This window comes from Papaver somniferum, chromosome 3 (assembly GCF_003573695.1).
Source record: "Papaver somniferum cultivar HN1 chromosome 3, ASM357369v1, whole genome shotgun sequence".
Lineage (NCBI taxonomy): Eukaryota > Viridiplantae > Streptophyta > Magnoliopsida > Ranunculales > Papaveraceae > Papaver > Papaver somniferum.
Window position 1 is genome coordinate 223,988,134 of NC_039360.1, and position 72,089 is coordinate 224,060,222.

Genomic DNA, 72,089 nt, shown 5'->3' on the forward strand with positions numbered 1-72,089 from the left:
TGCACTTGTTGGTTCAACAATAGTTAACCAAAATGTTAGCCATATGAGCATTTCATATCAACCATGTTCTTTTTCACCATAACTAGTTCAAATGACTTCAAATGAACTAGTTAGAGAGTTGTTCAATTGCAAATAAATCTTAGGTACTACACAAGACACAATTGAAGCAAAGATGATTTGATTCACTTGAATCAGTTCATGAACTTTTATTGCCACGGTTTGCAAACTGCATTCCTTAGTATTTTTAAGTTTAAGTTCAGAAATCATCTTCAGATATATAACCTTCTCAAGTTCGCAGACTAGGTTCGCGGACTTAAGTTACCGGGCATAGTTTAAAAACTCCAGTCAGAAATTCTTGGGTATGAGAACTTCTGAGTTCCCGGACTTAGCTTCACGCAAGTAGTTTGTCAACTCCAGTAGAAATTCTCGAGTTTGAGAACTTCGGCAGTTCGCGGACTGAGCTCGCGTACTTGGCTTACGCCATTCTTCCGGTTCTCTTGATCAAAAAAGTTCGCAAACTTTAGTTCGAGGAATAGGACTTATACATAAATGTGTTTCCACAACAATGCTTATGTCCACCATTGGTTATGTAATCTAAACTTTCATTTCAATCATTGAAATATTCTTAGGGACATTATATAGTTGTTACACCATTTCTCGTCAAAGCAATTTTCAAGATGATTGAAACATATCATGACTTTCGTCACATGGTAAAGATAAACTTGATCGAAGAGAAAAGCTTACCAACAAATATTTCGATATATATATAGGCAAGGTATACTCGGCTCGAAATACCAAATGTGTATAATCGAAGTCTATATATATAGCATACGACTTCTTGTCTCAAAGAGTAGGATATAGAGTAGATAGACTTTTGAGTGATAGATAAGTTCAAGTCTTCACATAACTTTTTGTCGAGAAGTTCCACCGGTTCCTTGAGTAGTTCTTCTACTTGTATGATGAATCTCCATGAAGTCCTTGAGCTCTACTACACTTTCTATCCTTGTCCGAGACTTAGCTAAAATAGACTAGAAATCAAGACTTATAATTTTGATCACTAACATTGACAAACATGCTTGAGATAGCAACGCATGCGAGTTCGACCGAGCAATGATCTAACAATCTCCCCCTTTGTCAATTTTAGTGACAAAACTATCAATACATATGGAATACAAAAAAGATAAAGAAACTTTAGTAGCTCCTATTCCACATGTCTAATCTTCAACATTCCTCGAAATCTTCGTCACTTCCAAGTACTCCAATGATCCCAAAGGTTGTAAGTTTAACATCACCGCTGTTGAAGATCCGTAGCTATAACAATGAGAAAACATAGTTCTCGATCATTGTTATACAGTGTCATAGTATTATTACACAACGTCAAAGTTCAATTGTATCACAACTTCAACAATAATACTATGGTGATATGTATCACTCCCCCTTAGTCAATACTCCATCTCACATGGAAAGCACTCCCCCTTACATAATGATCCGAAAACCATATGTATTTGTAGTATGAACTACATATTAGTTCTCCCTCTTTTTGTCAATAAAATTGGCAAAGGTATAAGAACGGGATAATAATGAAATTTCCGAGAGAGACATTTCATGACACAAGGAAAAAATACATACCAACTAATTTACATGCAATCATAAAGCCGAAGCTAAATGCATTCATCAAGGAGTTTAAAGATACAAGATAACCCCTCTAAAATTCCACAGCCGCACACCCCTCAATATATGACCATTAAGCACAAGTTCAAAAGAATCCTCCCCCATTTGATGTCATTCCCGAAAGAACAACAAGAGCGGCCTTAATTTCAAACGAAAAGAATGATTTTATTAGACACCAAAAACCATGAGAACGATTTTCTATATCCAAAAAACTCAATCAAATTAATCACAAGTAAACCCATGATTAATTTAATCGGAATACACAATCAAATTAAACACAAAAAGTGATCAATTCAATTGATTGTGCTCAGCATAAGAGAACTTATGGAGACACGAAAATACTCAACCACATTAATTACAAGAGAACCCATAATTAATCTAATTGGAATACACAACCAAACTAATTACAAAAGTAATCAATTTAATTGTCATTTTGCTCGACATAAGAAACCTTACGGAGCACTAACTAAGTAACCAAACAAGATGATTAATTTAGTTCAATATGCTCGACATAACATACCTCATGGAACACCAACTAAGCTAAAAATCAGCATGGTTGTATAGTGCTCAACATAAGATACATTACGTAGCCTCACATTAATACATAAAATATGTTTCAGGGATGATCAATACTGCGGAATACACAAGGATTTATTCTATCTTCAATCACTATTTGCATAACGACAATTAATAGACATAATCCTTGAAAACAAAAGATTTCAACCTATCTTCCATCAAAGATTGACAATATAGGCTTAACTTTTGTATTTATCAAAAGTCCATTCATTCTTTTACCAATACGTGATTACCGAACACGAACAACTTTACTTTTGACAAAGTATGGGACAAACATAGTTCACGGACGTAAACACCAATATCCCATAACAAATTGCAATATAACAAATCATAAAGATTAAATACTGCAAAACATCATCCTACAAATATTTTTAGAGTTTAAACCAATAAACTTAAAAAAGAACAAGAAGATGAAAAATATTAGTTATGTGTAGTCACAATCATTGCTGTCCAAAGCACTAGTTGTTCTTCCAACTAATTAAAAAAGAAGACATACTAGGCAACAATGTATTTGAGAAATTCCCTATCATTCCCAAACTCCTTGTCGTCAACAGCCATTGGAATATAAGGTTCGTGGAGGAAGGAGTCAATACCAATGAAACGTCTTGGCTGATAATGTCGAACCAGGGCCTTCTGAATTTCCAAAGATCTTAAAACTCAAGCCTTTATTTCACTAATCTCCTTTCTTACTTCCTTCAAATCATCAAGAACATCGGAAAACTTCTGAGAGTTAGAAGGGACAGCCCTTGGCTTTCTTGTATTCCTCTTCTTTCTTTTCAAGGAAGAAGTTACTGGAGATTTTTCTTTTTCCTTGATTGATGGCTTAACAATCATATTGACATATTTTCCATCCAAAGACATGATGCTTAGAGAACAATTATCAACAACTGGTTTTTGTGAGTGAAATTCACAATCTCATCAAGCAGTCTTAAGATATAAAGAATATCAGAGAGGAAAAAGGAATGTAGGGTTCGCAACTTTTAAACAGGTTCATGGACGTCCAACTCTAAACCCTATAAAGAGTAGAATGTCGATAATAACCCTTTACTTTATTTGATAGACAGGAAAAACAAACCAAAAAAAACTTTTTCTAAAGCCTGAGCGGTACACAATCTTATCTCTTTTGATCAGGCACATGAGACAAGATTCACCAAACAACACAATAAATTTGTGTTGTGGTGAACAACAATTTGTCCACCATTTTCCTCTCGAGAAGAATCCTCAGACTTATGTCTATCAAAGAGATTTGACCATACCTTCTTCTTTAATTGTCTTATTTTGTCTTTGGAAACCAACTTCTTAGACGAAGATAAAATCCTACATACCTCAGCAGTCTTTTGAGCAAGTTTAAGCTTCCTTGACAATCGATTTGCTCTTCGTTGAAGTTTTTTGGCGTGCCTTACTTGATGTTTGTACTTGTAACATCTTGATAGTTCATGACCCTTCTGAGAACAAAACGAGCACGTCAAACTTGGATAGTATTCAGGCATCTGTGGTGTGAACGCATCTAGACACATAGTAGATCCTGAAACATTACAACCAGAGTTTCCAAAGGATGGGTCAATTGATTCTTCTAGCTTGATTGGATTCTCCTCTTCATCGAAACCATCAAGGTTGATATATGTATTGCTACAATTATCAAAATTAATGTTTTCACATAGAAGACCGACATTTGATTTTCTGTCTTCATCAGTATCATAGATCTCAGACATCTCATCAAGTGTTACAGCAAGACCTTTGTTCCCAGTGTATTTTATACGATTTGGGCACTCGTTTGCAAAATGACCAAAGACTTTACACTTAAATCACTGTGGCATATCCTCGTCAGGATCCCTGTTTTTAGGAGGAACGCGATTGTGAGGTTTATCTGATGACTTAGGTTTGTCTCTTGAAAATTGTTTACTTCTCTTCAATAAAAGATCCTTAAACTGTCTTGTGATCAAGGAGACTGATTTGTCAAGATCTTCATCCGAAAAATCATCCTCAGACTGATCATCCTCAGATACATAAACACTTTTACCTTTATCAAGTAATTTAGTGTTCTTCTATGCTTTAAAGGAAACATCCTTTCCGATTTTGGATGTTTTCTCATGATCAAAGATCTTTAGTTTTCCAACCAATGTATTTTTGGAAAGATTATCAAGGTTATTTCCCTCAACGATGGCATGCTTCTTAGACTCGTTTATAGATGGCAGCGATCTGAGAATTTTCATCATAATGTCCTTTTCAGGAATAGTCTTACCCAATGCAAAATATGCATTAACAATTTCAGACACTCTGTGATTAAACTCATCAAATGTATCTTCATCTGCCATACGAAGGTTCTCCCAATCGAAACTAAGATTTTGAAGTCTAGCTTCCTTTTCACTGGAGTTACCTTCAAATACGGTTTCTAAGATATCTCAGGCATCTTTAAACTTAGTGCAATTTGACACATGGTGCTGAAGATTTGGGGTAATGGCATGTATGATTAAGGGTGCACAGGAACCGAGCCGGACCGGCGGACCGTCCCGGAACTAGTGGAACCGTACCTGGTTTTGTACCGAACCGAGGAAGGGGGTACAGGTACCGGTCCAAAAAATAGGAACCGGCCTCTGGGGGGTACAGGTACATGGTCCAATACAATTCCCGTGCCATCCCGGACCGAATGTACCGATTAGTAATAGCCGTTAGATTTAGGGGTAATAAATCAATAATAGCCATTAGATTAAAGGGTAGTATATAATAGAAAGATAAGGCTCGGGTTTCTCATTTTAGTTTCTTTTGTTTTCTGTCTCCTCTCTCTCTCTCAGAAGGAGAAGAAGTTGAAGAACTCCATTAGATTTCTTCTGAATCTTCTCTTCTCCATTAGAAGAACTCCACAAACTTGATTTACTTACCAGTTACACCGCTCGATCCAGAAGAAGAAGGAGAAATTGTTAACCAAGGGTAAGTATTGAATATCCTATTTTGATTTTTGGAACCTAGGGTTTTGATTCTTTTGAAGTAGTGTTGGTTTGTATTGTTTACCAAATTAATTACTGGTGAATGGTGATACATTTTTCATTATTTTTATTCTATCTAATAATTCTTCCTTCCTTGATATTGGATCAGATTTGTAATTAAGATATCAAAAAGATTTCTTCCTTCTCTACAAGAGTTGATTGATTTGGCTTGGATTTTATTTCCACCAAACTGGTAAGAATTCTATCTTCTTAATCTTTTGATTTTTCATTATTTTTTAGTTCATATGAAACCCAGACTTCGAATTTGGTTTTAAAATTGTATTTACTGATCATCGTTTTAATTTGTGAATTAAATGAATTTTTCTATTCTTCAAAAAATTGGGTTTGAGGATTTGAGCCTATAGACATATGGTGCATGTTTTGTGTTTGATGAAGTTATAAACTGAAATTTGAATGATAAACAATTAACGCGTCCATGGGTAGTTTGGCACTTTGGCTTTGCTTTTGTGATAGATATTTACTATGGTTGCTTACTGAAACTTCTGCTTTGCTTTGTATCATTCACTTTCTGAAACTTATGCTTTGTTTTTTACCATGTTAGTTCTTAATTTGTTGTTGTGTTCTGTGTATGATTCATGTTTGAATTGTGTATATATTGTTTGTCAGTGACCAATCATGGATGCATCAAGTCCATCTAGGGTTCGGAACATAATATGGCATCATTTCACTAGGATAAACGTTGCAGAAACTACTTGCAATTACTGTGGAAGGACATTTAAGGCTCACAGCTGCAAAAATGGAATAACAGCATTGCGGAAGCACTTTAAGAGATGCACCCACATTCCTAATCCTAACAGAGCTCACATAATTAATGCTTAGAACTTAGGCTTAGTGGTTTATGTGTAATGTGTACTGCAGTGTAATATGTACTGCAACTTTACTATTTAATATTTACTTTGGAGTTTGAACTTTGATGTCTTTAATCTTTATGGACAATTTGTAGTAGAAGAACTTTATATGTATGAATATATGAATTCACTTTTATTTTCAGTTTTTATTTCCTTTGTGGTTTTCTTTTATTTTCAGTCCTTATATGTATGAATTTTTCAGTTCTTATTTCCTTTGTGGTTTTCTTTAATTTTCAGTTCTTATAACTTCAGTTCATAACTCATAAATGTATTAATTATTATGTACTTATGTTTATGTTTATTTGTGATTTCTTAGTGATCAAGCATGGATGCATCAAATCAATCTCATGGAACAGCTACTCCTACACGTGCTTCAGATGCTACACCCACACCTGCTACAGATACAGTTGTTGGATCCTCTATCGAACCAACAGATGGAGCAACAGAGCCAGCAACAATAGATGTAGAAGCTACTTCTACTCAAATTGGTGGCAAGATAACTTCTGACATTTGGAATCATTTCACTAGGAAGAATAATGTAATTACTGCAAGAAGATAATAAAGGCTCATACTGGAAGGAATGGTACAAGTGGAATGTGGAAGCACTTTAACAGATGCAAGCAGAATCCGAGCAAGCCAAAGCCAAAAGGACAACAAACTCTGACATTAAAACCTGCAACACTGGGTGAGGATGAAGGTCAGTTAATGTCTACTATTTTCAGTCAAAAAAAAATGTAAAAGGGAAGTTGTTGAGTTTATTATAATTGATGAGATGTCCTTTAGAGAAGTTGAGAGTGAAGGGTTTAGGAGATTGATGCATGTCTTAGAGCCTAGATTTGTTGTACCAAGTAGAATGACTGTTTACAGATGTTTATTAGAAATGTATGTAGATGAGAAAGAGAAGTTGAAAAATTACTTCAAGTCAAGCAAGCAGAGGGTCAGTTTGACAACAGAAACATGGACTTCACCAAATAATTTCAACTACATCTGTGTAGCATCTCGGTTATTTTTCTTAAGTACTAGGGTGCGAACCCAATCCATATGGATTGGAAGGCTAGATTTAATGCATTGTGGAGCGTTGAACCTAGTTGTTGTCGTGTTTCGGTTGCGAAACACTTGATATTTTCTTGAGAAACCATGTTTCTCTTCGTGTGAGCCAGCCTTGGTGTGTACATATGCCAATAGGGATACATATTTCATGGATTTTAGAGAACACGACACTTGCAAGGGGTACGTGTCATGTTTTAATCGAATCAGGGGTATTTTAGTCTTTTTAGCTCTCTTGATAAACTTAAAAATACGATTTTCTTTCAAAATCAGATTATGTTCTCCCATGTTCGATTCATCTCTTTCACTAGCAGAAAAATCAGACACAAAAACTAAAAATTGAAGCATATCTTTCATAGTTTGATCCGTTGCTTGAATTCATTGCTTTGGATCTCTTGTTTCACATCAAAGGTAGGGGGAATTCCTTCTCAAAACTGTTTTGAATCTTCAATTTATATATATGTTGATTCTCTGATTTACAACTCAAAGGAATTCATATCTTCACATTCTTACAATGGGATTTGTGTTAGAATTCTAAATTTCAAGTTAACATGTTTATCCTCTTTGATTTGAATGATTGGGTTCATGAGAAAGGTTAGGGTTTTCAAATAATTTCATGTTTAAGTCATGATTCTTGCAAAATATAGCCTGGGTTACTTGGATCTATTGGAATTGCTCTCTATTTCTTGATAGAACTCAAATTAGGGTATTTCAGGATTCAGAAAACAGATTACTGTCATGTTTTTGAGATGGTTTAAACACCAGGTTCATGTTACTCTTATTTTTGATCATATTTGACATCTACGAATCAAACTTTCAACGAGTTAGCGCGGTTAGTTTGGTCAGTAACTACTCATTACTAACCACCCAATCATATACATATCACGGAATCTGGTAGTTTTCTAAAAATTCCCAAATAAAAAGATTTTTTTTTTAACTCCTTTTTAGAAATCTCACAACAAAACCAACACTTAAATACTCACAATCCAAAGAAAAATAGAGTAAATTTGCTGGTATCACTAACACAAAACAAAGAGAAACCCAAAGAAAATCGAAACATTTTCTCTGATACCAACTGTGACGACCCAGAAATTTTTTCGCTTTCGATTGGCCGTGGTGTCCAGTCAACCGACAAGTTTTCAATCTTCCGAGTTTCCAAAACGAAAATATACTAAAGAAAACAGTTTAAAGATAAAAGAGGGATCGACTAGTACAAAACTGATTAATTCAAAAGTACCAAAAATCAAGACTTTACATTTATATAACAGTCAAAATATGAACTTCCAATCTCTTACAAACAGTCAAAGTAGTAATTTACAACTTCTAATATAAACAATACCAAAAAGGATTTAATTTCTTTAAGAAGTTCACTCAAAGGTGGTAGCTTAAAGATTACAACAAAATAGCTTTAGCCGATTTTCAAACAAAAACACAACTATCAACATAAACCTCATTTACAAAAGTAACAAAAGATTTCCTTTTCAAACCTTCACAAAGTAAACACAAAGTACTAGTTTTCACAAACCATCCCAGATTACACGTAGATATATACATGAACAAAAAAAGCGAGTGTACTCACTTTGACCCCCAATGCTTTACGCACCAAGCTTTAACAAGCTTACTGCCTCAAGCCGCTCTCAAACTCTGTGGAAAACAAAACAAATAGGGTGAGCCACTGCCCAGTAGGGAGACGATGATACGAAGTCGAACGTACAATTCAATGCCCAATAAGGATAGCCAAAAACATCAAATATATGTAAATAAAACATTAAGTTGTTGAGCACATCCATATCCAAGTTTCAAAGACTTTATAAAGTCAGTAAACCATTCTGAAATCATCCAAAGCGATTGAGTTCGCAATCTTCTACTGTGAGGGTCCTACCAAGTGTCGGAGTTTATCTGAAAACTAACCATCGTCCCAGACGATCTTCCGCAGGTAACCATTAGTATGGATTGCCCATAATGGGACCGACAAACTCATCAGTAGCATTTGTAACCAAAAGAGTGCTCAAACGATCGATAGATAGTTCATAAATATCGTTAAATATGAATATCGCTTAAACTTTCAAAGTTTCAATTCATGAACCATGAAATGCCCTTACCTTAGCTTGCACTTTATGAAACAAAGCTAAAATCAATGAGGAGTATTCATACATAAGGCTAAATACACAAAACAAAACCATACATATGAGTTAACTCCGTGATTTACTCTAAAACACTCCAGAAATTCAGTTTTGCTTAACTCCAAACAAAAATTCACACAAAATTCATTATGCAATGGAATTCAGTGGTTTTGATATTGTTAGAAAATAGAGAAAACCGTCTTTAACATAGGGTTCATAGGAAATAAGAGAAAGTTATACACCTGTGTTTAAAACGTCTTGACAAAGCAGGACAGAAACTGTTTTCCTGCAGTTTTTAGTTTGCTCAGTCTCCACTCAAAAATTCATGCAAAATTCATTGAGCGACGGAATTCAGTGAGTTAAGTCTTGTTTGAAACTATATGAGATCGTCTTTAAATAAAAATAATAAGAGGTAATAAAAGTTAGATGTACCTGTGTTAACAGACCTTAGGAAAACTGGACAGCAGAATTGGTTCCTGAAATTCACAGTTTGGATAGCCTATACTCGAAAATTCACATAGGCTTCGTTACTCAATCAAATTGAGTGTTTTTCGGCTAGTTTTAAAGTACAGACAATAGGATATCACATAAAAATTATAAGAAAATCAAACAAGGTCAGTAACTTGTTCAAAACTCCTTTGACACAAACTGACAGAAAACTGTTACAGGAATTTTTCAGTTTTAATATTGTTCAGTTGAAAATTCACACAGGCTACATTATATTTCCGAATTCGACGGTTCTTAGCTCGTTATAAAGTATAAAAAAAACTCTTTCATAATAAAAATATGATCAAAAATAAGAGTAACATGAACCTGGTGTTTAAACCATCTCAAAAACATGACAGTAATCTGTTTTCTGAATCCTGAAATGCCCTAATTTGAGTTCTATCAAGAAATAGAGAGCAATTCCAATAGATCCAAGTAACCCAGGCTATATTTTGCAAGAATCATGACTTAAACATGAAATTATTTGAAAACCCTAACCTTTCTCATGAACCCAATCATTCAAATCAAAGAGGATAAACATGTTAACTTGAAATTTAGAATTCTAACACAAATCCCATTGTAAGAATGTGAAGATATGAATTCCTTTGAGTTGTAAATCAGAGAATCAACATATATATAAATTGAAGATTCAAAACAGTTTTGAGAAGGAATTCCCCCTACCTTTGATGTGAAACAAGAGCTCCAAAGCAATGAATTCAAGCAACGGATCAAACTATGAAAGATATGCTTCAATTTCTAGTTTTTGTGTCTGATTTTTCTGCTAGTGAAAGAGATGAATCGAACATGGGAGAACATAATCTGATTTTGAAAGAAAATCGTATTTTTAAGTTTATCAAGAGAGCTAAAAAGACTAAAATACCCCTGATTCGATTAAAACATGACACGTACCCCTTGCAAGTGTCGTGTTCTCTAAAATCCATGAAATATGTATCCCTATTGGCATATGTACACACCAAGGATGGCTCACACGAAGAGAAACATGGTTTCTCAAGAAATTATCAATTGTTTCGCAACCGAAACACGACAACAACTAGGTTCAACGCTCCACAATGCATTAAATCTAGCCTTCCAATCCATATGGATTGGGTTCGCACCCTAGTACTTAAGAAAAAGAACCGAGATGCTACAATCTGTGTAACAGTTCACTTTATTAATCAGCACTGGAAGTTAGAAAAGAGAATTATTATGTTTTGTGAGGTTAGTGGTCACAAAGGAATTGATATTGGAGAAGTGCTTGTGTGATTGGGGGCTTAAAGATGTTTTTTCTGTCACTTTGGATAACGCTAGTACCAACAAGGTAGCAATGGATTATTTGACCATTAGTATTGTTTCAATGACAAGGGCATAAGAGAGAGCTAAGTACTTGCATGTAAGTATATGTATACGATTTCTTTTTACTTACTACTTAGGATTATGTTTATTAGTTATTACTTTGTGAAAAAATCTAATACTTGTTTGAATTCACCTTTTCAGGTAAGGTGTGCAGCTCATGTACTCGCACTTGTGGTAAAAGATGTTGTGAGGGTCTACAACAAATCAATTGCAAGAATCAGGTCAGTTGTCAAGTATATAAAGGGTTCTCCAGCTAGGTTGGCTAAGCTTAGGCAGTGTGCAAATTTAGTTGGAATAGATTTTAAGATAACATTGATATTAAATGTTAAGACTAGATGGAACAACACATTCTTGATGCTAGAGGCTGCAGAAGTGTATGAAAGAGCTTTTACTTAGAAAGGTATGATAGGGAATATCAGAAGTTTTTTTATTTCCCAAAAGACAATTAGAAAGACTTACCTAATGCTAATGATTTTGATATTGATGTTAATGTTGGTGAAGAAGAAGAAGTTTTTAGTGAAGAAGAAGAAGAAGTTGATGTGAAGGGAAAGAAGAAGACACAAAAGAAGAAGAAGAAGAATAAGGTAATAGTGAAGAAACCTGCTCCATGTCAAGAGGACTGGGTCTTTGCCAGAGGCCTTGTCAAATTTTTGAAGGTATTCTTTGATGCCATTGTTGCATTTTCAGCCTCAATTAAGGTAACAACAAAGACTTTCTCATGGCAATTAGTTATCATTTATGAACAACTAGTTGAGTTTAGAGATAATGTAGATGAAGATTCTTTTATTGCTACTATGGCTGGAAAAATGTTTAAGAAGAATATAAAGATGAACAACTAGTTAGGGTGATTATGCAAAGATTAACTCTACAACCTTTTTTGCCATGTTGTTGGATCCTAGAGAGAAAGAAAAAGGATTGTTATTTGCTCTTGAGTATTTGTATGGGAAGAAGTCTTCTAAGGTTGAATCTGTTATGAAGAGTGTGTTATTGGATTTTAAGATTCTATTTGAAGAATATAAAGATGTGTATTTAGTTCACAGGAGGAGTTAAGTACTTCTATTCAGGGACAAGGAAAATCAGTGGTAAGTAAACCAGGGGCAGGGCCAAGTCGTATGAAAGAGTTGATGTCAAGGAGTAAGAGGTTCAAGAGAATCCCAAGTGATGATGTGGGCAAAACAGATTTGGATAAATATTTCATTGACAAGTATGAAGAAGGTGAAGGAGAAGATGGTGATGATGAGTTTGACATGTTGGGTCGGTGGAAGACCAACAGTAACAAGTATAAGATACTTGCACATATGGCTAAGGATATACTAGACATTCATGTGTCGTCTTTTGCCTCTGAATATGCTTTTATCACAGGAAAGCGAGTTTTAAGTCCTTGTAGAAGCTCTTTATCTACAAGGACAGTTGAAGCATTGCTTTGCACACAAAGCTGGCTAAGGAAGCCAATACAACTTGATCTTCTATCTGATTACATACCAGATGACAATATTGAACTTGAAGAAGGTAACATACTAACATATACTGATATAGATATTACATTATTACTTGTGTTTGGAAGTAATAGACATAGAGTAATAGTTACTAACTGCTATTACTTGTTTTTGCAGCGTTACTTGGTCCTATCAACAATAATGCCACCACAAGTGCTGCTGCCATGGAATAGAAGATCAAGACTCAAGACTTTGTATTTGTCATTGCCTCCACTGTCCAGTCATTGCTACTGCTACTTGATAATGCCACCACCAGTGCATTTTTTGTGTTGGTTAAGACAGTTTTGTGTTGGTCAGTGTGCGTGTGTGATACTGCTACTTGTTCTTTTTTCACATTTTCAAGACTTTGGTTGTTTGTGTGCTACTGCTACTGCTACTTGTTCTATTTTCAGATTTTTAAGACTTTGGTCAGTGTGTATGTTTGTTACTTTGTTCTTTGATTGAGATATTGATTAATATATTGAAAAACAGGTAAAACAGGTACTTAATTTGTCTGAAATAATGACAGGAAAATCTGTCTGAAATTCTGACAGAAAGTACCGATTGGTACCGGTACCGTACGTGTACCGAAACCGAGGTACAAGGTACATGTACCGGTCCAAAATTTTGGAACCTAGGCTAGGGAGGTACATGTACTATGCCTCGACAAGAACCGAGCCGAACCGTACCGTGTGCACCCTTATATATGATTGCATTATCTCGGCACTACTGTATTCAATAATATTCTTGGGAACGTTTACATCTCCAACTGCCACAACGGGAGCATCATAGCCATTAAAAACATATACCCATGATTGAAAATCACGTGCTTGAAGAAAAGCTCGCATAACAATTTTCCACCATAAGTTATTAGAGCCGTCGAAGACTGGTGGTACGTTAATAGAGATAAAACCTCTGTCCATAGAGTCAGATCACTACAAACACATACTTATAAGGTCTTGAACGTGTTTGCCTGCTATGATACCAATTGAAAAAGCATGGGTCTAACAACACCACCCAATATTTCGCTTATCAATCTGTATGGACTAACTCCGAAATACTTTCTAGAAAATCAACTAGACAGTCAGACTCAATCTAGGTAAAAGTATCTCAAGGAGTTAATATCTCTCTCTTGTTTTGATTTACTCAATCTAATGGAAATCAACGAGTCTTTAATCAAACACAAGGAATAACTTGGATGGTACCAAAGACCAGTATCCAAGGATCAATCAATGGCAATCAACAACCAAAGGTTGGATTACTCTAATTGATGATCTAACGCACAACCTGTATTATTTCTATTATAAAGATAAAACAATATAATGCGGAAATTGAAATAACACAGACACCAGAAATTTTGTTAACGAGGAAACCACAAATGCATAAAAACTCCGGGACCTAGTCCAAATTGAACACACACTGTATTAAGCCGCTACAGACACTAGCCTACTCCAAGCTAACTTCGGATTGGATTGTAGTTGAACCCCAATCAATCTTCCACTGATCCAAGGTACAGTTATGCTCCTACACCTCTGATCCCAGCAGGATACTGCGCACTTGATTCCCTTAGCTGATCTCACCCACAACTAAGAGTTGTTACGACCCAAAATCGCAGGCTTTGGCAATAAACAAATCTGTCTCACACAGAAAAGTTTATCAAAGGATCAATCTGTCTGCCACAAATAAACCCTAAAGGTTTTATTCCGTCTTTTGATAATAATCAAGGTGAACAGGAACCAATTGATAATCCGGTCTTATATTCCCAAATAACAGCCTAGAGTTATCAATCACCTCACAACAATCTTAATCGTCTAGTAGCAAAACAAGATGTTGCGGAATCACAAACAGTGAGACTAAGATGTTGGTGATTAGTTTTTATATCTTGCCTATCGGAGATATCAATCTCAATCCAATCAATCTGATTGTACTCGTACGATAAAAGATGCAAGATCATATCACACAACTACGATAAAAGTAGTATCGGTCTGGATTCACAATCCCAATGAAGTCTTTAAGTCGTTAACCTGGTTTTAGAAGAAGAAAACCAAAGGTTAAAGGAGAATCGACTCTAGCACGCAAACTAGTATCACATGTAAGGTGTGGGGATTAGTTTTGCACAATACTAGATGTCTCCTTTATGTAGTCTTTCAAATTAGGGTTTGCAATCAATGTTAGATTAGTAACAAAGCATTCAATATTCACCGTCAGATGAAAACCTGATTTAGATTCAAGCTAATATTTCTCAACCGTTAGATCGAAAACTTTGCTTGTTTCACACACTTAAAAATGCACGCTTCTAGGTTTGTTAACCATACCCAAATATATGCACTTGTTGGTTCAACAATAGTTAACCAAAAGGTTAGCCATATGAGCATTTCATATCAACCATGTTCTTCTTCACCATAACTAGTTCAAATGACTTCAAATGAACTAGTTAGAGAGTTGTTCAATTGCGAGGAAATCTTTTGTACTGCACAAGACACAATTGAAGCAAATATGGTTTGATTCACTTGAATCGGTTCATGAAATTTTATAGCCATGGTTTGCAAACTGCATCCCTTAGTCTTTTTAAGTTTAAGTTCAGAAATCATCTTCAGATATATAACCTTCTCAAATTTGCAGACTAGGTTCGCGGACTTAATTTACCGGGCAGAGTTTACAAACTCCAGCAGAAATTCTCGGGTATGAGAACTTCGCCGGTTCGCGGACTTAGCTTCACGCAAGTAGTTTGTCAACTCCAGCAGAAATTCTCGGGTTTGAGAACTTCAGCAGTTCACGGACTGAGTTCGTGGATTTGGCTTACTCCATTCTTCCGGTTCTCTTGATCAACAAAGTTCGCAAACTTTAGTTCAAGGAATAGGGCTTATACATAAATGTGTTTCCACAACAATGCTTATATCCACCATTGGTTATGTAATATAAACTCTCATTTCAATCATTGAAACATTCTTAGAGGACGTTATATAGTTGTTACACCATTTCTCGTCAAAGCAATTTTCAAGATGATTGAAACATATCATGACTTTCTTCACATGGTAAATATAAACTTGATCGAAGCGAAAAGCTTACCAACACATATTTCGAGATATAGATAGGCGAGTGTTGATGGTGGTTTTTAGCTTAGGGTTAAAATCGTAAAACCTTACATCTGACATGACATCACTAGGATCACTAGAGCATTTATTGAATCATTAAACACGCCTACGTAAGAATTATCAGGGTACCTTTTTTTTACATATATATGTGTCATGTTCCACGGTAGAACCCTTAGTATTGACCGACATCACCTTCGTACACCAAACACTAAATTCTTACACCACCGTGCCAATTGCAAACCATGCCATCCACGTCTCCGCGCCAAGGCATGCCAATTGTGCCAGCCACATCTCCGCTCCAAGGGATGCCAACCATGCCAGCCGCACCACCGTGCCAAGGCATGCCAACCATGCCAGCCGCACCACCGTGCCAATGACAAACCATGCCAGCCACGTCTCCGCGCCAGGGCATGCCAACCATGCCAGCCACGTCTCCGCGCCAAGGCATGCCAACCATGCCAGCTGCATGTGCCAATGGCATGCCGTGCCAGCCACATCTCCGCGCCAAGGCATGCCAACCATGCCAGCCGCCCCACCATGCCATTGGAAAACCATGCCAGCCATGTCTCCGCGCCAAAGAATGCCAACCATGCCAGCTACGCCACCGTGCCAATGGCAAGCCGTGCCATCCACATATCCGCGCCAAGGCATGTCAACCATGCCAGCCATACCACCGTGCCAATGGCAAACCATGCCATCCACATCATGCCAACAATGCCAGCCGCGCCACTGTGCCAATGACAAACCATGCCTTCCACGTCTCCGCGCCAAGGCATGCCAACCATGCCAGCCGCACCACATGTGCCAATGGCATGCCGTGCCAGCCACACCTCCGCGCCAAGGCATGCCAACCATGCCAGCCGCGCCACCGTGCCAATGGCAAACCATGCCAGCCACGGTTCCATGCCAAAGCCATGCCGACCCCGCTACATGTCGCTGGCTGCCAAAACGAAGGGTTGCAACAATCAACGGCCACCCTTCCATCTGAGATGCAGATCTTAGCCGTCCAAGGTCGCCATCCAATGCTTGGTAATCTTTGGCACAACGCCAAAACCCTAGTTTTGGCCACGCCTAAACCGCGCCAAGGCATGCCGACCATGCCACATGTGCCAATGGCATGCTGTGCCAGCCACCTTGTCGCACCAAAGGTAAACCATGCCAGCCACGTCTCCGCGCCAAGGCATGCCAACCATCCCAGCCGCACCACCGTGCCAATGGCAAACCATGCCATCCACGTCTCCGCGCCAAAGAATGCCAACCATGCTAGACGCGCCACCGTGCCAATGGAAAACCATGCTAGCCACCTCTTCGCGCCAAGGCATGCCAACCATGCCAGCCACACCACATGTGCCAATGGCATGCCGTGCCAACCACACCTCTACGCCAAGGCATGCCAACCATGCCAGCCGCGCCACCGTGCCAATGGCAAACCATTCCATCCACGACTCCATGTGAAAGCCATGCCGACCCCGCTACATGCCACTAGCTGCAAAAACGAAGGGTTGCGACAAGCCTCCTCAGAGGAAAACAACTTCAACACTTTACGAGGCCGCGGAGGATCCCAAGCCTGCTCAGAGGAAAACAACTTCAGAAATTAAATGATAAACACATCTTTGTGTCTAATTTGTCTCGATTCTATATATTAATAGTTCTCATTCTTGTATTTATTTTGGTATTTTATCTCTTTGTAGGTGTTTTTGGAGAAATAAGCTTTTGCGGCGAAATTGGCTCAAAACGTGGCATTTGAACCTCCGTAGCAGACGTACCAGTGACATCCCAGAAATACCCCGGAGGAACCCCGAGAAAAGTGTTGAAAACATCCCAGAAAAATTACTAAACGCACCCAAGGGGCAAGTGTTATTCGGACTCTCACTATGGATAAGGGGTAACCCATTCCGGCCATGGGCTAAAGGGACACCGGAACTAGATAAGGGGGAGGTCACCTTCACCTTTTGAATTTTGAAATTGGCAGGAGTGTTCATCACATCTTTTGAATTTTGGGAGAATATTTGATCGAGTTCTAGGGCGATTCAATCGCTGAAACTTGGTGGGTATCTTCCCTGGACCCAAACAGGCCTATTATGATCATTGTTTTATACCCAAATTGGCTGGAAATCGAGTTTTAATCAAAACAAGAAAAATAGGGCTTCACGGGTTCTGTTGATTGTAGGAAGAGATTACGTGAGGTATTAGAAGTGTACCAATGGCTAGGATGATTCCTTGGACGTCATAGAAGAGTTCTAAATACATCAGGACACAAAAGAAACCGTGAGAATACAGGAAAAATCTATTATCCGTAACTTGGCAGAAAAGAATAATCCGAGATATACTCGGATTCGATTAGGTTTTTGTGTATATAAGGAGTTGCTACGAGTCCCAGAAGGAGGATCGGGAGTTTGGGGAGAAGTTGGACGAGTTTCAGAGAGCTTTAGAGCACCACAGAGCTCTAGAGATCAAGTTGCAGGGAGTCCGCTGCTGCTGCTGCTGGTGCTGAAGAACAACGTTGCAAATAAGAACAGCGTCTCAAATTCGCAACGGTGTTACATTCAAACCCTCTGTAACAGTCAGTCCATTGTAACAGCTTCTTTGTAACGCCAATATAACGTTTTAAACAGTTTGTGTTACTACTTTTCAATCTTTTAATCATCTTTTGAGCTTTAAATACATATTTTGAGACCACGATTAATACGAGGAGCTAAACCCCAACACTGGGATGACGAAGGAAGCCTTTTTTCATCACTGTGGTAATTCTATTAATTCTTTATATGACTTTTTGCATTGATTTGAATTGAATTATGATTTTTAGTTGATTAGTTGTGATTTTGTTTGATGTCGCATGCTTAGTCTAAGTACTTTTGATGCGTCATGCTTGTGATTTACATCTAATGCTTTATAAAATCTATCTTGGCAAAGAATAAGAGTCTATAAGTGTTATCTTTTGAGCTATAAATGTCTAGAATTATTATTTGAATCACATGAATGGAATTTGGTGGAATCCTGAGTCTCAGTACCTCTCGATACTGTGACAACTTTATTGTATATATTTTATTAATTCTGAAATCTAATCTTACAAGTCCGAGTTTGAACGATACTCTACTTACCACTTTTACAACACATCACTAAAGAAAAATGCGACTAGGGACTTCTCTTCGCAATCCATCGACGACCATCAAAGACTCATCAGATAACTCCACAGACTCGGCTGAAACATTTTCTTGAAGAAACAGAGGGAGCCATGATAAACAACATAACTCTCTCATTCCTACGTCTTCGTTATCTAGAATATTTCGTCCATGCGATATCCTGAGCATCCCAGCGTCACATCCAGAAGAGTACGATAAGCTTGTATCAAATCACGTGGACGTGGATTCAAGGCGATGTAATGAAAATAGGATACACAAGGGACTACCAGCATGAGACGCTTTCACTCCCCTTAACCAGGTTATTTCTGATTTCAGCATCATCACTGTTGAAGTTTCACGAGCCGCAGGAATTTCTCAACACGAAGCCGTACGTGTACATCGAAGACTTCAAGAGCACGCCACAAAGATACATTCACATATTCATCCATGCTATCGGATCAAACCGAAGTATAACTGGGGACTTCTTACACATCTCATTCTATACGATAGTCCAAGATTTAGAAGATGGTTCGAAGGATGTCGCTTAGAACAAAGTCCTGGAAGACTTGATAGCAGCACATCGGCAACGGAACGTCTCCCTATTTCATCCGGGGGCGCCAGAAATTTTCGACCATACAAGCATTCACAGCACATCATCATCACGATTAGAAGGTTCAGGCACTGAACAACCTAAATCCGAGGATGAACCGACACCGCAACCACAATCTCTAAGATTAACCCTGACATGATCGTTGCCGAGCATATATTCCATCCATCCGTCCAAAAAATGCAACGGAATTTGGTAAATTTTGGAATCCACTGGAGAGATACTGCAGACGAAAGCGCAGATACAAACGAGCAATAGAAAACAGAAGAAGGTCAATACCTCTTTTCATACGGACGGAGTTTCTAGAGTTTTGCACAGAATAAAGTTCCCTTCTTGATCCATGAACGGGAACAGATGACTCGGCGCGACTATGCTACCCCGGGCCCGCAACATCCCTCCTGAATTCCTCCTGAGTTTCACTGTCGGGCCGTTTTCACCTCCTAAACGAGTTCAAAACCTAAATATTCCTGCTAAGGAGATAATAATATCTTTTTCCGGTCATATGGAGGGGCAGACCGTCAAAATCCGAGTTCGTACGAGAATTCTATAACGATTTTAGTAAGGAGCGCTGATTAGGGTTTCGGCATCCCAAACCTTGATTTCGACAAAGTTGCCAGGTGCCATCACTACCATTTGATAACCGAAGTTCCAGCGTCATCACCATTGTTTGGTAGCCGAATTTCTGAAACCATTTTACACCATTCTGCGGACTGAAGACAGTTTCCACCATTCCGCTGACCGAATCCAGTTTCCTTCATTCCAAGACGACCAACGCCTGCGGCTCCCATTCCAAGCCGACCAACGCCTGCGGCTCCCATTCCAAGCCGAAAATCTACATCTCACCACTTCACGGTCTAGCCAGCTACACCACAAGTAGAATCTATGCAAGGCCGCCAACACAAGAATCACGAACTCTCCTTACCTCTCGAAAAATGTTAGTCGTGTCTTCTTGACCATCTTTTCACAACTTGTCATTTCGATTTTGTCCTCTCTTGTCACCATCATATGCTTACCTCGCAACAATGCTCATGTTCCGAGCTAAGCAGGGGACTTAATATTGATGGTGGTTTTTAGCTTAGGGTTCAAATCGTAAAAACCTTACATCTGACATGACATCACTAATACCACTAGCGCATTTATTGAATCACTCAACACGCCTAAATAAGAATTACCAGGGTACCTTTTTTTTACATATATATGTGTCATGTTCCACGGTAGAACCCTTACTATTGACCGAAATCACCTTCGTACACCAAACCCTAAATTCTTACACCACCATGCCAATGGAAAATCATGCCAGCCACGTCTCCGCGCCAAGGCATGCCAACCATGCCAGCCGCACCACCGTGCCAATGGAAAACCATGTCAGCCACGTCTCCGCGCCAAGGAATGCAAACCATGCCAGCCCCATGTGCCAATGACATGCTGTGCCAGCCACATCTCTGTGCCAAGGCATGCCAACCATGCCAGCCGCACCACCGTGCCAATGGCAGACCATGCCAGCCACGTCTCCGCGCCAAGGCATGCCAACCATGCCAGCCGCACCACCGTGCCAATGGCAAACCATGCCAGCCACGTCTCCGCGCCAAAGAATGCCAACCATGCCAGCCGCGCCACCGTGCCAATGGCAAACCATGCCAGCCACGTCTCCGCACCAAAGCATGCCAACCATGCCAGCCGCACCACATGTGCCAATGGCATGCCGTGCCAGCCACAGCTCCGCGCCAAGGCATGCCAACCATGCCAGCCGGGCCAACGTGCCAATGGCAAACCATGTCAGCCACGATTCCATGCCAAAGCTATGTCGGCCCCGCTACATGCCGCTAGATGCCAAAACGAAGGGTTGCAACAATCAACGAGCACCCTTCCATCTGATATGCAGATCTTAGCAGTCCAAGGTCGCCATCCAACACATGGTAACCTTTGGCCCAACGCCAAAATCCTAGTTTCGGCCACGCCTAAACCGCGCCAGGGCATGCCGACCATGCCACATGTGCCAATGGCATGACGTGCCAGCAACCTTGCCGCGCCTAAACCCTACCATGTCGGCCTTCCCTTTACGGTTGCCAAAACGAAGACGTGCAAAATCAACGACCACCCTTCCATCTTAGATGCAAATCTTAGCCGTCCAAGGTCGCCAGCCAACGCATGGTAACCTTTGGCCCAATTCCAAAACCCTAGTTTTGGACATGCCTAAACCGCGCCAAGGCATGCCGACCATGCCACATGTGCCAATGGCATGCCGTGCCAGCCACCTTGCTGCGCCGAAACCATACCATGCCGGACTTCCCCTAACGGCTGCCAAAACAAAGGCGTGCGACAATCAACGACTACCCTTCCATCTTAGATGAAAATCTTAGCCGTCCAAGGTCACCAACCAACGCATGGTAACCTTTGGCCCAATGCTAAAACCCTAGTTTTGGCCACGCCTGAACCGCGCCAAGGCATGCCTACCATGCCACATGTGCCAATGGCATGTCGTTCCCTCCACCTTGCCGCACCTAAACCATACCATGCGGGGCTTCCCCTCACGGCTACCAAAACGAAGGTGTGCGGCAATCAATGGCCACCCTTCTATCTTAGATGCAAATATTAACCGTCCAAGGTCACCAACCAACGCATGGTAACCTTTGGCCCAACGCCAAAACCGCGCCAAGGCATGCCGACCATGCCACATGTGCCAATGGCATGCCGTTCCAGACACCTTGTCACGCCTAAACCATATCATTCCGGCCTTCCCTTCACAACTTCCAAAACGAAGGCTTGCAACAATCGACGGCCACCCTTCCATCTTAGATGCACATCTTAGCCGTCCAAGGTTACCAGCAAACGCATGGTAACCTTTGGCCCAACGCCAAAACCCTAGTTTTGGCCACGCCTAAACCGCGCCAAGTTATGCCGTGCCAGTCACCTTGATGCGCCTAAACCATACCATGCCGGCCTTCCTTTTACGGCTTCCAAAACGAAGGCTTGCAACAATTGACGGCCGCATTTCTATCTAAGACGCAGATCTTAGCCGTCCAAGGTTACCAGCTAACGCAGGGCAACCTTTTGGCTCGACGCCAAGCCCTAGTTTTGGTCGCACTCAAACAATGCCAAAACCCTAGCTTTTGGCCACGCCTAAACTAGGCCATATTAAATCCATGCCGGTCATGCTTTCATGTCACTGGCTACCAAATGAAGGGTTGCAATAATCAACGACTACCCTTCCTCTCAAGATGAAAAATCTCGACCGTCAAAGGTCACCGCCGAGCCGGCAAGTCTCCTAAGCTCAACTTGACAAACAACAACAACATGCTACATGTTTTCCACGAAAATACTCGAGACATCAACACATGTCACAAACTAGGGGATGCTCATTGGATATTGGTTTGGCGGTTTACATCGTGCGGCGTACACTACGCCCGTTACAAGACAGTGTCATAAGGATGAGGCGGTTAGTAAATATAGGGAGTAATCGTAAAACACTTTCTTTTATGGATCACCAATTCCAGGCATTAACGGTTACCACCTCCTCCCATTTACTCATCCGTTTCCATTTCTTACGAGACCATAGTACGTTTCACTTCGACTTGTATAAATAGGTCTTACCTATTTCCACCGAACAACAAGTTCTGTTCAGGAGCATACAACACTCAGAAAACGTTTGCTAGCTTTCCCATCTGTTAGCTTCCCACTTTCTGATGCAAGTCACAAAACAACTACTCTTCCAGGATCAATTATTCTGGTCTGAATACTCTCTTCGCTTCCCTTCCTAAACCAACCATTCTCCTCCTCTTTGTGACCGAAGCAAGTCTGGAACAACCATTTCTTGGTTTAGGCCGGATTTGTACATACTGATCTCTTGAATCTAAAGTCTCCCTTGATGTACATTGTTTAGGGTTTAGACTCGTTTCTCACCCACACACTCGAAACTACCGAAATCAGCAGAAACCGTTTGCACCCTCAAACAGCGAGGTATACTCGGCTCGAAATACCAAACTTGATCGAAGCCTAACCTTCTAAAATGGCCCTTGGAACCACCTAAAGCCATGGCATGGTAGGATCTGCCACAGTCATATTCGGAATATATGTAATTTGAATAAACTTCCGAATATACGATGGTCCAAAAATCAGAATTTTGGAAAAATGGAGATTTTTCAAATTTTGAACTTGTAATATTAGGATGGAATATAATTTACATAAACTCCCGAATATATGTTTCCTAACCTTCTAAAATGGCCCTTGGAACCACCTAGAGCCATAACATGGTAGGAACTGCTACAGTCATATTCAGAAGATATGTTATTTGAATAAACTCCCGAATATACGATGGACCAAAAATCGGAATTTTGGAAAAACTGATATTTTTCAAATTTTGAACTTGTAATATTCAAAGGGAATATAATATACATAAACTCCCGAATGTATGTTGCCTAACCTTCTAAAATGACTCTTAGAACCACCTGTAGCCATGGCATGGTAGGATCTACCACAGTCATATTCGGAAAATATGTCATTTGTATAAACTCCCGAATATACGATGGCCCAAAAATCAAAATTTTCGAAAAACAAAGATTTTTCGAATTTTGAACTTGTAATATTCGGAGAGAATATAATTTACATAAACTCCCGAAATTTCCTAACCTTCTAAAATGGCCCTTGGAACCATCTAGAGCCATGACATGGTAGGATCTGCCACAGTCATATTCGGAAGACATGTCATTTGAATAAACTCCCGAATATACGATGGCCCAAAAATCAGAATTTTGAGAAAACGATGATTTTTCAAAATTTGAACTTGTAATATTCGGAGGAAATATAATTTACATAAACTCTCGAATGTATGTTGCCTAACCTTCTAAAATGTCCCTTGGAACCACCTAGAGCCATGGCATGGTAGGATCTTCCGCAATCATATTCGGAAGATGTGTCATTTGAATAAACTCCCGAATATACGATGGCCCAAAAATCAGAATTTTGGGAAAACAGAGATTTTTCAAATTTTGAACTTGTAATAATCGGAAGATATTGCATTTGCATAAACTTCCGAATGTATGTCGGCTAACCTTCGAAAATCCTTAGGATTGCGCCTCTTGGAACCACCTAGAGCCATGGCATGGTTTGTTATGCAATAAGCATATTCGGAAGATATTGCATTTGCATAAACTTCCGAATGTACCATGGCCCAAAAATCAGATTTTTTGAAAAACCAAAAATTTTCTGGTGTTGAACTTGTAATAATCGGAAGATATTGCATTTGCATAAACTTCCAAATATAGGGTTTTTTTGGTACAAAACAATGCATTCTAAAAATTGATCTATATTCGATGGAAAACATTTAGATTTTCCTCTCGATTAAAACCCTGAATTGACAAAATGTTGTAAATTGGCCAGATTCGGAAGATAGGTATATTAACTAATCTTCCGACTTTGTTAATTGACCAGACTCAGAAGATAGTTATATTAAATAATCTCCCGTCTGAGCTTCAAAATTCAATAGTTTTATGTTGTTATATTTGAGTCACATACAAATCATTGATAAATTCATAAAGATAACTAAAACACCATTCACCATTCATAATCTATAAAACTAACAATTCGCAAACCATAAACGTAATGTAAGAATTTGTAATTCGATGCAAACCTTAAAAACGACATAATCCAACACAAACTATAAAATACATCAAACTATGACCATTGTTGGACTTTAATACCATGACATCAAACGACATAATCCAAACTTTAAAAACACCATTCACACCTTGTTAGCTGCCTTGTGGAGCAATTGGTTATACACCTTGTTCAACACTTGAATTTCCCTTGGCATTCCTTTCTCTCTTAGCACTAGCTGACAGTGCACACAATCGGAAGCAAAATTACACAATTAAAACCCGAATGTACACAATCGAAAGTAAAATGAAACATTTGGTTTCCGAATACAAAACAATCGGAAGCTAAGCACATATATTTGCTACCGAATATTCATCAATTGGAGTCCAGAAACTCCATGTTTTTCATCCTATATAATCGGAAGACATTAATAATATTTTCTACCAAATGATATATAGCCCAAAAATTATTTCAGTTTCAACATTTTACAATCAGAAGAATAGAATATTATATTCTCTTCCGAATATATACTGGCCCCAATATGGGATTTTGCCTAAATCACAATTTTGAGGACTTTTCACATTTTACAATCGGTAGTTAGTGTATTTCCGATTATTGTGTTCTACATTAATATATTCGAAAGTCAAAAAATTCTTTAATCTACCGATTATATCCATTTTATTGACAGGAAGATATGACCAACAATTAATATTTGGAAGTTAATCTATAACTCTATCTCCAGAATACTTTCGATGTTCTTGAGAAATGAAGAACACGACTACTTTCAGAAGTTAAAAATCATGCATATCTCCCGAATCTGGGAAAAAACAGAAAACCCTAGAATTTTTTTTTTCGATTCGTCGAATTAAAGCGACATAAACCTAAAAAATGATAGAATCTTACCTAATTGGCGACATTTGAAGTTGCTGGAGTGTTTGGCTATCAGATTCGCCACCACCAACTACATCCGCGGCTTCGCGTTCTTCGTCACTTTCATCAACAATCTCTTTATTTCTTGCTAAAATTTCGACATTTGGATTGATACTGCGAGTAACGTTTTTAGTTTTAGCTCTTTGGGGTTCATTACCCTTACCTATGGTTTAATAAACGAATTCACGGTGTTTTTATTTTACGATTCACGACGACGACGATGAATCGAAGAAGAAGAGTTGAAATGAAGGAAGTTGAAATCAAATTTTGGTTTTTATTTTTATTTTTTCTTGAAGGGCATAAAGATAACTTCAAATTCCTATAAGGTGTTCCTTAACGAGTGTCCTTGTATGGGTATAAATCAATGACCCCTAATTCCTTTTGAGTGGCTCTAAAAATGCCAGGAATTTTATCTAAAAAACAATACAATAATTTTCTATGAACCATAATTTTAGACAAAGGCAAAACCTCACACTCACACAATGCTGAGCCCCATCCCTGAAGTAAAACAGGGAATCTCATATTTATGTTGATATGTGAGTGGGCGGATTTTTCATTGTTTAATATCACCGTTCACATAGAATTTTTGAAAATAGAAAATTCTCAAATTTCCATCTTTCCCAAAATCTCACCGTGGGTCAAGGCGCCCAGCATACCCGTGCGGATAGCCTTTACGCAAGGTGTTATAACAATTAGGTGGGTGGTACAAGTAAAGTTCTCTCTGAGTTTTTAGACAGTGCGATTACGATGTGGTCGAGTCACATATTTTAAGTATGTTTCCCATCTTTATGTAATGGCACATGGATTTTTTTTCTCCAAAACAGTTTTATTATTCATCTTTTTGTCTTAACTACCTACTTTTTCTCAAAAAGGAAAACCAGTTACGGAGATTTAGAGGGGGCAGGTTTTTAAAGAAGTTAATCAGAGTACGTGTCAAAATATTAAGAATGGCCACCTATATTATTTATGTGGCCAGACCCGAAGAAGTATGTGGCCCATCTTTATGTAATGACATGTGTATTTTTTTTCTCCAAAACGGTTTTATTATTCATCTTTTTGTCTTAACTACCTACTTTTTTCTCAAAAAAAGAAACAGTTACGAAAATTCAGAGGGACAGGTTTTTAATAAAATCAACCAGAGTACCTGTCAAAATATTAAGAATGGCCACGTACATTTGGCCAGACCACAACCTAATCTGAGCCATTTTTAGGGTTGGAGGGTACAAGTAAAGTTTCTCGTGGCATAGCTTCGCAAACCCTAGAAATTTTAAACCGCCGCTATATATATGTTCAGAAAGCCCCAATGTAGGTCTCATTCTTCTCCTCGTCGCTGTTCTTCTATTTTCACATCTCTGTTCCTATGAATGTAAAATTTTGTTTTTATTTTTCATTTGATTAGGATTTTATTGTTATGAGCAGAATCTCAATCTTTTATGTGTAGATTTGTTTGTTTAATTTGCTATAACAAAGTTAGGGTTTTTAATGAGTAGAAAAATGGGGCTGAAGTTTACCTCTATGGCTATAAACATCTGTGCCATGGAGATGAATACAGCTACCCTAAATTAAATAATCTCTTCACTAAAACCTTTTGCTGAAATTTCTATTTTGCTTAAGATCATAAAAGAGATTGTACATCTGAGATTGTTTTTTTATTTTGTTCAATGCCTATAAATTTATTTATGGATTATGAAATTAGATTTGGGACAGTGATGATTTCTTTGGTCTCGTTCGTCGTAATGTATGGATTTAATCTGTACTTGCCGATCATTCTGATATAATTCTGAGTCTCAAAACAAAATCTGATATTATTAATTTTTACTGATTAGGAAATTTTTGATTCATAGAAATTAAATCAGTGATTGAATAAACTAGAGTATTGATGAGATAAATTTTGAGGTTTGGACTGGACCTAATCTTACAGATCTTGTATCGGTGATTACAATGAGTCAACACAATCTAAAGATTTTTTTTCGATTATTAGAATCTCCCTTTGATTTTCCAGAATTAAGTCTTTGATTTTACAGATTAAGAAGCGGTCTCTCCTTTGTTTTGGGCTGAGTGTGCTACAACTAACCATGGTCATGTTTCAATAAAACTATAAGAAAAATATATCTCTTTTGTTGATGAATCTCTTTAGATTTAGGGGACTTAAGAGAACCAGTGTTCTTTATCTTTAATTTGTTTTGGACCTCCAAATTAAAACAAATAGAAAAACAAGGAGAGAGCAAGTTTACTGTAATCTTGATCTTTGCTTTGAAGAGCTGTGGACCTAAAGGTGTAAAACATGCCGGCCCAGCCCATGAAATCACGTGCTGTGTTTTGTGCTAGATATTAAGAATTTAGGCACATTTATTTAATAGGAAAATATTTATGTATATGTATTATTTGTGTTTTTATGAAAATAATTCAATATAATAAAATGTGGCTGTTTTTTTTGAAATATATACAAAATGTGATGTATTAATAATGTGTTGTGCCGCGTGTTGTGTTGGGCTACTATGCCGGTTGATCTAACCCAGCCCATCCCATTAAGTTAACGTGTTGTGCTGGGTTGTGCTCAAATTTTAGCGTACTTGTATGGATGTGCAACAGACGGATGCGGATTAGGAATCACATGTGTCCAATCCGTCAAAATTGCGGATTTCGAAAATCCAACCGTGTCCGGCCCAATCATCTGCGGATTAAGTCCAAAACTAAAATAAAATAAACGAAAAAAAACTGAAATTAAAATTTGTTGCAAGAAACAAAAAAAAAGTTAGTTGTTGAAGAACTTACAATACAGACTTGTGTCTTCCATTGACAGAAGTAATGGTAAAACGTATCAAAATGGGGGTGCGTCATCATTGCTGCCGTTTAACAATGGAAAGACTTTACTAGGAATTCAGCTCAACAGCCGCAGAGACGGTCAAAGGCGAAGAGTGGACCTCTTGGAGCACCTGGTCTTGCCTATTATTCAATGTATTCACCTGCTGTTCATATGTTTGATGGTCGGAGCAGTGCGAAATTTATGGCCGGTTCTCCATTTTCATCTGGTGCCATGGTTGCTGATGGTTTGCCTGATAGAAGTCATTTTGATGGTGTTGGGCATCGTGTTAGTGGGGGAGAATCATATCAAGACCATATGGAACTGGTGCGTTCAGTTAATGTATATGGACGGTCATCATTACCTGAATCACAAGGTATGTAAGTCTCCCTTTATATGAATGAGTTTGCTTTCATTGCTATGCTACTAATGACTAATCTACGTATGGTACTAATGAACAATGACAGTAATACATGTAATTCCTAATACCTACATCCAACCTAGGATGTGGAAGAATCCGCGTGAAATGAACAATGACAGTAATACATGTAATACCTAATACCTACATCCAATCTAGGGTGTGGAAGAATCCGCGAATGTCAAAGTCCAATAGTAACCAAACCGCTAATAGTGCGGATTTGAGAATCTTACCCGTGTCAGGTCCATAGATCTTATGGATTGGTTTTTACCCGTAATTACGGACGGATAAGGATGAAATCCGCGGTTCCGGACTTTTTGCTCACCCCTATGTGCTGGGTTGTGCTCCTGCTGGCACATCCCAATTTACACCTCCATGTGGACCTGACAAACAAACCCTCTGCAGTCTGCAATGGGCCTTTTACCTGCTTTTACTCTTGGCCGGGATTTGCAGTACAAATGGTACGGATTACCGCCCAGACTTCTAACCTTGCAGTGCATGTGGCATCGTGGGCATGCATTTCTTTAAAAAGGACAGAACCAATCCCCTCCACAACTCATACCTTTTAAGTGTGGGGATTTTAGGATTTGAACGGGCCTTCAAAAGAATTTTGGATGATTGGATTTCATGAAACCTGTTTTGAGGCATACTGAATTGTTTTGAGGCATATTTATTTATTATCCCATCTAGGACGATTTTATAAGGGGCGTCTAAAGGTAGTGCAATTACCTATATATCCTTAATCAATCTAATTACTAGAGTTCCCATATCCTCAAAAACCTAAAATCAAAAATCAAAATAACCTTTAATCTTAAACATCTTGGACTCCAATTCAATCAAGCAATCAATCAATCAAAGGAAACACAAATCGAAGTGAGCGATGTTGGAGTGCGAAATCCAAATCTCAATTGCTCCTAGATGTATTTTGGAATGTATTTGTAACAAACCCATCTTGTTTTTGATTGATTTTATTTTGTTCAATCGATAAAATATGATTTCAAAAATTAAATTAGGGTTTTCAGAAGATCAGTTCGGCTGATCTTAGAATATCAATTTTGAACCGAACCTAGTATATGATTTAGAGAAACACTATGTTCGGCTAAGGCAATTTTGCTAGATTTTGTTCGAATCAACCGAACCTAAATTCGTCAGTTACAGAGTGAAGTTCGGCTGACAACTTGTGAACCGAACCTCAGTTTTTTGAAAATACACCTAGGTTCGGCTGAGAACGGTTTTGTTCGAATCATCCGAACCTAAATTCGTGAATTACAGAGTAAAGTTCGGCTTATAACTTGTCAGCTGAACTGTTCATCTAGTCAGTAGATCTGGATTTTAAAAATTCAATTTTTTGATAGATTCAACTTATAAAAAAGACATTAAACCTCGTATAGAAGTCTATCCCTGATTTGAATCACACATTTTAGTCGTTTCTAATCACTAAAATCTCAAAACCCAAGTTTTTTTTCACTTCTTCCTCTCAAAAATTCCAACTCTCACGTAAATTTGATTTCTTTACTAATTTAACACTAATAATTTAATTTTTAACCAATCATTGAAATTCCTAATTAATCAAATCTAATCGTAATCATTAGCACTAAAAATTGATCTTGCGAACATCAATTTCACCCCCCTGGTGTAGTTTTCTGGCAGCCTCTAGTCGGCTATAAAAGAAAATAGAAAAATACATCCTTCTTAAATTAGCACGTCGGTTGAGTAAATCAGAGAAGACAAGAGTCAATGGTGATTTCTGCTGCCCCATGTTATTTGTGTTTCCTGCATTTGTGTTTGTCTCTTTGAGACTAACTAGTTTAAGTATGTATGGGCTCAAATGCTATCTGTTTTCTGACTTAGTACTACTACCGTAAATGTCATATAAAGCTGCTCAAAATTCTTTTTGCAGCAATAAAATGGAGGATATGTGGAATTGTGGATTCTCCAGAAATACGGCACACTTATATTACAACCAAAAATTGTACTGATGCTATTAATTCAAACATGGGTTTTGATTCACACTCCTTGAGAGGTAAATGCCTAGCTGACATTATACATGTATTACACCCGAAAATTATACTACTGCTACGCCTCACTATGAGAAACAAGTAAAAAATATATAATACCAGAAATTTCTATGCCAAACTCTCTGAGGATGAAGCTTTACAACTACCCGATAAACTCCATATACCAGAACTTGCTACGGAAGGAGTAGAAGAATCGGGAACTCCTTTACAACCAAATTTAGCCACAGTTCTAAGGCTATTAACTAGCGCTTCAGTGCTCGTTTCCTTTGACAAAATCTTGGATAATTGCTCTGGATTTATCACTAATTTTACTTTCCACACTCCACTATTACTGTTACCACCACTAGAACTTCTTATCGTCGTTTCGCTGTCTGATCTCTTCAAACTACCTTGATAATAATTACTTTGTTGATCAAAAGACATCCGGTAAGGCGTAAAGAAAGATGAAGAGGTTCCACTATAATCATCCTGAATATATTTCGCAGCTGTGATATCTACTTTGCCGGTGTTGAGAGGAAGAAGGTAATACAATTCCCCAGGGAGAAGTTCTTCCTTGTGGAGCAACGGATTTGATAAGAAATATGTTCCGTTACTAGTTTTGTAAATTCCATGACCAGGGAACTCATTTGTGATGCATTCAGCTGTAATTGGCGTGTAAAACTCCATGATTCCACCATTTGATGTTATGACTTTGATTACTTGAGCAGCGTTGCTAAACCCACTGCATACACAATTACCCATAATCTCTAGGTGGTGTAGAATTCAGCTTCCTCCTGTGACGGAGAATGTGATGATAGATATAACGCGTATGGAAATGAGAAAGACAAGGAGCCACCAAGTATTTAGAGGGCGAGGCGTCGGTGGGACACTTTCTTTACAGCTTCCGACCGACAGAACCAAGTGTTTTCTAAATGACACACCGATATCAAACTAGGCCATACATATAGTATGCCAGAGATTATCTTCCTGAATCCGGTCAATAACTTTGAATCATTTATTGGAAAAAAGGGTCCGGGGTTTGCTCTCTCGCAGTTAAGATAGAAAGGTGTAGCTTACACCACTACAATATGGACGGTGGAGTATAGTCAAAACAAAAAGAAGAAAAGTGCTTTTCATAAGGGTTGGTACATGTCTCTGGCTGATATGGGTAATTGTAGCTTTCTTAATGGGAATACAAATTAAATGTGATTACGGATGGCATGAAATTGTTTTTTCTCTTTATATGAAACTATATACTCTCTCATGTCTTATGTATAAAGGTTGAATATTAACTCATTAAAAAAAGAAAAAAAAAAAGAAAAAGAAAATATTAACTATAAACTTCGAACTTAATTTTAAATGGATTAGTGACGGGTAATGAAATTTTTTTAACGAATAACACTGAGAATCAACGGATATAGACTTGTATACATAAAGCTAGGCCGATTGTCGCAAAACAATTGGGATAGACGAAGGTTCATATTAGGAGATTGTAGTATAAAACACCTTTAGAAAAGTTGAGCGTTTCTTTTAACCAAATCGGTCTATATAAATGTCCATATTAACTAATTTTGAGTTGATGTTCTTCCATAGAGAACATTAAGAACAATCGATTAATGTTTATATGCTTACCAACTGATTGTTCAGAATCGGCTAATATGATGTTAGGGTTCTAAACCAAAACACAAGGATTTAAGTAACTTAATAGGTATAGAACCCAGATAAAATCCTTTGAATTGGGGGTTAGCCACCAGAATTAAGAGAATTGAGAAGATTAAGAAGAGAAGAAAGCTAGAAGAAGAGTTTCTGTATTAAGTTTTAAGTTTTTACAAAACTCAGGTGCAGTATTTATAACTTCAAATACTTGTAAAACAAGTAATGCTAACAATAGAGTTCAAACTAAACAAGGAAACTAGAATAAACTAAATATAGAGAAACTAAATAAGTAAACTAGTATGAATGAGTGTTGGTACGCAACATCCCACCCTACTCAAAAAATGGCTTGTCCTCAACCCTCAAATGCTGGGAAACGAAGAAGTTACTCATTTGCATCTTCCCAAGTGGCTTCTTCTTGTGGATGATCCATCCATTTGACTAACCATTTAGTCCCTGCATATGAAGCCTTTTTAAACATCTTGCGCTCTAGTACAACTTCTGGTTCCCACTTATCATAATCAACGATAGAAGGTAAAACTTACTCAACAGAGATAGTTGATCCTATTGATAGACACATTTTTGTGTCTAATTTGTCCTCAATGTTCTGTATTGTTGGTACTCGATTTCGTACTTATTATGGTGTTTTATGTTTTTGTAGATGTTTTTGGAAAAATAAGCTCTTGCGGCGAAATTGGCTCGAAAAGTGGTGTTTTACACCCCCGAAATGTGTTAAAGGCACCCCAGAAATGCGCTGAAGGAATCCCAGAAAAATTACTATTTACGTCCAAAAATACTATTTGCACCCCAGGGCAAGTGCTAAAGGGACACCCGTACAGGATTAAGGGGATGACATCTTCTTCCAAAAATTCAAAAATGAAAATTGGCGGGGAAATAGTCACAGTTGCTGGCAGAATTTTCGATCGAATTTCGGACGTGATTTAGTGAGATTCCATCCCTGAAACTTAGTGGATAGACGTGATATGTCATAACAAAGCTGGTATGGGTGTTTGTTTCGATCGAATTTGGCTGGATAACTCGCAAGAAGAAAACATGGCAAGCCACGTATGGGAAAGATACTCGGGATTTTTGTGCCATGTTGAGGAGATTTTGTGAGGATATTGCATGTATAACTGCTACTGACATTAGGTAGAAACGTGCTGGAGCAATTCCGTGTACAACAGGCGCATGAGAAAGCAAATTAGGGAAGAAAATATTCCCGAGAATATTTTTCTTCACTGCCGAGTAATGGAGGATTATGTGAAGTTATTACGTGAGATTTTGTTGTTTCTGGGTTATAAATAGGTGATGGGATATCAGTAAGGGGGGAGGATAGTTTGGGAGAGTTTTAGAGCACCAGAAAGTTGAAAAAAATCAAGTTACAGAGCAGCCATTTTTCTGCTGCTGGTGAAGAACACGAAGAACATAAGACGCACACCCTTGTGTCGTTTATGCTACAGTGATTGCGACTGTCACAGAACAGTCTTAAAAGTTACAATTTCAGCGACTATCGCAGGACAGTCTTATTTGTTACAGTGACAGGTACAGTCAACATATATCGTTCTCTGTAACTTTAATTATTTTCACACTTTTATCATTTGTAAACCCATCTTTAAGCATAAATGAAATCAACTTTTGAACGTGTTTCAACATGATGAGAGGCTAATTTATCTCACAACCAAGGAAATGAGGAAGCTATTTACGCATGAATAATTGGTAATCATTTATTTCCTCTAATTTATAATTCACTCAATCACTGCTTTTGCAGAGTTTTTAATTGTTTGCAAAAAATTTCTTCATTAGTTGTGATTCAATTAGATAGGTTATGCTTTGTTTAGATAATCTATGCTTAGGGATACAATTAATTTTTGAGAATTTTCCAGATTATTTGTGAATTAAGAAATAAGAGTCTTAAAAGATAATTAGAGTTTTGGATTGTTTACCATAATTTATCCATGTGTAATAGTGAAATCAGTGTCTTGGTTGTTTTCTAATATCTTGAAGTCAATTTTGTAATAAGTTTTCTTTACTTTTAAGTTTTATAAGTCTAAAAATATATTGCTTTCACAAGCCTCAACGAACCTTTTTACTACAACATTATTGAGATCACATCAATTTTTGGCGCCGCCGACGCGGGCTTGTCTTTAGGCTAGAGTTTTTATATTTTTTTTAGTTTTTTATTTGTTTTTATTTTATTTTTTCTTCTTTACGTTTTTGGGTTTTTGTCTTTTCCTTACAGATTTTGGAATTGGGAGCGAAAGAAAATTTTGCAAAATCTTTGGTGAATACTTAAAGACTTGGAGTAAAAGACAAAGCGAAAGGAGCGAAAGAAGATTTTTTTTTTGTTTTTATTAAACAAAGAGAAAAAAAAAGAGAGACATTTTATTTTGTTTTTATTTTTTTTATTTTTATTATTTTTTGTTAGACTTTCCTTTTCTTTTGGACTTTGAACTTGGACATTTGGACATTCTTTTATTTTTAAACCCTACAGAAGGGTAGTATTAAATATTAAACTGTTTGCAGAGAAGGACGGTGATTACGATATCACCTCGGCCCCTCGGGTTCTTACACGACATTGGATTTGTGGCCCGAGTCGACTTCAGCGGTTCATCCCCCGTCTGGAACGGGAGGTAAGTTTGTTGAAACACTCGCGAATCCCCTGTCAGCGAGTTACTGTATTTCTTCGTTTGCATATATGCTGAGGACTTGAAAACGGCTGCTTTAATTTCCTAGTAAAGGGAAAGGACTGGCCATACAAGATAAGGGTTCGGATTTCATCACCGTTCTCTTCTTGCCCGCCTTAGGAAAACAAAATCAAACGCGAACCTAAACCTAAAATTTGGAATAGAACGAGACCAATAGGGTAACGAGCTTAATAGGAAAGTCGTTCGAAAAATATTGGTTACTCTTTTGAGCATACTTCGAAGTTCATGATGATTTCTGTGAGTTGATTGCGTGACTGCGCCGCCTTGGAATGCGGTGAGGCCTTGGATATCAAAGCTCTACGCAGCTTCCCTCGCTTCTATTCAACTTACTTTGACTCGGATTGATTCCAGAGGGGTTTGCTCAAATTGTAACGAATTTCTATTTGAAGGATTAGAAGCTGGTCTAGAAACAATCTAAGTGGATCCATCATGCTTTTTGTTTGCTAGAAATCAGTAGGTTTGTTGTGGTGTAGTCAGCCTTGTTTGTGTTTGCATAGAATTTCCCTTCCTTTTAGGACTTTCCTTTTTCTTTTGTTTTTTCTAGTATATGCCCGAGGTTATCAGAGAGCGGGCTTGGAAAAGAAACACTCTAGGTCGTTTGATTAGTGATAAACCTAGTAGTTCTTCTTGTGAAGGCGGGGATCTCGAAGACTCTTCTTTTGAGAGCCCCGTTTTTGGAAACTTCAGTTTTGAAAATCTGTCTCTTCGTGAGGAAGGTACCCCTAGTACTTCAGCTGTGCCAGCGATGGAAACTTTGAAAGATTACATGTTCCCAACTAGGACCAACCGAGCTTCGTGCATTAAATTGCCAGCCACTACGGCTAATTTCGAGATAAAACCTAGTATTCTTCAGATGATCCCTATATTCTTAGGAAAGGATGATGAGAACCCTTATTTTCATATTAGGGACTTTGAGGAAATTTGTGGAACAATTAGAATAAAAGACCTTGCTGATGAAGTTTTGAAACTTAAGATGTTTCCCTTTTCCTTGAGAGATAAATCCAAGACCTGGCTGAACAACCTTCCATCTGAATCTATTGAAACATGGAAAGAATTTATTGCTGCTTTCTATATGAAGTTCTACCCTAAGCATAAAACTGCAGCTGCTAGGCAGAAAATTAGTTCCAGTACGCAACAAGAGGGAGAATCTCTTTATAGGTTTTTAGAGAGATTCAATGATCTCCTATCCCAGTGTCCTCACTATGGATTTGATAAGATGAAACTCGTAGAGATTATTTATGATGGTTTAGACTATTCGACCAAAGCCATGGTCGAGTCTATGTGTGCTAGTGAGTTCACTAGTAAAAGTGTTGATGATGCCTTTACCTTCTTAGGAAATATCGCTGAAAAATCCCAACAGTGGGAGTCTTGTGTTGAACCTCCTAAAAGACTCTTGGTCAATAGAAGTAGCACCAATATGGTAGATACAAGCTTTGGTCAGATGCTAAGTTTGTTGCTTTGTCTAGAAGGTTAGAAGCTTTGGAATTGAATCAGTCTAAACATAGGTCTCTTGTTGAACCTGATGAGGATTAGAGCCTCAAGTCTCTAGTTGTGGAGTAGAACCCAATAACTCGTTTTGGGAAGGTCGGTTAGTGAAGAACAAGCCCATGCTGTCTATAACAACGCTAGGTTTGAAAACCGTCAGAAGATTGACCCATACTCAGAAACCTACAACCCTGGTTGGAGAAACCATCCTAATTTCTCTTGGTCTAAGGGCCAGAATCAAGGTCAGTCTAGTAATGCTCAGGTTCCCCCAGGTTTTGGCTACACTAAGAATCCTTCAGCTCCGGCACAGTTTCAGAACCCTTCAGATAAAAAGATTATAAGTTTAGAAGAGTCTCTTGCTTTGTTAACTCGTAACACTGTGCAGTTTCAGCAATCTGTTGCTCAAGGTTTAGAAGAAAATAAGAGAATAGGTCAGCTAACTCTCAGGCTATTTCCGAGTTGAAAACCAGGTTAGTCAGATAAATGAGTCTTTAAGAGAAGAGGTAAGTTTCCTAGTCAACTCAACCCAACCTAGAGGAATTAATGAAATAGGTGAAAGACCATCCGATATGTGAATGTATTAAAACCCTTAGGAGTGGTAGAGTGATAGACAACAAGGTTGCCATGCCTGATAGTAAACTACTGCAGTTCACCCTTCTGAACCAGAAAATGAGGAGACTGATAGAGTCTCTAAAGAGACCAATGAGGGTCATATTGAGCCCGACTTTGTCCTAGAGCCCCATTCCCCCAACTACTAGTTCCAACAAAGAGGGAGTCCACCTTTAATGATATATTGGAGGTTTTTAAGCAGGTAACCATCAACCTTCCATTGTTGGATGCGATTAAGCAGATTCCCGCTTATGCTAAGTTTCTTAAGGACTTGTGTACACGAAAGCGTAAGCTTAGTGTCCAAAAGAAAGCCTTCCTAGCTAGTCACGTGAGTTCCATTATTCAGAATACCACTACTCCTAAGTATAAAGACCCAGGGTCCCCTACCATTTCTTGCACAATAGGTAAATACCGTGTTGAGAAAGCTTTGCTTGACTTAGGAGCCAGTGTGAATTTACTTCCATACCATGTGTACCTCAAGCTAGGACTTGGTGATATGAAACCTACCCAGATGACACTTCAGTTAGCTGATAGGTCCGTTAAAATTCCTCGTGGTGTGATCGAGGATGTTCTTATTGAGGTCGACAAGTTTATTTATCCAGTGGATTTTGTTATCCTAGATACCCAACCTGTCCCTGACCCAGAGAACCAGATACCAGTGATTTTAGGTCGCCCATTTTTAGCAACATCCAATGCGATCATTAATTGTCGAACTGGTATTATGAACTTGTCTTTTGGTAATATGACTATTGAGCTGAACGTCTTTCATATTAGTAAGCTACCCTCTGAACTAGATGACTCGAGCATAGAAGGTAAACATGATAGGAACATTAGTCGAGGAGTCATTACCAAACACTTTGTTAGAAGATCCGTTAGAGAAATGCCTAGCTCACTTTGGGATTGATTTCGATGATGATAATGTGATTAATGAGGTGAATGCTTTGTTAGATTCAACCCCTTTGTTAGACACTATAACGGATGGAAACCTAAGTTCGAACCACTACCAGTTTCTAAGTCTACCCTAGTTCCTTCGTTAGAAGAGCCTCCTAAGTTGGACCTAAAACCATTGCCAGATACCCTGAAGTATGTGTTTTTAGGCCCGTCTGAAACTTTACGTGTGATTGTTGCTTCCGACTTGGATAGTGATCAGGAAAGTAGGCTAGTGACCGTCCTTCAAAACAACAAGGAAGCTTTAGGGTGGACCATAACAGACATTAAGGGTATAAGTCCTACTGTTTGTATGCATCAGATCTATTTATAGGAAGATACCAAACCTTCTAGGGAGATGCAACGAAGACTAAACCCTAATATGAAAGAAGTAGTTCGAACCGAGGTTCTTAAGCTGTTAGATGCAGACATTATCTACCCCATTTCAGACAGTAAGTGGGTCAGCCCCATTCAGGTTGTTCCCAAGAAATCCGGTATTATTGTAGTCCAGAATGATAACAATGAGTTAATCCCGACCCGAGTGACCACGGGTTGGCGTGTTTGTATTGACTATAGGAAATTGAACAAGGTCACTAGGAAGGACCACTTTCCCCTTCCCTTTATCGACCAACTGCTATAGAGATTAGCTGGACATAGTCATTATTGTTTTCTAGATGGATACTCAGGCTACAATCAGATCGTTATTGCCCCAGAAGACCAAGAAAAAACTACTTTTACTTGTCCCTTTGGTACCTTTGCGTATAGACGCATGCCTTTCGGTCTATGTAACTCCCCTGCGACTTTTCAGCGTTGCATGATGAGCATATTTTCCGATATGGTAGAAAAGTTTTTAGAGGTCTTTATGAATGATTTTTCAGTGTTTGGTTCGTCTTTCGATGAGTGCTTGCATCATTTGTCATTAGTGTTGACTAGGTGTAAGGAAAAGAATCTAGTGTTTAATTGAGAAAAATGTCATTTCATGGTTCGATCAGGAATTGTCTTAGGGTATATCGTATCTTCTAAGGGTATATAGGTAGATAAAGCCAAAGTTGACCTTATCAAGACTTTACAGGTCCCAAAAACCGTAAGAGATATTAGGTCATTCTTAGGGCATACAGGTTTTTATCGTCGATTCATTAAGGATTTTAGCTTGATTTCTAGACCTCTTTGCAACTTGCTTGCAAAAGATGTTAAGTTTGTCTTTGATGATGCTTGTTTAGAGGCTTTTGAGAAGCTTAAGACTTTACTCACTACCGCCCCCATAGTCCAGGCACCCAACTGGAACTTACCCTTTGAGATCATGTGTGATGCTTCAGATTATGCTATTGGTGTTGTGCTAGGTCAGAGAGAAAACAAATTACTTCATGTGATTTACTATGCTAGCAAAACTCTGAATGATGCCCAGTTGAACTATACCACTACCGAGAAGGAACTGTTATCCATTGTGTTTGCCTTAGACAAGTTTAGAACCTATCTCTTAGGTTCTAAGATCGTCATATATACTGATCATGCTGTTTTGAAATATCTTTTGTCTAAGAAGGATACGAAACCTAGATTGATTAGGTGGATACTTTTGTTGCAAGAGTTTTATCCAGACATTAGAGACAAAAAGGGTGCCGAAAATGTAGTAGCAGACCACTTGTCTAGGCTAGTTGTTGATTCCCCTGATGATTCCCTTCCTATAAGGGATAGTTTTCCTAATGAACAACTTTTCTTTGTTACCCAAGCACCTTGGTATGCGAATATAGTGAATTATCTTGTTACTGGTCAAATGCCCCAACATTGGGGTAAACAAGATCGTTCTAGGTTTTTAGCCGAGGTTAAGCACTTCTTTTGGGATGATCCTTATTTGTTTAAGTATTGTCCGAACCAGATTATTAGGAGATGTATACCTGAGAGTGACCAGTCCAGTATTATTTCCTTTTGTCATGATCATGCTTGTGGAGGTCACTTTAGTGCTAAGAAGACTGCTGCTAAGATATTGCAGTGTGGATTCTATTGGCCTTCGTTGTTTTAAGACTCTCATAGTTACTGTGTTACTTGTGAGCGTTTCCAGAAATTAGGAACCATTTCCCGTAGGAACATGATGCCCTTGAACCCTATTTTAGTTGTTGAGGTCTTTGATGTGTGGGGTATTGACTTTATGGGTCCGTTTCCTAATTCTTTTGGTAACCTATACATCCTTGTCGCCGTAGACTATGTATCTAAGTGGATTGAGGTGGTTGCGTGTAAAACCAATGACCATAGGGTTGTGATTGAGTTCTTGAAAAATAATATACTTACACGTTTTGGTACACCGCGAGCTATAATTAGTGATGGAGGGTCGCACTTTTGTAATGGACCTTTTAGGCTTCTGATGAAGAAATATGGTATTACACATAAGGTAGCCACCCCGTATCATCCGCAGACTAGTGGTCAGGTAGAGGTTTCCAATAGGGAGATAAAACGTATATTAGAGAAAACAGTTAGTCCTAATCGGAAAGACTGGTCGTCTAGGCTTACTGATTCCTTATGGGATTACCGTATTGCGTTTAAGACCCCCATTGGAATGTCGCCATATCGGCTTGTGTATGGCAAGGCATGTCATTTACCTATTGAGTTAGAACATAGAGCTTATTGGGCTGTTGAGCAACTAAATTTTTCACTTGACAAGGCAGGAGACCATAGGAAACTCCAGCTCAATGAGTTGGACGAGATTCGTATAGATGCTTTCGATAGTGCGAAGGAGTATAAGAACAAAATGAAACTTGTGCATGATAGAAATATTTTACGGAAGTCATTTTCTCCAGGTCAAAAAGTTCTTCTGTATGATACCCGTTTACATCTTTTCCCTGGGAAGTTACATTCTCGGTGGACGGGTCTTTTTATTGTTCGCACTGTCTTTCCTCATGGAGCTGTTGAAATTGAGACACCAGATGGTAGTAGTTCTTCGAAGGTTAACGGTCAGAGATTGAAACCCTTTTTAGAGCCCTTTCCTACAGGTGATGTTGAGGAGGTCCCTCTGGGGGACCCTGTTTACCCTTGATTGACCATCGAGAAAGTTGTATGTTGCATATTAGTTTTTGTTTTTCTTCACCCAGGTACTATCTTTCCAACTTCTCCTCGTGTTATTTTACTTTTGGTATTGCTCTTTCATTAGAAACATTGAGGACAATGTTAGATTTAAGTTTGGGGGTGGGGAAGAACTTTTTAGTTGCACTTTTGAAACTTCTAGCGTCACATGGTATCCGGCTAGCTAAGTTTACATACTGTTTCTCACTGGAAAGAAATTGGAATGCTAGGGATAACAACCTTTTGAGACATTAGAGAAAAAGACATTGAGATCCTTGAAATTCAGGAGAGAACTTGTTCCTTTTAGAGGGTAACCGTGATGGACCTAACCATACATGATGGAAAGGCAAGTAGGTCAGGAAATGCCAGAAATACAAAGCAACCTCACAATGTAGTCTTAGTTACTGGATTGCGACTCTCTCTCAGTAGAAACTTATCATCATCAACAAGTGGAGCGACATCAAAATCTATGAAGAAAGTTGAAGATGTTTTAGGTTTAGAAGCAACAATAGAAAAGAATAATTAAAAAATCAAAGTTGAAGTTATAAGAGAAAAAGATATAAGTTGTTAGAATTCATGATACCAAGACATCACAAGTTGCGAAGATCCAAGTTTTGAAAGTCCTTCTCTCATGGCCATGTAAATTGTTGTCTTGTAATTTTTGTTTCACAAAAAAAAAAATTGAAAAAAATAAATAAAAATGGAAGTATAAATTTATAAGTCCGAAGAAGACGTTGTTTCTACTGAGCACTATGAGAGAGTCGAAGAAAGATACATTTGGTTGCTTTGTTAGTCCATTTTCAATCTGGCACAAGATATTTCTAGCACTGGTTTAACTCATCACACGTAATTAGTCCAGCTGTGTAGCAGGTGTCCCTCTCATCTTTATCTCTATCCTAATCTTATCCAGCTGTAGAGAAGCGGACGCATCTTACAGTGTTTATCTAGCTGTGTAGCGGATATCTCTTTATCTAACAGTGTTGCGGATGTGTCTCCCCTTTTCTTCAGTCAGCTTTAGAGCTGACACCTTTAATTTCTCTGGCAGTCTAGTTACTTGGAGATAGGTTGAGAATATGTATGTCCTCATAACTCTTTGGATACTTGTGACCAATTAGAAGTAATGGTTTTGTGGGTACACCTCTGGTAAACCCTCCCGAGATTAACTCGGTTTTATTTTTTATTAGTTTTTCTCGAGGACTAGCAAATAATAAGTTTGGGGGTATTTGATAGACACATTTTTGTGTCTAATTTGTCCTCAATGTTCTGTATTGTTAATACTCAATTTCGTACTTATTATGGTGTTTTATGTTTTTGTAGATGTTTTTGGAAAAATAAGCTCTTGCGGCGAAATTGGCTCGAAAAGTGGTGTTTTTCACCCCCGAAATGTGTTAAAGGCACCCCAGTAATGCGTTGAAGGAATCCCAGAAAAATTACTATTTACGCCCAAAAATACTATTTGCACCCCAGGGCAAATGCTAAAGGGACACCCGTACATGATTAAGGGAAGGACATCTTCTTCCAAAAATTCAAAAATGAAAATTGGCGGGAAAATAGTCACAATTGCTGGCAGAATTTTCGATCGAATTTCGGACGTGATTTAGTGAGATTCAATCCCTGAAACTTAGTGGGTAGACGTGATATGTCATAACAAAGCTGGTATGGATGTTTGTTTCGATCGAATTTGGCTGGATAACTCGCAAGAAGAAAACAGGGCAAGCCACGTATGGGAAAGATACTCGGGATTTTTGTGCCATGTTGAGGATATTTCGCGAGGATATTGCATGTATAACTGCTACTGGCATTAGGTAGAAACGTGCTGGAGCAATTCCGTATACAACAGGCGCATGAGAAAGCAAATCAGGGAAGAAAATATTCCCGAGAATATTTTTCTTCACTGCCGAGTAATGGAGGATTATGTGAAGTTATTACGTGAGATTTTGTTGTTTCTGGGTTATAAATAGGTGATGGGATATCAATAAGGGGGGATGATAGCTTGGGAGAGTTTTAGAGCACCAGAAAGTCGAGAAAAATCAAGTTACAGAGCTGCCATTTTTCTGCTGCTGCTGAAGAACACGAAGAACATAAGACGCACACCCTTGTGATTCAATTAGATAGGTTATGCTTTGTTTAGATAATCTATGCTTAGGGATACAATTAATTTTTGATATTTTTTTTCAGATTATTTGTGAATTAAGAAATAAGAGTCTTAAAAGAGAATTAGAGTTTTGGATTGTTTACCATAATTTATTCATGTGTAATAGTGAAATCAGTGTCTTGGTTGTTTTCTAATATCTTGAAGTCAATTTTGTAATAAGTTTTCTTTACTTTTAAGTTTTATAAGTCTAAAAATCTATTGCTTTCACAAGCCTCAACGAACCTTTTTACTACAACATTATTGAGATCACATCACCTATCTTCAGTTTCAATTGAGAAACATGAAACACAGGATGAATACGAATTGCTGCAGGTAGTTCCAACTTATAAGCTACGGAATCTATCCTTTCAAGAACACGAGAAGGACCATAAAATCTTGGAGAAAGTTTTGAGAACGATTGATTAGTTATTGTTCTCTGTATATATGGTTGTAAACAAAGATAAACCCAATCACCTATAGAAAATTCTCTTTCTGTACGATGAGCATCAGTGTATGCTTTCATTCTAGCTTGAGCATCATGTAAATGGGATTTCATTAGTTTGAGGGTGTGATCCCTTTCCTTTAAGTTCAAATCAACATCATTCACAGAAGTAAAACCAGGTAGATAAGCTGAAATTTTTAGTGGAGGACGACTGTAGAGTGCTTGGCAAGGAGTCATGTTAATGGCTGAGTGATGACTTGTATTATACCACCATTCTCCCCATGGTAGCCATTTAGAAAATCCTTTGGCTTCATACCAGCAAAACATCTCAAATAACATTCTAATGTTCTATTAGTTACCTCTGTTTGTCCATCAGACTGAGGATGATATGCTGATCTATGACAGAGTTTGGTATTCTGCAGAGTAAAATAAACATCCCAAAAGTTGCTCATGAAAATGGGATCTCAACCACTGACTATACTTCTTGGCATCCCATGAAGACGAACAATATCTCGTACAAATATCTCCGCAATAGAGCTAGCAAAATAAGGATGTGTGAGTGCTATAAAGTGTGCATACTTGGTTAAACGATCCACTACCACCAGAATGGAATTATTACGATCATATGATGGAAATCCATCAATAAAATCCATTGATATGTCTATCCACACATCAGCAGGTATAGGAAGAGGATTGAATAATCCTGGTGGAGCTATAGCTTCAGCTTTATTTCATTGACACACATCACAACAATAAAGTCTTTAACTGATCGTTTCATGCCTTTCCAATGAAAATTATGTTGCAAATGCTTATAAGTTCACAAAAATCCTGAATGAGCCCCAATAGATTTGAATGAAACTCCTCAAGAAGTTTGGTACACCTCAAATAACATTCTAATGTTCTATTAGTTACCTCTGTTCTTCATGAACTTCCACATAATTTGGAGGAACATCTAATATTAACAGTTTAAGCTTTAAACAAACATGACCAAGCTGATAAAGTTGGTCACAATTAAAGCAAAGACCCTTATCTCTACGTTCTTTCTGTTCATCCCAAGTGATCCTTTTATAACCAGGTGGTAAAGGATTCTTCTTGAACGGAGTAGTGTTAGGATGAACTGGAGATCTAAACTGAGTATAACATGTAGGTTGTTTTAAAGCTGTCAATAATACTTCTTCTTGATTGAGTGCCCTCTTGAAAGACGAATGAAAAGTAGATGGTTCAAGCATTTTCACAACAGAACCAACCTCAGGTTTCAAAGAATGAATGAACAGATTGATCAAATGGGTTTCAGGAAAGTTTACAAAATTCAAAAGACGTTCAAAATCAGGAATGTGATCCTTAACAGTACCTTTTTGTTTAATTGTGCTAACTGCTATCTTAGCCTCAATAAACTTCGCAGGAGAAAAGCTTTCACGAAATAAAGAGCAAAACTGTGGCTATGTTGGGTTAATAATTGTAGTTCCCTTCCATCGAAACCACACATTAGCATCTCCTTTAAGGTGTGCAACAACAAGTTGAACCTTCATATTATTAGCAATAGCATACCATGAAAAATATTGCTCAGCTTGAAATAACCAACCGCCAGGATCATCACCATCAAAAGAAGAAAATTTCAAATTAACTGGTGGAGTACGGACATGAATTCCAAGAATTCCAGCATCATTGTTATTACCAAGAACATTGGTATTAGTATCCAGAGTTTGAAACTGAGGAAGAAATTCTCGAAAAATAGTGTAACGAATTTGTGAGTTCTGTACTCAAATCTTGTGTCAAACTTGATGCCAGGGTTTTTTCATGTTTAGCTAAGTCAAGCTTACGATTAGCTCTATCTTCCTCACGAACTAATTTGTCTTCCGCACGAATTCTTTTAACTTGTTCTTCATCATGCTCGCGATCTTTGGTAATAGTTTCATCCATCTTGTCAAGCTTCTCTGTAATTCCCGTAAGACCATTGTTTACAAGCTTGAGATTTTCTGTGTAAGACATTGTATGGAAAAAAAATTGGTCGAAAATTTGAGTGGAATCTAAACCTACTTTGAATCAGGTGTTAGGGTTCTAGACCAAAACACAAGGATTTAAGTAACTTAATAGGTATGGAACCCGGATAAAACCCTTTGAATTGGGGGTTAGCCACCAGATTAAGAGAATTGAGAAGATTAAGAAGAGAAGAAAGCTAGAAGAAGAGTTTTCTGTATTAATTCGTGAGTTTTTACGAAACTCACGTGCAGTATATATTATTTCAAATACTTGTAAAACAAGTAATGCTGAATATAGAGTTCAAACTAAACAAGGGAACTAGAATAATATAGCTAGAGAAACTACATAAGTAAACTAGTATGAATAGGTATTCGTACGCAACATATGGACATCCATATCCGTTGATTCTAAACAAATCCCAAAAATCAACATATCTGAATTTTTTTAATTTGAGTGCATGAATCAATCAAAAGCCTAATTAAAAGTAACAAGCTGGGACATATCAGTTACTCTCATTTGAGTCGAGTCCCTTTAACCTCAGAAAGAGAGGTGTATTTACTTTTTAACATTAAGAATAATTTAGTAATTTTATCCTCACCCATTATCCCTCTCATTTAGGTGGAGATATAGTTTGGTAAGCCTTAAATAATTTAACTAGGCTTCTACAGGTGGACACATAATTTGCCTCGCTTAATTGGGGGCACCTAAAAACAATTAGGGACCCTGACCAATTCATATTCACACCAAACATTATAGGGGTTCCAAAATGGGGGTGAAAATACTATTATACCCTTCTACTTAAAAACCTATTAACTCTAAACCTAAGGCCCCCAATTTATTTTTAAAAAACAAATCAGAAACTCCTACCCTCCCATACCCTTCCTCTCCCGCGTTCTCTCTTATTTTCCTCCATTGACGATCCCATTTTTTTTTCTTCGTCGATTCATAGTCGTAATTGTCGATACGAAAAACTTTAATCGACGATTAACTTCTACTACAAACATGGCTCGAACCGAAGAGTACAAAGGAGAGTTGTCAAACCCTAAATCGGTAGAGAAACACAAATTGAAGATTAATCTCAAAACCAAGACCATATCAACCAGCCGAGAAGAAGTAGAAGAAATGACGCCGATTAGAAAGTAAGTGAACTAAAACCCACCTTTATTTCGATTATTTGGCTCTATTTTGATTGTTTGATTGAGTTTTGGAATCAATTTTTTCATCTTCAGTGTTAGGGTCGTCAATCTGTAATCTCTTATACTGGAACGACTCTATTCATGCATGTTTAATTTATGAAAAGTCGTTACTCTTACGATGTTTCCATTAACGACCCTATATCTGGTACTGCAAATTTTTTCTCATTCGATGAATATGTTGACGACCCTTGTATGTATATAACGACCCAAGCATCTATACGAATAGTCTCTCTGTCCCAAATATTGGAAGAGTCGTTACTTTATATATTAGGTTCGTTAAACATTTTTGTAAGGGTCGTCATGTTTGTTGTTAGAGTTGTTTCGATTTTAAGGTACATGTTGACGACTCTATTTCTGATAGCAGGAAATACTCAACTTATTTGTTCCTTTTTTGTTTATGTTACCATTGTAGTAAAACAAAAGACAAGAACACATTGCCTACTCCTCCCAGCAAACCTACCCGACACACCAGATACTTGAATGCTGGTCCATTTCGAGGAAAAAAGCTGAATGAGATACCCTTGTCCATCGACCAACCTAGAGACCCCAATAATGGTTCATCCGATTCGTCACCTTCTTCCTCCCCTGTTGTATCTGCTTCTGGAAGCGATGAAGAAGAAATTATGGAACAAGAAGGTAATGCTGGTAAGGGTGTTGGTGGTGGTGGTCGTGATGGTGATGATGCTGAGGAGGAGGAGGAGGAGGATGAAGGTAATGATGGTAAGGGTGTTGGTGGTGATGGTGGTGGTGATGACGAGGACGAAGGTAATGGTGGTAAGGGTGTTGGTGGTGATGATGATGATCAGGAGAAGGATGAAGGTAATGGTGGTAAGGGTGTTGGTGGTGATGGTGGTGATGATGATGATGATGATGATGATAATGATGATGAGGAGGAGGAGGATGAAGGTAATGATCGTAAGGGTGTTGTTGATGATTATCCTTGAAAAAACAAGAGTCATTAACAAGGGAACTTGCAAATTGACGACTCTCCATCCCAGAAACTCTAGGCATTCTACCAATTACTGGGGTCGTCACTTAGTTTTTTTGCAGCTTGACGACCAAATTAGGTCTGTATAACAGAGCTACTGTCGTCATGGTTGTTATAGAGGACGAGGACTGCTATACTCTCTTGAGGGAAAGTTAATGGCGATTCGACCAATATGATTAAAATCAATTTCTAGTGAGATGTAGTGAATAATTTTATGTGTTTTCCTTCTATTTTATTTCAATTACATGTATGTTTTTTTCGGATTCAATAAAATGCATGACTTCAAATATTTGTTCAGTAACTATAGTTCATAAAGGGTCTTTATGGTCTGTAAAACAAAAGTGACGACTCTATACATTGTTTGAAATTACTGGGATGAGTCGTCATTTTTGGAGAAATACATGTTAACGACTCTAACTGTGATTTTACACAGAAATTATTTGAGAGTAGAGTCATCACTCATTAAACAGAACAAAGAGACGACTCATTGGATTATCAAGAGTCGTCACCTTGTTAATATATACATCAACGACCCTTATAGCAGTTAATGTGAATTTTGAATTCACCAAATGTGGTTGAGTCGGTCAACGGTTAAAAATTCAAAAAAGTGATTGTTGGGTCATTAATCTCTATAAATACAGACCCATATCTCACCCCTTCTTCACCCAAACCATAGTTCCCAACCTTCACAATCATTCTCATTCATTTATCATGCAAGAGCAAAAAGAAGAAGAAACACCATGACAACACCCTACACTTCCGAAGAGAATTGTGCCATTGTGAGAGCTTGGAAAAAAGTCAAAAACCACTTTGAAGATCTAGGAAAAGACATTGATGAAAAATCGGATGCATGGTGGAACCGTGTATTCATCGTTTTTGTGGCGTTAGACGGAAATTGCAACTCAAGGTCTTTGAAAAACGTCAAGGAACGGTTCAAGGAGTTATTCTTCGAGTGTGAAGTTCTCAAAAGAGAATTGAAGGCATTTAGGGAAGCCTTGCCCGATATGGCGGGTGTTACAAGAGTAAGTATTTTAACAAGAGGTAAAAATTATCCAAAGATTTGATCAATACTAACTGAGATGTTTGCATTTTCAGTTGGAGAAGGCGTATGGCTATTATGAAGAGCTGCGTGGGAAAAAGTTTGAGTTCGACGATTGGTACTTTATCTTGGAAGGAACTACGTATAACTACAACATTTATGCTTAAGTGTTTAAGTGCACCGTTATTATCTATTGTATTTCATTTCCTTCAAATGCAACGCTATGCAATATGTATGCCTTTTACGATTCAATGAAATGATTCTATGAAATCAAAAATTATGAAAATCCATATCAAGAGTCGTTACAACATATTACTACGCTACCTAACGACCCTTCATAATATTTGCAATGTCTATGCAGAATCGTCATGGCATATGACTAAAAATATGACGACCCTAAGTGTTACATTTTACAGGGAGTTTTGGTTTTAGAGTCGTTCATTTGTTAACCAAAACACATGACGACTCTATCTGACCAACTAAAAGGGTCGTCACTCTGTATGACACTACCATAACGATTTTTTATAATCTGCAAAAGTTACAGGTTTCAGTCGTTATGGGTAGTGTAACTAAACTGACGACCTAATAGGGTCGTTTTGATATACACACCCCGACTATGACGACCCTTGCACTGAGTAGTTCCATAGTGTGGATGATTCGACCACTTGGAGCAACAAACACACACTTTCAAGAGTATATGAGGTTTACCTGGTTGTTTTGAGGTGCATGTTCTTCATTTTGTGGATTGGTTCCTTCATTTTGAACAATGGGATCTTCATCTCCACCATTATTCATGGCTTCCTCTATTAACATCTCCTCGTCAAACATCCGATCCATCGGATTATTTGTGATAAGCTCACAATCAACACAATCTTGTTTGTTGTTTGAAGCTTCACCAACATCATTTCCTCCACTACAATCACTCATTTCTAAAAACCCTAACTTTTCCCACAAAACTCCTCTTCTTCTTCTCAACACACACACAAAAAAACACCACATCCCCCCCTCCCCCAAATTTTAACTCTTAAATCAGATTTTAACTTAAACTAATTAATTAACTTAACTTAACTAATCACTGTCACTAATCATTTGGGGTAATTTAGCCATTTCAAAAAATAGGGGATAAAGGATAATCCATATTTGCTATTTCATAACCCTTTTTTTCCAGTAATGCAGGGCCCTAATTATTTTTAAGGACCCCAATTAAACCAGGATAATTTGGTAAGCCTTGGATTATCTAAGTAGGCCTCAATTTAGCAAGGCTTACGCCAACATTAGTGGTGTTGCACGTACCACAATATTCTTTAAAACCTTTTTTTTTTTTTTTTTTTGTTCTTTCCAAGTCTAACCGGTTCTCAGAAATTCGGCTTCAGTTCAGAGTAAACTCTGTTAGGCTTTTTTCACACTAGTACGGCAGTATGCAACCCAAGGGTTAGAGCAGGTGGCAGTGTGGCACTACATGGACTGTGTCGGGAACACGTATTTGGAGAGAGGGGAAAATTTGCACACTGTTCCGGGTTACGACAAACTATGGACACGTTGGCAATGGCATCTATCAAAACTTCTGCGGTCGTCCTTGCAACAGTAACAAAAATTCCTAAAAAGACCTTGTGAAATGAGCCACCATCACTTATACTGTATTAAGTAATCCTTTCGGTGAGCATGCTCGTATTCTTATTGCTTTTCTGTATTTTTAGTGGAAGGTACTCGATAACGAGGTATGTAATGATGATGGATTTTGAATAACAATAACTTTCACTTTCTTTTGGTTAATGATCGTGATAATCTACCTGTCAGCTAATATATACCCGAAACCCATCATGTAACGGCCAATTATTTGTTTCAAAGCTCGACACAGTTTGAAATTATCAAGTTCATCGGCCATCGCACTCATTGCGTTTGTGCTTCTTTTGGAAAAAGGTTTGCGCAACACCTCTGAAATCCCATTCAACATAATTTATCGACTTCCATTTTAACATCTTCTTCCATTTTTAAGAAAAATTATTTCCGATAACGTATTCAGACAGGTGAGGTACCACACCTACTTTAAACCCTAGTTAACAATTCGGAATACGGGTAGTAGTTCGGGACGGCATATGTACGAGATTATAAGGATTTTGATAGGTTGGATTCGGTCAACAGTTCGTTGTTCGGACAGTAGTTCAGAACGGCATACATACGTGCGTATTCGTTTTATAAATGTGAGTTCGGCACTTAAAATTCGGCTTACATATATGATAAATTGATAAGTATTATGACCTTATTACGAGACTAATTTTATTTTTTATATGATTTATAAGATGGAAAAAACATTTCAACGTGATTATTTAACAAGAAATAAACAATTTAATCGCATAAATGTATTATAAAACGAGTTTATAGACTTTTAACAAAAATCAACACATAAAACACTGGTTAAATAACTACCGATAGAAAATTTTAACTGAATAATTGTATTTAAATATAAAATATATACAAAATTAAACAAAAACCAACCAACGGAACTCTGGTCAGAGAATTACCTATGAGATTACTAGTTCGGAAAAAAGCATTCGGATTCGGTCAGTTCGGATACATTCGCGAATCATTCATGAGGTCCATATAATCCGGAAACTAGATTTGGAGTTCAAATAATTCGAAAATATCATTCGGATTCGGTCAGATCGGATACGTTCACGAATCATTCTGGAATGATTCGGAGAATCACTAACTACGATGCAGATTCCCAGTCTATTTGTCATGCGCCAGTAATGTACGTAATCTTCAGCCATACCATATATTTGCAAAACATGTTAACCTTCCATAAATCACACTTTATCCAATCCGGATGTAAATTAAAAATGGACGAAGGAGATATAGTCCAACCGACATGGATAGGACAGCTGCGTCAACAGATGTCTACACGCGTGTGATTATATATCTACTCGCACTGAATGCTATGAACAGAAGACGCGTGGCAAGATACTAGTGGCAGATTAACAGGCGGATTTGCGTAACCATATGAGACTATTGGCGAGTTTTTGGAACATCACGATGAGTATCGACGGATCCAGTACGAAAATCGAGAATCATGATAACAGCTGTAGATATAAGGATGGCCCACATGATGGTCCATAAATAGATGACTCTACCAAGGAGAAAGGGGTCGGCCAATTTTAAAGAGAAGACTAAGCTTAGGAGAGAGAAATAGATAAAAGTATAAACGATGTAATTCATCCTTTTTTTCTCAATCAGAGTCAGAGTCATTCGACTAAGATCTGTAACCAGTTTCTATACATATAAAGAACTCCCAATACACCGTAGATGTAGGCCTTCATGCTGAACCACGTATATCAGCGTGTCATTTACATTTCTGTACTTTATCTTCTCGTAAACTTGTTTGCATTTTATATAGTCGTTGCATCATCTGTTGATTTTTTAATTAATTGGGTTCGTTGGTGGTGAACACGAAGATATCTTGTGACTTCGATGTCCACTTTTTTTTTGATCGTTCAAAAGGATAGATTAAAAGGCACACAAGCCGTGTGCGAGCATATACAACTAAAGAGCGAAATTCCCACAAAAGAAGCAACAAAACCGAAATACATCCAAAGCAAAGATGCAAACAACAAAAAAGACAATTGCCAATTGGCGGAACGATAAAGACCACTGCCTATTGACAATGAGCAAACTCGTCAACACTCAACATCTTCTATAATTAAGCCATCATGTTTTTTTGCGATATCCCTAAACATTTCTTCACGATTAGTCTTTAGAGGTGGAAAATCTAAGCCCCATAAAGAACCATGCTCCATTAGTTTATCTCCCGAGATTTTGTTAGGAACTTCAGTTTTATGAGGTTTTTTCTTTTTTGAACTTGCAAGATTACCATTTGGGAACATACCTGTGGATTTGATATTCAATTCCATACCAATTCCGGTAATTGACTTGCAGGAAGACGGCTTTGCGATGCTAACTTTTGAATCTTCCAAAACCAAATTGGAAGTGCCTACCTCTTCTTCTTTTTCTTCTTCTTCGAATCCATGAAACTTGTTATGGATTTCAAAACCTGGGGGAATTGCGGGATCGATAGATGATGCAATTGCACTTTTCACTTTCTTTTTGCCGTTGCCTTTCTTTCTTTTATAAGAAACCCACTCACCAAGAACCTTTTCTTTTTCTACTACCTCTTCTTCTTCTTCTCCACTCTTATCAAAAACAACATCCAAACTCTTTTCTCCTTGCAATATCAGACTGTCATCCAAAGGTGTAGAAACAAATACTTCTTCATTGCTCCCATTTAGTTCTTCTGACTCAGTCACATTAGTGATCTGTTTTGTGCCAATAGGAACTATCATTTCCGTTGTTTCAACTCCAAGTTCGGGTACCATATTGAATTTCTCAAGTAAAGAAAACGTCCCTTGTTCATTACCCTTCTCCATTGTAACTTCCTTAGTTGATAAGATCTTCCCAACTCCTCCTAGATGTTAGAGCATAGCTCGGTCAACCTCGCATGCGTTGCTATCTCGAGCATGTTTGTGAATGTTAGTGATCAAAACTATGAGTCTTGTTTTCTAGCCTACATAGCTAAGTCTCGGACTAGGATAGAAAAGTGTAGTTGAGCTCAAGGACTTCATGGCGATTCATCATACAACGACGAAGATCTATACAAGGAACCGTGGAACTTCATCAACAAAAAGGTATGTGGAGATTTGAACTTACCTATCACTAAAAAGTCTATCTATTCTATCTCCTACTTATTATGAAACAAAAAGTCGTATGTTATATAGACTAAATCATACACATTTGACATTTCGAGCTGAGCATTCATTGCTTATCTTTTTCTCGAAATCGTGTATTGGTAAAGAGTTTCGCTTTGATCAAGTTTATCTTAACCTAGTGACGGAAGTCGTGAAAAGTTTCAATCACTTTGAGAATTGCTCTGACGTGAATCGGTCTGTGAATAACGGCTACATAGCGTCCTCTGAGAATGTCTCAATGATTGGAATGAGAGTTTAGATTACATAACCATGTATTCCTTGAAACGAAGTTTTCGAACTTTGTTGATCAAGAGAAATTGGAAGGATTGTGGAATTGGCTTGCCAAGTCCGCGAACCCAGTCTGCAGATTCAGTCTGCGAACTGTCGGAAGTTCTCAACCGAGAATTTTTGCTGGATTTTCCAAAACTCGTTTGTGTGCTAAGTCCGCGAACCCAGTTCGCGAACTGGCAGAAGTTCGCTTTCCGAGAATTTCTGTTGAGTTTGGAAAACTCAACCGGTTTACTTAATTCCGCGAACTTGTTTGTGAACTTAAGAGGTTATGATCTAAATATGTGCTCTGAACATGAAACTTAAATTACTAAGGAATTCTTTATGCAAACCGTGGCTATAAAGTTCATGAGCCGATTCAATCGAATCGAATCATCTTTGTTTCAATTGTGTCTTGTGTAGTTACATAAGATCTCATAGCAATTGAGCAACTCTTTAACTAGTTCATTTGAGTCAATTGAACTATTTATGGTGAAGAAGAACAAGGTTAATATGAAATGCTCATATGGTTAACCTTTTGGGTTACTTGTTGAACCAACATACACGTACACGTTTGGGCATGGTTTTCGCAAACCCAGTACACGTCTAGCCAAGTGTGTGTGATAAGCTAAGTTCTCGATCTAACAGTTGAGAAATATTAGCTTGAATCTAAATCAGGTTTTCATCTAACGGTGAATATGGATTGCTTTGTAACTAAGGAAAAACCCTGGTTTGAAGGCTATATAAAGGAGACATCTAGCATTGAGCAAAACGAATCCCCACACGCTTGTGTGATACTAGTGCGCTCGCTAGAGTCGATTCTCCTTTAACCTTTGGTTTTCTTCTCTAAAACTATGTTAACGACTTAAAGACTTCATTGGGATTGAGAAGCCAGACCAACACTACTTTTATCGTAGTTGTGTGATCTGATCTTGCATCTTCTATCGTACGAGTACAATCGATTGATTGGCTTGAGATCGTGAGAGTTCTCCGATAGGCAAGATAATGAAGTCACAAACATATTCGTCTCATTGTTTGTGATTCCTCGACAAACCGCCTGTGTAGTCAGGAAGGATTGTAGAGAGGTGATTGATTAATCTAGGCTATTCTTCGGGAATATAAGACCAGATTATTAATTGGTTCCTGCTCACCTTGATTTTATATTATAAGACGGAACAAAACCTAGGGTTTATCTGTGGGAGACAGATTTATCCTTTGATAGACTTTTCTGTGTGAGACATATTTGTTTATTATCAAGTCTGCGATTTTGGGTTGCAGCAACTCTTGGTTGTGGGTGAGATCAGCTAAGGGAATCAAGTGCGCAGTATCCTGCTGAGATCAGAGGTGTAGGAGTACAACTGTACCTTGGATTGGTGGGATACTGATTGGGCTTCAACTATAGTCTAGTCCGAAGTTAGATTGGAGTAGGCTAGTGTCTGTAGCGGCTTAATACAATGTGTATTCAATCTGGATTAGGTCCCGTGATTATTCTGCATTTGCGGTTTCCTCGTTAACAGAATTTCTGGTGTCTGTGTTATTTCTTTTCCGCATTATATTTTATATAATTGAAATAATACAGGTTGTGCGTTCGTGATCATCAATTGGAAATCCAACCTTTGGTTGTTGATTGATATTGATTGATCCTTGGACATTGGTCTTTGGTACCGTCCAAGTTATCTCTATTTGATAAAGACTCGCAGATTTCTATTTGCTTGAGTAAAGATCAAATCGAGAGATTGAGATATAAAATCTTTGATATATATTTTTATTGATTGAGTCTGACTATCTAGTTGATTCTCATAAAAAGTATATTGGAGTTTGTCCATACAAATTTCTAAGCGAAATATTGGGTGGTGTTGTTAGACCCCCGCTTTTTCAATTGGTATCAGAGCAGGCAAACACTGTAAACCTAATAAGTTTGTGTTTGTTCGTTCTATATAAATTTTCCTATGGGAAATTTATTTGGAAAACTTACTCCTGGCGTCTGTAACGCACGCCAGAATTCCTTAAAGATTGTTCAGAGATTGTTATGGTTAAAACCTCTGGTTCTCATGATAATCTTACTTCATCTAAAAGGGGAGACTTATATGTTAGGATGCAATCTGAAAGAAAAAATAAAAAGAAGAAAAAATTTGGAAAACGTTCAATACGCTCAAGGATATGGAACCTCACTAGATTAACTCTTGATCTCTATGAGGAATACTATCGTGATGGATCAATTGATAAAGATCTGTTTAAAACATTCGAAGGCGTTTTTAAAATCTTAGAAAAACTTAATTCATTTAAGTCTAAGAATCTTTCCGGAAAGGGCGTTGGTCGTGTTAAAACCGTTAATACTGAACAACCCAGAAATCGGAAATATCCTTCTTCTAGACCGAACCAACGAAGGATAGAAAGATCCAGCTGTCCTGACTATCATCAGTATTTTGATTATACTACAGGGACTGTTCACACTTATCAACCAGACGTGTCGCATGAGAACTCCTCTGCGCATCATGCCTCTTGGTAACAAGACTGGCTTTCCCCATTTGTACATATCTTGAAGTGGGGCAAGAAATGGATTGAGTTGTATACGGTTGTGTTGTTGATTGTTTAACCTTCTATTGCTTCTGTTTTCTTCCACTTTTATGTTGGTTGTTTACCTATAATGTGGAAAGGGATAATATTTTTCCTTAAGTCTTGTGGATCACGGTTCATGTACAACCCAAGCCCATGAATGAGGGATATATATATGTTGGTGGTCCGCGAACATTCTTCTCTCTCATCTTCCGTCCGCGTACGTGAACTAGGGTTTGTGCTTCTCCACCATTAAAGCTTCTTTGAAGAAATCAAAAGGAAGGTTGTTTGAGGTTCTCTTCAAGTAAGTAATTTCCTCTTGTGTATCTCTTTATGATTATTTCTATAAGCATGAGAAGAAGTTCTAAAATCTCAAAATCCTCTAGCTTGAATCCTCCTTGTGATCAAAATTCTTAGGTTTGTGAATGATTCTTGTGCTAGAACTTTTGATAGGATTGCTTCCAAAGGTTTTATTCTAGAAAAGAAATTGGAAACCTTTAGTGGACATGAAGAGGATTTAGTTTGCTTCAAAGAATTCAATCTTGGGAATATCTTTAATGGCCTTGGTGAAGGTTTTGATTCTCTAACAAGGATTTTCTATGCCAACATTCATGATGTTGATTTTAAGAAGATGGAATTCAAATCCATGATAAATAGAGAAAGGTTTCTTGTTAATAGAGAGTTAATTTCAAGGGTCACCGAAATACCATTGGGAAACGTACGATTACCTATACCAAGTGATGAACGTCCTTCATATGATGATATCTCTATTGGACTTTGTGGAAAGAAGGTTATTTGGAGTTAAGGAAAGTTTCCTACTAATGATCTTAGTATTGATTTAATGGCGTTTGGAAAATTTGGTATCTCTAACCTTTGTCCCTCCACAATTGAGAATTATTAGTGGAGTTATGAGTTTGTGGAATTGGTCTTCTTCCTTGCATCCGGAAATACAAATCTTGATATTTGTGGTTTTATCATCTTTCAAATGATGGCGATGACGTCTCACATCAAGATGTTAGGCTATCCTTGTTTGATTAGCCAAATTTGTCGTGATCGTGGACTTGATTTTATCGGAAATTCTCTTGGGGTTCCCAAACTTGTCCGTCCATGTACCTTTCGGCGTATAAGGGAAAATGTTCGCAAGAGACAAAGAGGTACTCCTCTTGATGTTGAAGACCCTACCACCTTGAGGCTTATTCAAAAAGTTTACAAGGGTGTATGCAAAGTAAATGCAAGAGTAAAGTGCTTAAAAAATCAAGTGTCGTTAAATGGAACCAAGTGTCCCGAGCTCAAGGAAGAGTTGGATTCAATTCAAGCTACTTTGAAATTGTCCGATGATGAAGGTGATGAGTAATACATCTTCTTATATTCCTAGTATGTCTTATTTTTGGATTAGTTGGAAGAATAACTAGTGCTTTGATTAGCGATGATTGTGACTACACATAGCTATTTTTGTTTTCATCTTCTTACGTTATTTTTTAGGTTTATTGATATTAAATTCTAAAAATATCTGGAGGATGATGTTACTGCAGTATTGATCTTTATGATTTTGTGATATTGCAATTTGTTTATGGGATATGTATTGTTTGCGTCTGTGAACTTGAAGGTCCCATATGCAGTCAAAAGTAAAGTCGTTCATGAATTAATATTCGTATTGATGAAAGGACGAATGGACTTTTGACAAATACAAAAGTTATGCCTATGCAGTAATCTTTTGTTTGACAAGGATAAAGTCTATTATGTCATTAGGATGGAAAATAGAATAGATCCGTGTATGTTATCCACGGTATTGATCTTCATTGATCCATTTTGTTATATATTACCGTGAAGGCTCCATTGTGTGTCTTATGTTTAGCACGATACAACTAAATCGATTATTCTTATTGGCTTTGTTGGTTGTTCCATAAGATGCTATATGTTGAGCATTATGAACTAAATTAATCATCTTGGTTGGTTATTTAGTTATTTGCTCTGAAAGTCTTCTTTTGTCGAGCAAGACCTTTTGACAATTAAATTGATTACTTTTGTGATTAGTTTGGTTGTTTGTATTCCAATTAGATTAATTATAAGTTCTCTTGTAATTAGTCTAGTTGAGTTTTCATATATTCCACAAATTCTTGTGTTGAATATATGAACGGCTATACTAATCATGTTCTATTGGTTAATGTAGTCGTATATTCCGTAAGGTTTTCCTTATGTTGAATATGTGAACGATTAAGTTAGTCATCTCCATATGATTACCTTAGTCGTAGCTCCGTAAGTTTACTTATGTTGAGCACTTTCAATTAAATTGATCACTTTTGTGGTTTGATTTAGTTGCGTATTCCAATTAAATTAATCATGGGTTTTCATGTGATTAATTTGGTTTAGTTTTGGATATCGAAAATCATTTCTATGGTTTTTGGTGTCCATTTAAAAAATCCTTCTTTTCTTTCGAAATTAAGGTCACTCTTGTTGTTCTTTCGGGAATGACATCAAATGGGGGAGAGTTCTTTTGAACTTGTGATTAATGGTAATATCTTGCGGGGTGTGCGGCTATGGAATTTTATAGAGTTTAGCTTGTATCTTAAAACTCCTTGATGAATGCATTTAGCTTCGGCTTTATGATTGGATCTAAATTAAGCTGGTATGTATTTTTCTTTTAGTCTATGAAATGTCTCTTGTGGAAATTTCATTATGATCCCGTTCTTGTACCATTGCCAATTTTATTCACAAAAAGCGGGAGAAATAATGTAGTTCACACTACAAATACATATGGTTTTCGGATCAGTGTATAAGGGGGAGTGGTTTCCATGATCGAAATGGAGTATTGACTAAGAGGGAGTGATACATATCACCGTAGTATTATTGTTAAAGTAGTGATACAATTGGACTTTGATGTTACATAATAATACTATGTCATTGTATAATGATGATCGAGAATCTCGATTTTTCTCATTGTTATATCTACGGATATTCAACAACGATAATGCTAAGCTTACAACCTTTAGGATCATTGGAGTACTTGGAAGGACGAAGATTTTAGGGAACGTTGAAGATTAGACTATGGAATAGGAGCCACTAAAGTTTATCTTTTTTGTATTCCATATGTATTAATAGTTTTGTCACTAAAATTGACAAATGGGGAGATTTTTAGAGCATAGCTCGGTCAACCTCGCATGCGTTGCTATCTCAAGCATGTTTATCAATGTTAGTGATCAAAACTATGAGTCGTGATTTCTAGCCTAAATAGCTAATTCTCGAACTAGGATAAAAAAGTGTAGTTGATCTCAAGGACTTCATGTCGATTCATCATACAACGACGAAGATCTATACAAGGAACCGTGGAACTTCATCAACAAAAAGGTATGTGGAGACTTGAAATTATCTATCACTCAAAAGAGTATCTCTAGAAATCGTGTATTGGTAAAGCGTTTAAGCTACCTCTGTTGAACTGATTAAGCTAAGCAATAAATGGTATCTAAGATCACAATAATAACAAAGAACATAAGAGTAATGTAAAAGCTTCTAAGTTATCATGAGACACAAGATGTAACGTGGTTCGACATTTGTTTACGTTCACAGTGTAATGAGTGATTGAATCGTATTAAGTATGTGGTGGTTACAAAGATCTTAAATGCTTCCCAAAGTAATAAAGAGAACTTAAGTTGAAGTAACTACTTAAGTTCTAAACATTAAAGAGGTGTAAGCTTAAGACTAGATCTTCTCTCCTAGATATTGAATGCCCTTAGTTTGTTGGTGAAGCTTGGTATTTATAGCCCCTTATGCTCCTGGTATATCTTTGCTGCCTCTTGGTCCGTCGTCTGCTGATATACCTTCCGTATTAGTGGTACCTTCGTCCACCGCATGCTTCTCCAGTTGTATCTCGCCACCTCAGCTGACCCACGTTCCTTTGGGAACTACCCATCCTCAGTGCACGTTGTACCTTCGTTCACCGCTTGATTCCGCCAATCGGGTTCTGACACACTTCCTCTCTCCACTTGCTTTGACTCATGCGTGTAGATAAGAATCAGAGCATTTAATGCTGATTGGATGCGTCATCTACCTCTGTTCCCTTGCCAGCTGACCCTATGTGGAATAGCCTTTTTCTTCCTTTATCTTGACCGTTCACATCCTTTCTCTTGGGATGAGATAAAGTATATATGCTGAGGTATCTCTTGCTACTCAGGCTCCTATGTCTAGCGAAGGCTATACAGTTTTAGACACCTATGCGGCCACTAAGATCGTGACACGTGCTCTGCAAAATATTGGTATTCACAATTTGCCCCTTTTCTTTCATCTTCTGCCGTTTGGTAGAAGTGGAAGAAAACTTCCATTACTCCGCCAATTTTGTACGTACCGATTGAGTGGCCCTACATGTCCTTTCATGCTATAACTTCCCCTTGAATTTCGGGACATCCAATTTTTTTTTGGATTTTCCAGCCGCCTATAAGAGGAGAACAAAGAGAAGGGAATTTCATTAACTCCATTTTGTTCTTTTCTTTCGAACTGTCGGTCTCCATCACTTTCGTGGAGATATTCTTCTGTTGTTAACTGCTCTTCCTCCTATTTTCTTCTTCGATTCTCCTCGTACATTGGCTTCACTATGTCGATCGTACAAGTAAGTGATACTCACTTTCGATCATGATTTTCTTCTTTTAGTTACTGTTATACTTGCATGTGAGAATTTATGCTCGTTCTTAACTGCTTGTGATGATTGGGAACTTGGGTTTTGTCCAATTTGGCTTTTGATGTTAATTTTTCCACGATTGTTTCTTCGCCTGCCAATTTGGTCGTGTGATCAAATATTTCCTCTTTTGCATCATGATATGTTCAAACGGGTCTTTTTGGTTGGTTTATAAAACCCATGCCCAAAATTTCCAGTTTCTGCCCCTTTACTTGCCTTTTGGAGGTACTGTAATTTTTCTGCCGCCATTGCTGATGATGAAGTTTTTCCTGATAGTGTTAGGTATAATGAGGCTTCCGAAAAAACCTGCGCGTAACTGGACGAGGGTGTCTTCGTCGACTGATCCTCCTCTGCGGATGGATCATCCTGATGCTACACCATCCCTTCCTCCTGAGGATACTGACGTCCCTGCGATTGCTGATATATCTACGGTTGTTGAGGAGGCCGCGGAGTCTGAGGCTGAAGAGTTTGATGTTGAAGATCTTCCACCTCCTCCTCCTCATTACGAGCTGTAGAGGCTTCAATTACGTGAAAAAGATGGCTATGGTCACTTGTCCCTTGCTGAGATTGCAAAGAACTTTCGTCTTCACAAGTTTGAGATCTTTTTTGTTAACGGCCCTGATGTCCTCACCGAGTCTCTCATTCGAGATTTTCCTAACCATGAGAATAACCTTTTGATTAGTGTTGGTCAGCTGGCCGCTGGTATGTTTCTTCCTCTTTATAGTAGAAAGGATTCTTTCTATTATGATGTCTTATCCACTAGGGATGACTCGGCGAACAAGACTCAAGTTCGAGGAATCTATCAGTATACTGGTAATTACTGGTGTTCCCTTCGTGAGTGTTGGTACCGTAGTAGGGGAAAGACCACCTTGGAGTCTTATGATCCCTTTGCTGAGGGGAGATCTAAGCGAGAAGACTATACTCCCGCCAACTTCAATGCCACCTATGCTGATGCTATTCAAAAGACTAACCTTCTTCCTTGGAGAGTTGACCCTCGTCGCATCCATGTTACTGATAGGAAGATTAGGGAAGGTAACAGCCTTTGTTTGCTGGAGGAAATTGACAAGACCAGTTTGACTACGATCCCATACTCTGCTAGGCTGTCTTTGCCAAAGTCTGACCGCATTCGTCTTGATCACGATGACCGCTGGGATCGTACTCCCCTTCGTGTGGTTGGTACTTGGTCCTATGGTTTTACCACTGTTGACCCTTCGATTCCTCGCTCAGCTCGTTCTCTGCCTGAGAAGTATGATGGTTATCAGCCTTAGGTTTTCAATGCTGCTGCTTCTCACGAGGTACCTTTTTTGTAGAGACTTTGTCCTGCTTAGATAGCTTTATCTCCTATGGTATCTTTGCTAACTTTAGCGTCTTTATTTTGATGGCTTCCAGCATGCCCCTGCTTCTTCTGCTGGGACTGCTCAAGGCTCTGCTGGTAATTCCGTGACCACCAGGACTAGGAAGAGGAAAGCTTCGTCTGGTACACCTGCGGAGGTAAGGATCATACCTTTGTGTTTATATATTCCTTAGTACCTTGCCCCTGATTCTTAGCTGTCGCATGTGTTTCTTTGCAGTCTTCTCAGAGGAAGGGAAAGCTGAAGATCGTGGTTGATCTTGATGTCTTGGATGATGACCCTAAGCCCGCTGTTGAGGAACATGTTGACGAAGATATGGAGGATATCAAGGATACTGGCTTTAGTCCTCACTTGGATCACATTGAAGAGGATTTTTCCAAGGATAACCCTAGCCCAGTCCGAGCTGCTTCCGTTGAAGGTGAGAACCTCCTTGCTGGTGCCGGTCCTCAGTTGATCGGGCATGTTAGTATTCAAGCGCCTGTACCTACGTTGTCTTTGAAGATTCCTTCGTTTTCTTCTCCTAGCAAGGCTTTTCCCACCGTTTCTACTACTGGTGGAGCTGCTGTTGTAGCTTCGAAGAGCCTTCCTTCGTCTCCCGCCACTTCCCTCCAATCTAGCGGTTCATTTGCTAAGGATGTTGCCATTTCGGCGAGGGCTGGTAGCTCAGATTCTCAGCAGAAGAAGAAGGTTGTGATTTCACTAGCCATCTTCTCTTTCGATGCTGCTCCTGCTTCACTAGGGAGTGCTCAGTCTGTTTCTACTGCCCCTGCTAGCAAAGATGTTGGAGTTCCACCTTCGTCACCAGACTGGGCCATACTGGGAAATCTTCCTTCTGCTGGTGATATGGATTTGGGCGGCTCCCTGGATATTCCTTCTGTTCCTAGCTTTTCCACCATGCCATCCCTCCGTCGTGGTGAGGGTTCAGCTGTTGTACCCCTTGCTCGCGTGCAAACGAACGAGGGTGCAGTTGCTGAATCTAGCCAAGGTCGAATGTCGGAGAGCTTGAGCTTAGGTAGCTCTGATGATGTTATTCTTGAGGCCATCCTTCGTGATTCCAAGGGTCCCTTTGCTGTTCGAGTTGACTATCATCATCTTGGTAGTTCTTTTGAGATAGCTTCGCAGTTGGATGCCTTGTCTGCTCAATACTGTACTGCCAAAGACTTGTTCTTTGATCCTGATTGTCTTCGCTCTATTCAAAGCTTTGGTGAGATCCCCCGGGGTAACATTCAAGAAATGAAAGCTTTTATGGATACCTACGCCATCTTTCTCCCTCGTCTCTCAGCATTCTCGGTAAGTGATTCTTACTTTGTCGCCTTTCTTCTCGATCTACTCCCTTTCCTCCTCTCATACTGCCTTGTTTGCAGCTTTGTAAGCAAATCGATGTTGGTTATACCTTGTTTAAGGTATATAGGGATAAGTGTACTCATATGAGTGCCCCGCTGGAGCGTTCTCGTCAATATTATGCCCTTGTTATTTCTCAGCAGCCTTCGTCTAGTGACGCTGCTTCAATTGCTAAGATATCTTCATTGGAGGGTGACTTGAGGAAGACGCAGAGGTCTCTGGAAGCTTGCTTATTGGCTCTTGAGAAAGCTAATAACGCTGCTAAGGTTGTCGTGGAGGGTCGTAAAGCTACTGATTCTGCCTTAGCCACTGAGTCCTCCAAATCTATTGGTTAGTTTCTTCCTTCTCCATAGCTTGTTTATTTACTTTGCGGTTGCTTGGTTCTGAGACAACCTTCATCTGCCAGCCAGTACTTCTAGTGAACTTATATATCTCAAAGATCAAGTGGCTAAGATAACCTCCGACGTCTGGTATTACTAAAAGAAGTCTGATAGGTTGATGAATGTGACCGTTCATAATGAGGCCCATCTTTCCCTTGAGTCTGCCGATAATGCTGATTTAGTGAAGCAGATGGCTGCGCTTCGTAAGGAGTGTGACGAAGCCCTTAAATGGAAATAAAGTCTTATTTTAAAGCAAAAGGAGGATATTTCCTTAGTTGAGAAACTTATCTTTGCTCAAGAAGTTATTTGTAAGAAATATCATGCTGATTTTGAAGATGCTTGCGCTTCTTTAGCCAAGGTTACTGCAGAGCGTAATGTATTGACCTCCGAGGTCTGCTTCCTTAAGAACAAACTTGTCGACGCCGGCTCCGTGCCTTCTTCTATGTCTCATGCATCCTTAGTAAAAAGATTTGAAGGGTTAGAGAATGTGTACCAAGCTTTATCCTCTGAGAATGCGTCGCTCCGCATAGATGTTGACGATCTTCGGACTGAAAGGGATACCCTTTTGGATGATCTTGATACGGCTGAGGTGGACCTTGCTGAGGCTCAGCATAGTTCAGAAGAGTCCCATAGCCATGCCGGAGGTAGCTTAGGATGACTATTCCCTTCGTAGTATTCCTCGAATCTTTAGTTGCTTTGCATTGTTTATGATATCCTTCGTATCCGTAGGTCTCCAAGAGCGGCTGGTGGGTGCAAATGCTAAGATCAGCAACCTCAAGGGTCAGGTATCCAAGTTGGAAATATCTCGTCAGTTTGATGTTGCTGCTAAGTTTAAGGCTGAGGATCTTCAGCAAGCTAATGATCAACTCAGTGCTCATCTTATGGAGCTTCGTCAGAAGTCGGCTTCTGATCTGTCAGCTCAGGCTTCTTTCCTCGTCTTCCTTATCCTTGATTGTGTTATGCTAACTTTGTTTTTAACCGAAATCCTTTGTTGTATTATGCCCCCAGCTGAGGGTCCTTCGTTGTCTCCTTTCTTTTGAAACAATGCTCCGTTATTTGTAACGGTCGGACCTTTGTTACCTGCAACTTTTGGGGTGCGTTGGTCTTCTTTAGGTAACTCTATTACGGTACCTTTAAATTCATATATATATATATATGTAGAAGTATTGTGTCTAATTATTTGCACGTTCAAGTCATCACTAAGTGCTAAGGTATTTTTATCTTTTTAACCTTTGGTGGAACATTCATCGTCCTACGTTAGTATCCTTTGGACAGAAGGTACCGTGGTGGTGATGGTTCCTACGTGGGCAATATTTTTCCTGTAACCCTACGCGTTCATCATGATTGCTGCTTTACTTCGACAAGGTATCTCTCTTTATGGGATATATTGCTTATTATTTGCCTTTTGGAGGGATTTGTTTGCCCTTAGGATCCGATATTGACATATGCGCAGTTATGTCGTGCTTTGTCTCATCGTCAAATCTTGCGGAGGGTCTCTATTCTAAACCACTTTTTTTTAATCAACATACACTTTCTCTTAGCAAAAAGTTTCTTTCATTGATTAGTTAGGTTTATAATACCTTTGATCATGGATAGAACATGGTGGGCTACCGCCCCTTCCCTTCTTCTCCTGAGTGATAACCATTCTCTTACGGGTAATACTTCTTTAGGTACATTGCATTCCAAGGGTGTTGTAATACTTCCCCTTTGAGGTTACTTAGCTAGTATAAACCTTTCCCAGCAATGTCGTGTATGATGTAGGGTCCGTCCAACGTTGGAGCTAGCTTTCCCCATTCCTTCTTCCTTTGGTATGGTGGTATTTGACGTAACACATATTCTTCTACCAAAAAGTTTCTAGGTATTATCCGTTTGTTGTATTCACGAGCTAGCCTTCGCTGATAATTCACCATCCTTTGCAAAGCTACTTCCCGCCTTTCTTCGAGGTCTTCGAGTTTTTCCAGCATGAGGTCAGCTGTTAGGTTCTTTTCCCACGCTTCTGTTTTTTTCGTTGGCAGTATTATCTTCGTTGGAACGACTGCTTCGGCTCCGTAGGTTAGTAAGAACGAAGATTCTCCCGTGGCTGCCCTTCTTGTAGTGCGGTAGGCCCATAGGACATTGTGTAGCTGTTCGCACCATCTCTTCTTGTATGCACACAACATCTTCTTTAAGTTCATCGCTATCGTATTGTTAGTGGTCTCCGCTTGTCCATTGCTCTTAGGGTATATCGGAGTGGGCTTGTTTTTCTAAATGTTGAAGGCGTTAAAGAGCATATCTATGTTCTTTCCCTCCAATTATTTGCTATTGTCAGAGACTATGGCTGCTGGTATTCCAAACCTGTATATGATTTGCTCGAACAAGAATTTGAAGACATTCGTGTCCCTAATTCTTGCCGAAGCCCTTGCTTCCACCCATTTGGTGAAGTAATCCGTAGCTACAATAAGATATCTTCTTTTTGACGACCCTTTTATCAAAGGTCCAACGATATCAACACCCCATTTGGAGAATGACCAAGGGATGATGACTGAGTTAAGCTCTGTTGCTGTCGCTATGATTTTTCTTGCGTAGCATTGGCATCTTTCATAACGCCTTGCTATATTCTTCGCATCTTCGTCCATGCTTAGCCAATAGTACCCTTGCATTTTAGCTTTGATTGCTAGTGACCTTGTTCCGCTATGATTGCCAGCCTCTCCACTGTGTATATCATGCAATATCCTTCTACCTTCGGTTTGTGAGAGGCATCTCATCAAAGGTCCAATAAATGACCTTCTATATAATACCCCGTCTCGCAGGCTGTACATTGCTGCTTTCGACGTGAGCTTTCGTTCCTCCTTGACATCTGCTGGTAAAGTAACTTTGTCGAGGTATTGGTGAACTGGAATTCTCCAATCGTCCTCAGCTTCATCTTCATTGTTTTCATCTGACATGGGTTTACCTTCGTCAGACTCCTCGGCGTCATTTTCTGGATCCTCCATTCTTTCATCTTCTTTTTCTTTTTCTACTTCCCTCATAGCCCTGGTTTGGACAGCTAAGGTACCTTCGGTGGCGGAGATTAATCCATCTATCGAAAGTTAATAAATTCTCCCAATTTGGATTGAGGTAGTATTTTTGTCCTTCAGCATTGATGATATGAATGCTAAGGCATCTGCGTGTCTGTTGTCTTTTCGGAAGACGTGCCTAAACACGACGTTGTTGATCTTCGCCGCATGCTCTTGTGCCAGCTTTAGGTACGAAGATAGTATTGGATCCAAAGTTTGATACTTGAGTTCTATTTGTCTAATGACCAGCTGCGAGTCACTAGTTAAACAGACATATGACATGCCCAACTCCTGTGCTAATCGTAGGCCGTGTATGACTGCCTCATACTCCGTGATGTTATTAGTGTATTGTTCGAATTCTAACCTTAATGCATAGATGAGTCGGTCTCCAGTAGGGGTCGTTATCACGATACCTATGCCTGATCCTTCTCCGTTTGAGGAGCCATCTACGAATATTTCCCACCTTCGTGCGTTATGCGGTTCCAAGAGGTCTTCTGGTTACGGCTTTTCTTCCTTCATTCCTGGGATGTCGTCTATCTCCGCTTCGTCGTTTAGTGGTAAGTCCGCCAAGAAGTCTTCCAAGATTTGTGATTTCTCCGTTTTCTTGGTTTCGAAGATTATATGGAACTGTTTGATCATGACATTCCATTTTTCCACTCTTCTGATCTTCTCCGTGCTGTCAAGGATTTGGCTTATCTGAGCTTTTGTGAAAACTCTGATGGTGTGCGCATCGAGATATATCCTTAGCTTTTTTGTTTCCACTACTAAGGCATATATGAGTTGCTCCACCTTGGCGTAGTTACGCTTCGCCGAACTGAGTGTCTTGATAACATAATATATGGGCTTTTCTCCTTTCCCTTGGTCTCTTACCAATACTGCTTACAACGTAGCTTGTTGCTGCTAGGTATAGGGCGAGTATCTCACCTGGCTCCGGCTTTTGCAGGATGAGTACTGATGCTAAGTATTCCTTGATCTTGTGAAGAGCTTGCTCACACTCTTTGGTCCATGTAAACCTGCTTCTTTTCCTTAGCGTATCGAAGAACGCTTTGCACTTATCTGACGACCTGGATATGAATCTTCCCATGGGAGCTAAAATTTCGTTTAGCTTTTGTACTCCTTTTAGCGTTTGCGGGGATGGCATATCCATTATTGCTCTGACCCTTTCAGTATCTACTTCGATTCCTCGTTTGGTGACCAAGTAGCCTAAGAATTTCCCTGAGGTAACTCCGAACGTGCATTTTTCCGGGTTTACCTTCATGTGAAATTTTCTCATAGATTCAAATATCTCCCTTAGGTCTGAGAGATGGTTTTTTGCTTCTTTGCTTTTGACAAGCATGTCGTCTACGTAGACCTCCAGTATCTTGCCTATCCATGGCTTGAAGATTTTTTCTAATAATCGTTGGTATGTTTCCCCCGCGTTCTTTAGTCCGAAAGGAATCCTTGTATAACAATACAAGCCTTGTGGGGTAGAGAACACAGTATGCTCCTGATCTTCTTATGCAAGGGATATTTGGTTATAGCCTGAGTATCCATCCATGAAGGATAATCTTTGATGACCATCTGTTGCATTGACCAGTTGGTCAATATTTGGCAGTGGGTAACTGTCTTTGGGGCACGCTTTGTTAATATTGATGAAATCGATGCAAATGCGTACGCCTCCGTTCTTTTTTGGAACTATGACCATGTTGGATATCCACGTGGGATATTTGACTTCTCGTATAAATCCTGCTTTAATTAACCTTTGCAATTCCTTTTCTACCTCTTCATGGTAGATGTCCGCCACCTTACGTATGCGTTGCTTGAATGGTGGTATCTCCTGTTTGATTCGAAGGTGGTGTGAGACCAAGTTCGGATCAATTCCTGGCATGTCTTCCATTGACCATGCAAAGACATCTGCGTGTTCCTTTAATAACCTTTGTAGCTGCACTTCCTCTTCATCTTCAAGCAACGTTCTGATGCTTAACATCTTTGGTTCTTCCTCTGTTCCGATGTTGATTTTCTTTGTTGGTTCAATTGGCGAGGAGATGTGAGGGGTGCTTTTCTGTAATTGTTATTTAGTGGAGACGTCTGCACCTGGAGTGGTGGAGGTATTTATTTCTGGTGCTGAGGCGTCCTTGTGTGCTGAGGGTACTGCGTTCTGCACTTCCTTAGTATTTGATGTACGCCTCTTTCTTTCATGCTGCTGAGCAATAGCTCTTTCTTTGTTGAGTCGGATTTCTGCTAAATTGCAGCCTCGCGTCTTGCTGGTCACCTTTGATCTCCATTTCTCCCATAAGTGCGGGGAAGCGTAGGTACTGATGATACGTTGAAGCTGTTTCTCGTAATCTATGGACCCATAGTCTGCCCATGATCACATTGTAGGGCGAAGGTGCTTCTACCACGCAGAAGCGTGTGCTGGTTACTAAGGGTCCTGTATGTACCTTCAAGACAATTTCTCCTTTTGTTCTAGAGACTGCTCCGTTAAACCCATATATTGTGCAAGTGGAAGAATCCATCTGCTCTGCTGTCAGTCCCATACGTAGGTATGGTTCGTAAAATAACACATTTAACAAACTTCCTCCGTCGACGAGGACCTTCATAAAATTCCATCCATGTATTGGGAGGGTGATTACCAGTGGATCGTTGTGCATTTCCACTTCTTGGTTGACATCTTTAGTTGAAAAGGTTAATGGTGTGGCCATCCATTCCTCCCTAGTGCCAGTAGGTAGTCCGCTTATCTTGAATACTTCGTGGTTTTCGACCTTCTTTCTGTTTCGAGCTAATTTGAGGATATCTTCGAGCATCTCTTCTTGACCTCCATTGGAGAATGTGATCATGTTGATGTATTTCCCATCCTGGGGTAGTTCAACCCTTTTCTTTGGGATGTCCTCCGTCTCTGTTGGCTGCAGTTGTACGTACTCCATGAATTTACCTTCATCGTTGAATCTTTGAATCACATTTCGGAGGTGGTAGCATGTATCAGTGGTATGCCCGTAGTATTGGTGGTATGCGCAGTACTCCTTAGATTCCTTCGTTCTTTCAGGATGCTTCCCCTTAGTATTAGGGTAAGGAAAGCCCGACTTTTCTCCCTCCTTGCTGAGGATGTGAGAAAAATTTGTGTTCAGCTTCGTGTACACTTTATCTACAAATTCTTCTCTTCCTTTGCCTCTTTTTCCATCTCCGTGTTTGGATTGCTTGTCTCGAGAGCTGGCTCTGCCCCCTGCTTCGTTGTGTCGCTTAGGTATCTCCGGAATTGGTTCCAGAGAGTTGGTCCTTTGCGGAGCTGCTACTGTCTTTGTTTGTGCCATGGGGTTGTCCTTCTAGATTTCTTCGATCCTGATGTATCGGTCTTGGACAACCCTGACCTCTCCTTCAGAATCTAAGGTTTTGTTGTGGAGCTCCACGAAGATGGCTGAGGTTCTGTCAAGTCCGTACTTATAGCAGTTTATGCTAATTTTCGGATTGACTTTCCCAATTGCTTGGCATGTCTTTTGCCATCTGTCTGTGTACTTCATCAGTGTTTCGCGGGGTCCTATGGCTAAAGCAAATATCCTATCTAACCCAGCCTTTGTTGATTTGTTATACATGTACGTCTCCAAGAACACCGTGGACAGTTGCTCGAAGGAGTCAATTAAGTTTGCTGGTAAGTTGCCATACCATGATAGCGCTGATCCTGTTAAGCTTGATGGGAAGTATCTGCAAAGTAATACCTCGTTTTTCTCCCAATGGGCATGAACACGAGTGTAATGTCGTACGTGTGTTGCGGGATCGGAGGTACCACTGTATGCTTGGAACGTAGGTACCGGGCATTTCGGAGGGATGGACTCCCTCAAAATGCGAAAGAATAGCGGAGACGTAATTGCTTCCCGTAGTATCTCTTCCAATCGTGCGCCTGCGTGACCAGTTTTTAAGCCTTGGATATCCTTCCGCATTTTCTCCATTTGTTCCATGACCATGTTCACATTGTGAGCATCTTTAGAAAATGCTTCGTCGTAGTAGCTTTGGGAGGGCTTGTATGTTGAATCCGTCTCGTCTAGATCGTGATGTGCTTTCTTTGCTCCTCTAGTTTGAGTTGCCTTTGGTGGGTTGGTATCCACCCTTCGTCTTCCTAAGATAGATCCGTTGTCACGCCTCCGTTGCGGGGGGTGAGTTTGGGAACCTTCGATCTGTATGTCTAACATACCTTTGAGGTTCTGATTCTCCTGGTCCATGTTGTGCATGACATCTTCTTTTTCCTTGTTACGGAGTAACAAAAATGCTATTTTTTCCTCCATTTGATGTTCATTGTGGGCTCCACCTCCCTGGGAAGTGTCGTCGTCTGGATCTTCGGAGTTTTCTACCCCTTCTTCTATAATTGGCGCGTCTGGATCTATCTGAATTGGAGTTAGTTAGGTTTCCCAACCCTCGTCCCCTAGTA

The 72,089-nt window shown here is 38.8% G+C and overlaps 2 protein-coding genes and 1 pseudogene across 2 annotated transcripts; 1 reads left to right on the forward strand and 2 right to left on the reverse strand.

The window, feature by feature from the left end:
• The first annotated feature begins 27,631 nt into the window (after nucleotides 1–27,631).
• Nucleotides 27,632–27,718, forward strand: LOC113362498 (annotated as a pseudogene).
• A 3,559-nt stretch (nucleotides 27,719–31,277) lies between these two features.
• On the reverse strand, nucleotides 31,278–31,910 carry LOC113360717. Its single transcript, XM_026604188.1, has one exon. The coding sequence runs from the start codon at nucleotides 31,908–31,910 to the stop codon at nucleotides 31,278–31,280; it is 633 nt and encodes a 210-aa protein (XP_026459973.1).
• Nucleotides 31,911–66,949: 35,039 nt separating this feature from the next.
• On the reverse strand, nucleotides 66,950–67,666 carry LOC113360718. Its single transcript, XM_026604189.1, has 2 exons — nucleotides 67,320–67,666; nucleotides 66,950–66,992 (listed from the first exon to the last, which is right to left on the reverse strand). The coding sequence occupies exons 1-2, from the start codon at nucleotides 67,664–67,666 to the stop codon at nucleotides 66,950–66,952; spliced, it is 390 nt and encodes a 129-aa protein (XP_026459974.1).
• Between the last annotated feature and the right edge of the window lie 4,423 nt (nucleotides 67,667–72,089).

Excerpts from the sequence above, each read along its gene's own strand:
- LOC113360717 (XM_026604188.1), bottom strand. The coding sequence starts at position 31,910 with ATGGGTAATTGTGTATGCAGTGGGTTTAGCAACGCTGCTCAAGTAATC.
- LOC113360718 (XM_026604189.1), bottom strand. The coding sequence starts at position 67,666 with ATGAGGGAAGTAGAAAAAGAAAAAGAAGATGAAAGAATGGAGGATCCA. Across the intron at positions 66,993-67,319 it reads GGCAATCATAGCGGAACAAG|GTTTGGAATACCAGCAGCCA; the intron begins GTCACTAGCAAT and ends AATCATATACAG.